The sequence below is a fragment of the Vicia villosa genome, linkage group LG6 (genome assembly GCF_029867415.1).
Source record: "Vicia villosa cultivar HV-30 ecotype Madison, WI linkage group LG6, Vvil1.0, whole genome shotgun sequence".
NCBI classification, from domain to species: Eukaryota; Viridiplantae; Streptophyta; class Magnoliopsida; order Fabales; family Fabaceae; genus Vicia; species Vicia villosa.
Window position 1 is genome coordinate 154,583,658 of NC_081185.1, and position 72,089 is coordinate 154,655,746.

At 32.7% G+C, this 72,089-nt stretch overlaps 1 protein-coding gene, 1 long non-coding RNA gene and 2 pseudogenes across 3 annotated transcripts; 1 reads left to right on the top strand and 3 right to left on the bottom strand.

Moving 5' to 3' along the window:
- Positions 1-6,101: 6,101 nt before the first annotated feature.
- On the bottom strand, positions 6,102-7,882 carry LOC131612858 (benzyl alcohol O-benzoyltransferase-like; annotated as a pseudogene).
- Positions 7,883-19,567: 11,685 nt separating this feature from the next.
- Positions 19,568-21,034, top strand: LOC131612859 (uncharacterized). The gene is made up of 2 exons (XM_058884610.1): positions 19,568-20,072; positions 20,236-21,034. Exons 1-2 carry the CDS (start codon positions 19,755-19,757, stop codon positions 20,626-20,628), a joined length of 711 nt encoding a protein of 236 aa, XP_058740593.1. The 5' UTR covers positions 19,568-19,754; the 3' UTR covers positions 20,629-21,034.
- Positions 21,035-27,385: 6,351 nt separating this feature from the next.
- LOC131612860 (uncharacterized) lies at positions 27,386-29,874 on the bottom strand. Of its 2 annotated transcripts, none has more exons than XR_009287488.1 (4): positions 29,708-29,874; positions 27,938-28,127; positions 27,545-27,656; positions 27,386-27,416 (listed from the first exon to the last, which is right to left on the bottom strand). It is a non-coding gene; the product is annotated as an uncharacterized LOC131612860 (long non-coding RNA). The 2 variants fall into 2 exon arrangements; XR_009287489.1 differs by lacking the exon at positions 29,708-29,874 and adding an exon at positions 29,243-29,338.
- Positions 29,875-57,109: 27,235 nt separating this feature from the next.
- On the bottom strand, positions 57,110-58,935 carry LOC131612861 (benzyl alcohol O-benzoyltransferase-like; annotated as a pseudogene).
- Positions 58,936-72,089: the final 13,154 nt, after the last annotated feature.

The window sequence follows — 72,089 nt, forward strand, 5'->3', positions numbered from 1 at the left end:
TAATCGTTCGCCATAAGACTGTCCCTACCATAAAGAGGGCAGGTAGTCTAAGGGAAGGATATAATAGTCATTTAGGCAACAGTAAGGATACCTTAGCATTCGAAGGGACTATCACCATTTTATCGAGGGACGAGATCATATTTATCATAGGCAACTCGAAGGGGCTATGATCTTTTATCGGAGGGACATGGTGATTTTGAATCGAAGGCAGCAAGCTAAGGTATCCCTACATCCGAGGGACTTGACTATATTTAGTATAATTAGAGGCAACAGGCAACAATAAGAGGGGTTACCCTAAAGGTGTGTGGGTGCACAATCACGTGGTTAACTTCGATTACATTTATCTTGTAAAGTTATTCATTCTAGATCCAGTTCATGGTTTGCACTCCCTAATTTACTAACCACAACAGTTATGATAAATAGTTTAAAAAAATCTACGCTATTACAATAAACACATGTTAATGCAGAAAAATAAAAAGCGGAATTTAAAAGGCCCTAATTACTATTACATCAAAATTGAATAGGCAACCTATACACCTTATAATATTTAAATAACAGAAATTAAATAAAATAAATAAATGTCATAATTAAATAAAGGCGAAATTTAAATGACGGAAATTAAATAAATAATTAAATAAACGTCATAATTAAACAAAGGAAAAATTAAAATAAAGGCACGCGACAATCATAGAGTGTGGGATGAGAGGAGAAATTCGTAAATAAATTAAGTTAGAAAAATCAGGGTTAACAAACCTAAACCTTTAAAAACCCAATGATATTAAATTAATTATTACGGTAAAAACCCTAATCATAAATGTACAAGGTTTATTTAAGAAAACTTACTGTGACCTAAAAAGGTTTGTGTGGTTTGAAAATTTTGTTAATGGGCAATACCTACCTGAGGCTACCTAGGGTTATCTATGGTTTTTGAAATTTGCTGGTAATTACTAAACCTAATAAAACAGTGAATTAACTAAATAAATCTAATTAGCCTAAATTACCTAATTAAATTAAATTAGCCTAAGTCTAAAAATTAATTATTAGTTAAACCTAAAATTAAGTTAATTGATCTAAATTAAAAATTAAATTAGAATTATTATAACACCCTAAATTAAAATTAAATTAGTTTAATTAATATTATCCTAAAAACTAAATTAGTTTATCTTTTTTAAAAAAATTGATTTTAATTAAAAGGTTTGCAAGAAAAAGGAAAGGGGTAAAACTAATCATATAAATAAATATAAAACAATTTATAAAAACCTGGGGTTTGTAATCCGGTGTTGCTGGATCTTGAAGGTCCATGGTGAAGAAGCATCTCCTTGGCGTTTGATTTGTTGGTCGCTGGATCCAGTGGATGAGATTTGAGGATGTACGGTGGGGACCCATTTGCGTTGCACGCCAGATCTGCAAGGAACAACAAAATTGAAAAAGAATAAAAATACATGTCTTGCTCAGGGGTTGAACTCGTGACCCCAGGATTTCCATGCCACACGCCTTGCCAACTGTACCAATTTTGTTTGTTGACATTAAATCATCCGTAATTAATAATATTAGAAAACAATGAAAAATCTGAAAATTCAAACTTCAATGGAAAGTGGACCCCATGTTCCTTTGAATCAGCCAGTCGTGTGAGGAGAGAGAGAAGCGAGTTGGTTGACCATCCAATCAAGGTATGGCACGCGTGGAGAGAGGTTTGAGAAAGTTGACTAGCCAATCATGCTTCCCAGAATCGCCATGCGTATCGGTCAATTGTTCCACCATTACTGTTCATCATCTCTTTCAAATTACCTGTGGATTTTATTATGGATTTACCTGCAAATTCTGTTGCGAGTTTTGCCACGATTCTCCATGGCTTCATCCTGCAATTTTGGAACCTGAAAAATCTCACAAATAAAAATCCAAGGGCACTCCTCCCCCCCTGAATCGGACCTCCTGAGTCCATTGGTGGTGCCCGTTTGGGCTGAAACGACCTAAAACACATAATACAAACAGAAACAAGAAACGTGCCCTAGCCATGGCACCTTGTCATTCTCACGTTAGAGCTTACAACCAAGGGCTATAAACAACCTAAAACATATATGTGAACAAGTGCTTATGCATAGACTCCATTAAAACACCATATATAACAGGTTTGAAATTCAAAAGTTCTTACTAATGTGTGTAGCTTCGTGGAGGCGTTTTTAGGCACGGTTTTGTTCGCCTAAGGACTTGTCCCGATTGCTGGAATGCTCAGGAGGATGAGTATATCTATGTTATTGATTGAGAACGTCTGCAATGAGAAATCTCCCTTGCCCTAGTTTGGAGAAATTTTTGAGAGCTTTGGTTGTTTCTTGGAGGAAGTTATGAGGCAAGGGTTTCGTGTCTTTTGATCAGAATGATATGAGTATATATAGTAGATCAAATTAGGGTTGAGAATACTTAGAGAAAAAGCATGAGATTTGATTGAAAATTTTCTTTGATTTTTGCATAAAATCTTTTTTTTTGGGATTGAATCTATTTTCCAACTTTTCCAAACGTGTAATGGCCCATGTTGGATGATTGCATGAATGGAATATTTTTGTGTAATTTTAATTTGATTTATTCTTTGATTTTATTTGATTCATATTGAATTTAAATAAATAAATCCAAAATAAATGCAATAAAAACCACAAAATAATTATCAAATAGGCTTTGGGCCTTTAATGAGCTCATTACCATGTGGGAAGTCCAAACTTGGAAGCCCATTACTTAAAACTTTGAATTTGGTCATTTAGGAATCCATGATTTTCTTCAAATTTCTCCAACTTCTGACAGTCATAACTCACTCAATTTGTATCCTATGAAGGTGTTCTAGAACTTTTTGGAAAGCCCAAGATGTCTTCTACAAGCCACTTTGGAACATAATTTTCATTTGGAGATTTTATCTTGATGATATGGCTCCTGACAAAAAACTGCTTTTTGCGAGCTTCCAGAAGGACCTGTAATGTATTGGCTCATATCTCTCAAATGGTGCATTTCTGGCCTTGGCTTATCAGAGACAAAATTGTAGATAATTCAATTTCCTTAAATATAGGCTTTGGTTGGGAAATTTCTGATGTTCCATGTGAAAGTTATGGCTGGTCAAAGTTCAGTTCACTTTCTCCTCTAAAACCCTAATTTAGAACTTTGAGTTTTGTTGATCTCTGAACGTTCCTTGATGATTCATGATCAATCCTTGACAAATGATGAATGACACTTCCAAATGAGGATGTTGACCAAAAATCAGGAGTTTTGACTATACTTTGACCATAGTTGACTTTTAGGTCAAACTAGTCGACTGTTGACCATTTGAACTTTTGACTGAGCAATCTTATGAATCAGAGCTTGCAACTTGGCATGAGGATCCTTTAAGGCATATGAGAGACCAAGGGTTCCATTTGAGGTCTTAGAACTTGATTTTTCTTTGAAAAGATCAAAACCCTAGTTGGAGGGTAGTTGATTAGGAGAGTGTGCATTCAATCAAGTCTTGTGCTTCTGTCATTCAGCCGAGTTTAAATATGAAAATATGATGGGCAAATTTTGGGGTATGACAAAAGGTATAGATTATTTTGAAACTTATGCACCAGTAGCAAGGACAACCACAATTCGATTGTTGTTTGCTTTAGCCTCTTTGAATGATCTTATAGTTCATCAAATGGATGTTTAAATAGCGTTCCTAAACGGAGATCTTGATGAGGAAATCTATATGGAACAACCAGAAGGCTACGTGCTTCCTGGAAATGAACTAAAGGTGTGCAAACTTGTCAAATCTTTATATGTCTTAAAACAAGCACCAAAACAATGGCATCAAAAATTTGATTCTACAATATTGTCAAATGGATTTATTCCTAAATCTTGTGACAAGTGCTTATATACAAAAGTGCACAACAATACTGTAATATTCTTGTGTCTCTATGTTGATAACATGCTAATAATTAGCAACAAAATGAATGGAATTTTAGAAATAAAGAAATTTCTAACTTCCACTTTCAAGATGAAAGATCTTGGACTTGTTGACACAATTTTAGGAATAAAGTCAAGCGAAATAGCGGGGGTTATGAACTTAATCAAACACATTATATTTAGAAAATGCTTGATAAGTTTAAACACCTGAAATTCAAGGAAGTGACCACTCCATTTGATCACGTAGTCAAACTTGAAAAGAATGATGGAAGAGTAGTGGCTCAATTAGAATATGCAAGTGCAATCGGATGTCTTATGTACTTAATGCAATGTACCAGACCTGACATATCATTTCCAGTCAGTAAAATGAGTAGATTTACTAGCAACCCGAGTAATGAACATTGGAAGGCAATCACGAGGATTTTTGGCTATTTACTGAAAACCAAAGATCTTGGCCTTCATTATGGTAGGTTTCCTGCCATATTAGAAAGATATACCGATGCGGGTTGGATATCAAATGTTGGAGATCATAAATCTACAACTGGTTGGATATTTACACTAGCTGGAGGAGCAATTTCTTGGAGGAGCAAGAAACAAAAATGCATTAGTCTTTCGACCATGGAATCAGAGTTTGTGGCTCTCGCTTCCGCTGGTCAAGAAGAAGAATGGTTGAGGGATCTCCTTTTGGAAGTTCCATTGGCTAAGGATAATGTTTCAAAGGTTATGATACACTGCGATAGCCAGGCCACTCTAGCAAGAGCATTCAGAGAAGTGTATAATGGAAAGTCTAGGCATATAGGGCTTAGAAATTCGTTCGTGAGAAAATTGATTAAGGATGGAATCATTTCACTCACGTATATACGAACAAGCTATAATTTGGCTGATCCGTTTACTAAGCCATTGGCCAGAGACTTAGTAAAAACAACCTCAAGAGGCATGGGGTTGAAACTCCTTGAATAAGAGTTCCGACAATGGCAGCAATCCAATCTTAAGTTAACAGAACATTAACCTCAAGATTTTCAATGGGTAACAACAAGTCGTTGATTTGGATAATTGTCAAAAATTTCGTGATAATGTTGACCTTAGAAATGAGGGTTGAGTTTTATTTTAAAAAAAACTCTTAATGAAGTTCAATACCGAGGGTACGTGTCTAATGGAAAAGGACACTATATGAACTTCACCTATGTGAATTTCGAGATGGTGCCGTCTCAAAGTGAGAGTTGGAGTTTCTCTCTTGAAAAATTCATGAAACAGGATATCACATGGCCATAAATAAGTTCTAAGCGAGTTATGCAGAGGAAGAAACTTTAAAGAGTGTGTGTAAGGCAACACCGGTCTAATCATATGGATTCATGGTTTAAAAGCTTTGCTACCTAATATTCCGATTAAACTAAGGTTAAGTTTTAAATCGAAAGATACCTAACTGTACTAACACTATTTATATCTCATTTCTGGAATTATTAACTTTGTCATTATTAGAACAAGTGGGGGATTGTTGGAAATTATAAGCATTAATTTCATTAAGATGTGTTCCAAAATGACAAATATGAAATAGAGTTAATTGGCAATAAATGCTTCATAAATAGTCCCACATAGAAAGTGGAGTAAACTTTAAAAGCATTTATAAATCCTTGGATCAATGCACTTTCCAAAGGAGCCAAAGAGGATAAAGTGCCACATAGACATATGTGGTGGTCCCAAGCATTATGCCACTTGAACATATGTTAGTATACCTAATTATTCATTAAATACTTTGTTATCATCAAAACCTAAGGAATATGGTATAAACTAATTTTCTTCCAACATATCATGTTTGTTATTTTTTCACGAATAATTTCAAATCAACAACTGTAAAATAGGAGTTCAGTCACGATTAGTTGATGGTTTGTGCTGGAGTTGGTGTTTCTATTCACCTCTTCATTAACTTAAATTCTAAGGGGTCGATCTTTAGCTGCTTGAGTGATTTAGTTGCCATCCTTTGTTTTGATTTATTATTCGGTTAGTTATGAAGTTTTCATTTTGTTGTTTTTTTATTTTTATACTTTGTAATCCTCTAGGCACTTCCCGTACTTTGGGATTATTTATATTTTAGTGGTTTTCACTTTTGATATTGATATATTATTTTGTAATTAAAAAAAAATAAAATTATCAAGTTGATACAACCAAAACAACAATAAATAACATAAAAAAAGCACCAAAAGGAAATACTCGAATACAAAGAGAAAAATTCAAAACAATAAAACACCCTTAAGAAAACCCCATTAAAATAAGAACCGTCTTTTAAGCAAAACACCAACTATAAGGTAGACTTGACAAGACTAGAAACACTCGGGGTAGGGTAACTTTGGCTACCAAGTATCTCATCTAACTCTTTAGCAAACCTCTTCATTACTTCAGAGGACAAACAAATTGGTAACATCAAACATTCTTCTCCTTTTGCATTTTTATGTGGAACAATGTAAGTTGCCCCTGGAAAAGGTCCAAGCCCCCCCTTTAGCAACTCCACCATACACCCCTTCACCCCATCCAAAATTTACTTCTCTAAATTTAGCTCGAGTAAAATCTGAAATAATACAAGAATTTACAGTTGTTAATAGGCCCCTTTCTTTAATAACCATAAAATCTGCTACAGACTGTATGTATTCCTCTGTAACTTCATCTTTTATTTTTCTTATCAACTCTAATGCGTAGCCTAGTGAGTTTTCACATAGCTTCCTTACCGTGGTGAAGGCTGCAGGAAATGCAATACAATTACCATAATACCCGACAAATGAAGAATGTTTAGCACTAAACCTCGAACGTGCATTGACAACAATCATTATTCTTACTTCTTCTTTCGGCTCTAACTGCAATGCTTTTGTGCGGCAGTACCAAAAACATGCACTTATAAGATCGAATGTGGTACATTTACTAAGATGAAATGGAACCAAGAGACGAATTCTAGCTATGTCTGAAAGTGTAAAGAAGAAAGATTGATGTACTATAGTAGTAGTAGTATCTTCTTCTTTGATGGTATTGTTTGTTGGAAGTATTTGTTTGTATTCACGATGGCTGCAAGTAATGCGTGGTGGATCTCTTGCCATTAGAAGTTCTCTATGCCACACAGGTTGAATCGAAAGTTGTTGTGCTCCTTGAGCCATTTCTGCCCATGCATTCATGAATTGTTTCAGACCAGTTGCATCTCCAATTGTATGGTTGCAATTCATTGCCAGTACGAAACTACCGCAATTGAGACACGTCACCTGCAATTATTTTAATTAAATATATTTTTTTATTTTAATTAAATATCATTTTAAAATATATTTAATTAATTATATATGTGTACTATTAACATGTTGCAAGTTCAAATGGTTGCATAATTATAGTTCATATATTTTCCTAAAGAAAAATACTAACATGATTTCTTTTTAATTTTATTTGAATGTCAAAATATTCATATATAGTTTAATAAAGAAACCTATATACTTTTGGTCTTTTGGACTATATACTTTTTTGTTATATTTCATTTAAAGGATGAGATAATTAACTAATATAATTGAACCTGTATGAGTCGAATGGGATGATCCATAGTTAGTTCGGAGCCAGTAACATCGTAGAGAAGTTCTTGGAAGCAAGGGAATGGTGGATAGAGAGAGTCACCAAGTTGATCAAGTCTTATATTAGCTTCAGCTTCAATGAACTTGACACCTCCACCAGTACAATCAACCATCAACTTGCGTCCAACACCCTCTTTAATCCTTCCCGCAAATGGATAGTAATGCAGAAGTGTTTGTGAGAGTGCATTTCTAAGAACTTCTACCGGATCTTTTTTTGCCATTGATGGTTCGTGGCGATAGATAAATATCATCGGAATATTAAAACGTAAGCTTTGTTGATCATCTATGTCTGACAGTAGTTTAACTTCACGGGGAGTGGGAGCAGCCGGAAGCACCAACTCTGGTTGGAACCTCCTCACTGTGAATAATAATGGTAATGAAGACATGTTATGGTATTGGTTTGTGTGAGTTATACATTCATTGTGCTATATATATATATTAATGAAAATGATTAATAACAGAATTAGTTGTGTTGTAAAATAATTTTTTTTTGTTATTTTAGTAAATTGAAAATTTAAGAACCATGCGATACAAATGCACCTTATCTTCTACGGGTAATGAGATTATTATTTTGTGACAAATATAATGGGAGTTTCGCAAGCAAGCTGTATTGATAGTTTTCAATCAAGCTCGCGTTTCTTTTATGGGAAAAGCATGTAATGGAAATTAAACGTACGTCTCGTACGTCTATATACTTTTTTTTAGTATTATAAAGATAGGGAATTTCTTTTCCTAAGCATGTGACTCACTATCGAAATCGATTTTACTTATTTTTCAGAGATGTATTTTTATATGCATTTTATTTAAATATCTTTATTTTTCGCGAATCAAGCAATCACTTCATGTTTGTCAAAAATTAATCTCCAGATACATTTTCAAAAACACCTCTAAATACATTTTTAATTATTTAAACGTGCGTACTTCATATACTATGAAGTGTTTTTGAAAATGCATATCCGAATACACTTCATAAAACTTTTGCTCACTCATTTTGCAATTATTTTGTGAAAAAAATAGTACATCCAAAGATGCATCTCCAAAAACAAAAAATATTTTCGACTTTTCACAAGAGATTTTGAAAAATATATAGAGATGAGAAAATAAATTCCCATAAAACATTTCATTTAAAATTAAAAGAAGGAAGCCATAAAACTTAAAAGTCAGGGGTGTTCGGGGACATGGATCAACTCATTGGTATTTGATTTGAGTAATGTGTTTGAAATTTTAAAACTGAGAACCCGCAAACATAACTCATTAACACGTCATGTTATTTTTTTCACATATATATATATGGTCCTTCTATTTGTAATTTTTATAGTCTCCTTCCAATTTTTTTCACATATATATATATATATATATGGTCCTTCTATTTGTAATTTTTATAGTCTCCTTCCAATTTTTTTCACATATATATATGGTCCTTCTATTTGTAAGTTTTAGTCCATCCATTTTAAAAGTTAATTTTTTGGTCTTTAAACTTTACTCCACTTGTAATTTTTATAGTCTCCTTCCAATTTTACTGATATAGCCCCCTTATTAATGCCGTGGCTCTGCTACTGGAACACCACATCAGTTTTTTTTAATCATTTTTAATTTCATCATAATAATGTTATATTTTATTAATTTAAATATGAAAATTATTGAAAAGAACTATTTGGATCCATTGTCACTCTATTACATTTAAGCAATGTTTCTTATATGTTTAACCACATAAACACTTACAAATTTTAGAAACTAATCGATGTGGGACTTATAAAAATTTTAACAGATGCACTTAATAAAAGAGATAGTAGTTCAATTCGGTTTGGGTACACATTTAACCATTCAACCTAACAATCCCCCAAAGACAAAATCAACATACAAAATGTCTACTTTATGTTATTGCATTTCTCCCTGTCCCCACCAACATCCCTTCTCACCTTGGCCTCAGACTCCTCAGGGCAGCTTTAAATGTCCGAGATTTCAAGTGTGCCCACCAACAGTTCGATAATATTCTTCAACCAGATCCCACAACTTGTTCAACTCTGATTTCAGCTTTAACCTCCCTATATGTGGTTACTTGGACCTTATTGTCCTCTTGCTATGTTAACTATATCTAGCATTTTCTTGCGAGCTCGGAATTGGAAGATTTGAAATCGGATAAAGCAATTCATGGATTTGCAGTGAGACATGGGATGATAAAAAATGTGTTTGTTTGCAATGTACTTCTTGATGTTTTTGCAAATGAGCAGAGATGGAGTCAAAGAAGATAAAATTTTTGTATTAATTTGTTTCTTCTCACTTCTCTCACTCACTCACTCCCAGATTTTTGTATTTTTAATTTAGGGTTTGTGATGATTGTTGTTGTTTACAGGTGAGTAAAGGACTTTGAACTATTGAAGAGTAATTCAATATTCAGAAGTTGAACATCAGAAGTTCTGATGTGGGCTGATCTTCTGATGGTTACTCAGAAGATAGTCTTGACCAGAAGATATTACCTTCTGGGTCCCATTAGCTTAGCTGTTTAGTAGTAAGGGTACTTTAGTATTTTGTAGTACTGTTCTGTTTGTACCCTAAACTTGTTCACTAAGTTTAGTCTGTTAGGGCTTAGGTGGCAATTTTTTCTTTTATATAAATAGCCTTGTAGTAGCTATCATTTATTATCAACAACTTTATTCTCTCTCATTAAACTTTTGCGCCGTTATTCTCTTTGTCATCATCTTTATTCATTGTACACCAACATGAACCAGTTATCTCACTCTACAGGTGATTAGGGTTTTCATTTTTCATTTGTTGTTGTTGTTTCTATATCTCTCCCAGTTCTCTAACTCTAATGTATGTTACATATTCTTAACAAGGTCAAAGTGGAATGGATCAAGGTCAAAGTGGAATTGAAGGTAACTGTAAGTGTATTAACTAAAATTGTAATTGTGCTATACTTAGACATAGTTATCCTGATGTTGTGTGCTAAGTCTAAAAATGTCTTAGTAGAAAATGTCGGTGTGTTTGTCTTTATGGCTGGTATTGGAATGTTTTAACTAACATTGGTGTATGTTTAAAGTTTTGAGCTAGAAGATGTTGCTAATTGTTATGTTTAAATTGGTATTGGTATGTTTAAACTGAAACTGAAACTGATGTATGTTGAAAGTGAATCATTTTGCTTGTTGGTATGTATTGGTTTGTTGAAGTTTTACTCATGAATATGGATTTTATTTGTTTGTGTGACTTCTGCAGTAAACATCAACATTGGCATAACTTAGCTATTTTGATCACTGAAAGTTAACTGAATTCTTAACTGCTCTTTTTTTGGTATTTTGTTTACTTATTCCAATACATTTTTGGCTCTTCCCCGTGTTTTCCCCTTAAGGTATTTAAGCAGCTTAATTTGTCTACGGATATACATCTTTCATTTTCCAATGATAAAGATGTTAATAGAATAAGAATATCATGGGATATTCGAAGTGCTGATCATGAAATTAGTTGGATCTTTATAATTCTACTACTCCATTTTATCATCAATGCATTACATCATCTCCTCATTTTTCGTCTATTTGTTTTGTGAGTGCATGTGCAAATTCATTTGCTTTTCCTGAGTGTTCTCTCTTATTCTTGACTGTTATTTTCTAATATTCTTTTGATTGTAAAATTCATCATTGAAGATTTTCTACTTTTGACATGGTTTCTTGCAAAAATATGTGCTTCATCCTTTCTATGTTAGAGGGAAAGTGTTTTGGTAGATATAAGCTAGGCTAAGACTAGAAGGATCCTCCAGTTTCTTGTCTTTTTGTACTTCAAGAAAAAAGGTTGAGGTGGATGTTTCTAAAAACCACTAACCAAATATTTAATAGTTTTATGAAGTTATATTGAGAAGAAAGATGCTAAATATAAGCTCCTTAGGGATATGAGAGCTCTCATAGTAATAGTGAAGATCTCCATATTGTGTTTTGTTAGCATTTCTTACTCAATAAAGTTAACTTCATTAACTAACTTACCTGTTTTAAGTTTAATTTTGTCTAATGACTTTTCTTTGTTGGTAGTGATAAACTACGACTTGTCTACTCTAATTTATCATAAAGATTTTTAGCTACTAATAAGATCATACAATGCAATGGTGATTTCCACCTTTTTGGCAAGGACTATAATGGATACTTTGAAAACAAGAATAATCAAGTCTATAAAAAATTTCAACAGATGGTTGTTGTACTTGCTGCCACAGCATGAGCAATCATGTCTATAAAAAATTTCAATAACCTGTTCAACAATAATCATCAAAGATTAGGGGTTGCACTTTATGGTATTATATGGCTTCAAGTCTTACTTGGTATCTTTAGATAACTTGGAGTTGAAGAGTTTAGTTAGAGAATGAAATTTAAGTTTTGGCCTTAGGGAATTTTAAAGAACCAAATGTGGAAACTTTTCCTCTGTTGAATTTATGATCATAACATAGTGCCTAATTGATTTAACTAAACATTCTTTTGTTTCATTTTAGTTACACAATTCCCATTGCAGAATGGGGACGAAGAAGCTTGTCATCAAGATATGGAAGATATGGAAGAAGAACAAGAAAGAGGAGATGATCAAGAAGAAGAATATTATGATGCATGAGTTTAATTAATAGAAGTTGTGTTTTATATTATCTATCTCATAGAACTTTTGTTTTGAATTTGGGATGACTCTCTCTCTCTCAGAGAGAGAGAGAGAGAGAGAGAGAGAGAAACTTGGTTCTGTTTAAGAATGATAATATCAAAATTTATGTATGAATATTTTGACGTTGTGGCTTAATGTTTTATTGTATAATCAGATTTTAATTTTGACATGGTTAATGTTTTATTGTATAATTATATTTTGACATGATTTTGTTTTATTTCCATGGCATGAAGAACATCATTGTCACAACTATGCGACACAAAAAGAAACTGTGGCCTAATTAAATGGAGTAAAACTTTGTGCAAAACTTATCTGCGGTTTTAATTAGTGGCCATAATTGAACCGTGGTAAGACCTAGGCAACTAAACCGTATGCTATACATTAAATAAAAATTGTGGTCTTACGATCTGGCCACTATTTAGAATTGAGGCGTAAGATAAATCGCGGCCTTAATATAGATACCTAAACTGTGGCCTATACAAGTCACGTATGTATATAAAACGTGGCCCAAACAAGAAAACTGTGGCTTATACTTTAGGCCACGCCCGCATATCTCACAGTCATGTTTCCGTGGCGAAACCGTGGCCAAAGCGTATAACCACAGTTATTTTGCATATTGCCGCAGCTTTCTGGCCGTGGTAGATGACCTTTTTGTTGTAGTGTTTGGTTCGGTTTTATTTTTGAAAGTCAATCGAATCAAACCAAACCACATGTTGTTTTCTCTCGCGGTTCGGATGATTTTTAGCGTCAAAACTGCCCAAACCGCACCGCGAACACCCCTATTTTTTATCTTTCTATTAAAATTTTCATTTATTTTTTAGAACAAATTTTTATAAAGCATCTTTTAAACAAATTTTACGTGAAAAAATATTGCATATCTTTATAAATAAATGTATAAAAATAAAACCATCAAGCATTTGAATTACTAGAATTAACTAAAAATGGGCGAACTTAAGACGAGATGAACTTAACAAATAAGTGAGACGGGCTTTAGCAGGCGGCGAGATTTGGCAGAGCGAGCTCAGGCAGGCGGGCGGGTTTTGGCGGGCGGACTTTGGTGGATGGCGGACCCAAAATCCCAACCAAACCCGCCATTTTTTGGCGGGTGTGTGGGTCGGCCCAACGGGTCACCGCCCGTTTTGCCAACCCCAGTCTCCGCATCAAACACAGCTCGGGCACCGACACGCGTATGATAGTATGATAGACGTACGACATGTATCAGACACGTTTTTGAAGTGTCAAACTGAAAAAAAATTAAAATACAACTGATATGGATACGACACACTATTTCAAATAACTGATACGATAATCTCTCAAATTCTCATAATTTTAAAAAATAAAAATGGTTTTCACCTTTCATATTTGATTTTCCCATTGTAAAAACAACTCGTATTCCTTGTTTTTTCATCTTTTTTGTTTGTTTTCATCTTTGACGTAGGCGGATATTCCACCATCGCCACCTTTGATATTCCACTCTTTATCCTCTTATACTCATTTATTTTCTTTCTTAATTGAATGCAGGGGTGGCCCTGAGCACGGGCTCACGGGGCAGGAGCCCAGGGCCCCATAATTTTAGGGGCACCAAATTTTTTTTTCTTACCCCTATATATATTAAAAGAGAATTTTCTATTACAAAAATACTTGCTAAAAATATTTTTTAAAAAAAAATACTGGTTAACAAAATTATTGGGGCACTACTTAATAAAAGAATGTAATTTCTCATAAATAAAATAGAGTAGAATAAAATCAATTAATTTCTCTAAAATAAAATCAATTAATATATCCATAATTTTAGCAACTAAAGAGTTTAATTGAGACACTAAAATTAAAACAATGATATAAAAAATATTTTATATTATTGATCCCAAAATTAAGAGTGAATCACTACTTCAACTAGCTGAACAAGATAATGATCCCTAAAATAAGAGTGAAGTCGAATCTTTAGCAACTCATGAAACTAGAAACTTTGAATTTTTAGTAGCTATGATTATTTGGTTTGAATTGTTAACTGTTGTTAATGAAATTAGAAAAAGTTTGCAAAAAAAAAGACATGTGGATTTGTAAATGCTAAGACTATTGCTGAAAACATTGAGAATGAAATAGAGAATGAATGTGTGTTTATTCAAAAACGTCAAATTAGTAGAAAACAACATTATGATGAAAATCCATCTCAACCCACACAAGTGAATCTTGAGTCTACTAAAGAGTCTTTTCGAAATCATTATTTCTTCTATATTGTAGATCAAACAATTGACTCACTTGATAGAAGATTTGAGCAGTATGACACATATAAAAATATTTTTGGATTCTTGTTTAGTATTGAAAGGCTTAGATCATTATTTGATAGGAACTTGAAAGTATGTTGTAAACATCTTGAAACTTGTTTAAAATATGACGATTCTCTTGATCTTGATGGTGAAATTTCGTTTGAAGAATTGATAGTTATTAGAAAAGTTTTAACACTTGAGTCAAAATTAAGCTATATGATATTGAGTTCTTTAAAGACTTTTAATTATTTTTCTAATGCATGCATAAATTATAGAGTAATATTGACTTTCTATCAGTGTTGCATCCGTATAAAGAAGTTTTTCTAAATTAAAATTATTAAAATCTTATTTGAGTTCTACTATGTCACAAGATAGATTAAATAGTCTTGCGTTGATTTCAATTGAAAATATTTTTTTGAAAAACCTTGATTATGAACAAATTATTAACGATTTTGCAACAAAAAATGCTAAGAGAATGATATTTAAATAATTTTAAAGGTTTGGTCAATTTTTTTTATAGCAAAAAAGACGGGATCAAGAAGAAGAAGAAGAATAAGTCTCTTTATAATGATTTATGTTTTGATGTAGTATAAACATTGATTCAAAGATTTATAGTTCTATTTTTTTTGCACAATGTCAAAATGAAAATGTGTTTTTTATCCAATTATTTCTTTTATCCTTATGTAATTAGTTTACAAAATTATCATAGCCTGAACAGCAAGGGGCTTTGCCTTCACACCAGCTCGAGCAACCCAGCCAGTTATCAGTAAACTATAAACAACACGATATTTGTCGTCCAATAAACATATAAACCAGCTTGAGCAATATGGCCATTTATCAGTAAACTATAAGTCATACCGGGCAGTTGTTGTGCAATGAAACACAACATTTTCATAAAAATATTAATCTATCTAAAAAACAAAAGGGTAATTCATAATCCTAATCATATTCAAATGCTCCTTTGCTTCAATTAGTATCCTTGCACATTAGTCATTCAGTTTGTTTCTTTGTTATGGTTGAGTATCTTCGATCAGCTTAGGAGCTTTTGTTGATACAGAGCATGTGGATAGGGATTGACTATTTTGTTCAAATATTTTCATTTTCTTCATGTGTTTTTTCCCTTTAATATGTCCTTCCATCACAGCTTTTGAAAAAGTGCTAATATCACAAATCTCACACCATAAACTTTCATCCTTCTTTCTTTTTGTTAGTGCACTCTTCTTTTCCACTTCCTCAGTTGCAGCATCTTTATTACGTGCTAAACAGCCTGCAGATTTGTTTTTCTCATTTTGAGGTTCTGTTACATCATTATAAACCATTTTGAGGTTCTGTTACATCATTATAAACCATCACCTCCGCAAGCTCCTTCTCATTTGTGGACTTTGCCGCATGTAGGTTCTTCTCCAACAACTGCTCCTCTTGTTTAGTATGACATATTTCACTTCTCCTAACTTTAAGACCATCGTGCTGCCAAGTCCCAACCAAAACCTCGTGTGATTTTTCCAGACTACGAATCAAGGATTGATCCAATGGCTCGCAGAAACGGGCATCAATAACGGTTAAGCACGTGCCATGACGTTCCACTGAGGAAGCCACTGCTAAACAGTTCTGAACGGCTGTTCCATAGCCCAAGAGGGCTACTCTTTCCCCTTCAATTAGTATCCTTCCTTTCCTAATCTGTTAAAATGCCAGAACACAGATATCAAGTCATTTGTAATAAGGTTAAATGTGTTTAGTCCCTATAAAATTAGACTTTTTTTGTCCCTATAAAAGCAAAATAAGAAGTAAAAATTAACAAAATTTATGTAGGAACCAAACTTAAAAATTTATGAATTTTATGGATTAAAAACATATAGAACCCCTGTTATATTATGCCTGAAATTTTACATGAAGATATGTATGCACGAGTATGGGATATAATCTTAAATTTACCTCAAGAGGAATGCCTTTGTACTCAGTTAGGAGTTCAACACCAATTCCATTTCCCCTCGGGTATCAAAAACAACTGAGACAATCGTTAATGAGTGTTGCAGTAACAACAATGTGGCATAGCTCTGCTTCATCAGAAGGAGCCATCACCGCCATGTTTGGGAGGCATGCCATAACAGTGTCGTCGAAAGTACCACTATGCATAGGACCGTCTGAACCAACTAATTTAGCCCTGTCCAATGCAAATCTTACAGGCAACTTCTGTAAATCCACATCATGTAGCACCGGTATGATTGAACATGCTTCTCAAGGAAAAATGATGGACTAATTACTTGACAACACAATAAACCTAGTTAAATGCACATTGCAGCCTCGTTGCCGTTGTATTTACCAATGCTCTAGTTTATTAAATCCATACTCTTCCCTCCTTGATAAAGCTTCCATGCCTGCAAATAAGTTAAATAAATAACATTGTAAGACTACGACATAATTTCACACTGGTAGAAAATCCCCATAAGCATACCAAATACCTGTACCAAAAATAAAATAAAAAAAAAGAGGGCTGAAAAATGAGCAGAAGTAGCTAACAGTGGCGGTTACGGTTTCGGTTCAACATATCATCCGAGAGAAAGGGCCTGCAATCACACATCAAAACCAAGCATCAAATCAGCCCCATCAACGTACACAAAATCATAAGTGAATCGGCATAATACGTACACGAAATACTAAGAAAGTAAAGGAAAAAAATGCAGTTACACATTTGATTCACTAACAATCTCGTTCATTCCAAAAATCAGTCTAAACATTCAAAGCATCTGCAACATCCATACAAAGTAGCTTTGCATATGTTCTCTTCAACAAAAAAAAAAGATAACATGACATTTGGGATACCTATGGATTATACACGATAGGTTGTTGTCCGGTAAAAGTGGGTCCAGCCTGAGGGTCATATGCAAAAAGAGAGTCTGTGTGAGTAGTACCAAGGCAGAAAGGAAATTATTTGGATCATAATAATAGGCCAAATTGTTGCTATAATAATACCAGAACCAACTGCAACAACAACAACAACACAACCAAACATTAGTACAAAAATAAACAAATTTCAAAACAATAACCTGATATCACCTAGAGGAATCTTAGATGAATGTCTTTGTTTGACACAAATTACATCTTGACCTCCAACAGCCATGCCTACTACTATGTGAGTATCATATGTCTGGATGAACCTGCCTAACAAACTCAATCAACATCATATACTCAATAACATCATAGTTACGGTTCAGCACCAGGGGATTACGATTCACATAAGATCAGAATGAAACATTAGTAAAGTCTAATACATAATTTTTTCAGACCTGTTAACAGTAACAGAAAACCCTAAATTTGTCCATATAAGAAGATTTAACGCACAATTCCCAAAGAGGAGGCTACTGTTCACCATCTGTAAAACCCAGCCGCAGAATACATAACCAAAACCCTAAAATTCCATCATCATGATCCTCATCTATACAAATTTTTCAAAAACAATAAGAAGAAAGAAAAAGAACGCAAATCATATTCAGTAAACCTGATACAACACTAACGTTCATAAAACCCTATTTCATCATCATCTTCCTCATTTTTTACACAAACCCCTCAAAAACTATTGAGAGAAGAAGAGAGATTATAGAACTCAAAATACGAAAAACAAAGAAAGATCTCACCGATTTGCGGTGACTTTCAGCGTCACCAACATCATCATCAATTTTCACGACCGTAACCCTCGACAACAACCATTAACGGTTCAGAATCAACATCACGATATAATCAGCAAACGTGTAGAAGGAGAAGAAATAAGAAGATTTAGGGTTAGGGATTTGAGAAAAATCTGAGAACTCAAAGAAAGAGATATCGTCAAAAGCAAGAGAGAGAAAAAGAGAGAAAAAATGAAGTGAATTATGTGAGAGAGAAAGATAACAAAATTTAGTATATGGGAAAGCATAGCAATTAAGCTCTCCACGTGGAACAACATGGAAGCAGGAGGGCAAATCGGTATTTTCCAGAGCAGTTAACTTTCTTATATTGTAGATGATGATAAAATAAACAACAGAGCTAATAATAAGTGTTGTGTTTGGTTGGTGTGAGTAATAAATTGATTGTTCGTGAAATTTAAGGACCATGTTATACATTATCTTGTACTAGTAAAAGACTAACTGTTTTCAAAATTGACATTTAAGGACCATGTTACACATTATTTTGTACTAGTAAAGACCGGTTGTTTTCACGTTTTTATTCTTTTATATAGAGACAGAAACATCAAGAACTCATTACATCACTGGGGATTATACGTGTCAAAAAATCCCATATCATATTACAAAGCTCAATAATAGAACCTACTTGATTCTTTTTTAAGGTTTCCGAAAAATAGACTGATTAAAAAAGAATAATATAAATGAAATTGAGATAAGGGCAAAAACTTATTTATTTGAAAATTATTAAAATAATTTTTACTTATTATTTTGTCTTCGATTTTTAGTGTCTATTATTTATATATCTTATTTGCTTTTAAAAAAATCACATTCATAGTTAGAAAATTAATAATGTCTATCATCTCTACTAATAAAATACGGATAGCTTAAAATTGATATAAATATTATATAATTATAATTAAGAAATATATATAAAAATAAAAAAAGTTTCAATAATAATTGTGATATATATATATATATATATATATATATATATATATATATATATATATATATATATATATATATATATATATATATATATATATATAAAAATTTAATTTATCAAGTTGTAATAGTTATCAGACATAAAAATTATGTTAAAAAATATATGAATATATGATATAGTACACTTCACACACACACGCACGCACGCGCGCCCACACACATACACATACACATACATACATACATCACTACTAAAAATATGACTTTTGCTTAAAAGATTTTACATCAGGTATAGAAATATATGATGGGAAAAATATTTGCCAAAAGATTTTACATCAGACGTTTATTTTCAATGATATAAAAAATGTTAACACAGTGGCAGTATTGTAAATAAAATAAAGAAAAAAAGGCGGTGGCAGAATTGTAAATAAATGAAAATCTTGTTATAAGGGATTTTACATCGGGCCTAATTAATACCCGATGTGATAAATGTTACGCATAGTGGTCCTTCACATCGGTCCAAATAAAACCCGATGGAAAATGTTACGAAAGTGGCCTTTACATCAGGCGATTTAAAAACCGATGGAAAATGGTCCGCCCAATTTTTCCCTAAAACCCTATTCCATCTATGTTACGCCCAATCTAGAAAATATTTTCTCTCTTCTTCTTCGGCTGAAACTTCTTCCCTTCGCCTTCCCTACGACCTCCATCCGCCTTCCCTGCACCGTCATGACTTATGTTCGCCTCCTTTGTTCACCGTCATGGGTTGTGACTCAATCGATCCAGCATTCGCTCAATTCGACCATGTTTTTGTTCACGTCGATAACAATCCTCGTCTCTCTAACTCCGTCTTCTCCGATTCACCCGATGACCCTGACGCAGAATTTGACAGCGATGACGGATTTGCTGAAGGTAGTGGTCCTTTGCCGGACGACGTGAGGAAGGAGATTCTGGAATTAGGGTTTCCGGATGATGGTTATAACTACTTGTATCATTTGAGGGAAATTAAAAAAACTGGCGGTGGCTCAAATTTCTTTAGTAACCCTAAGTTTAAACTTGAGCATGTTAGTGAAGTTAAGGTGATGATTCTATTTTCTCTGTTGAATTTGGTTTCAGTTTGTTGCACTAGTTTAGTTTTGTTAGAAGCTATGTTTCTGTAAGTTAATGTAGCAAAGATTTGAGTAGCTGTATAATCTTATCCAAATTGGCACTTAAGATTTGTATTTTCTTTTGTGGATTTAGGCTTATGATGCTTCGAGAGTGCGAATTAAAGAGGCGGCGAAGAAAGAGCCCGAAAAAAACACTTTGTACAGTGTTGCATCCCATACTGCTAATGTAAAGGTTCAAAAAGCTGTTGATTCTGAAGTTGCCGCACTGCTTGATGATAGTGATGTGTCACGGTTTGGCTCTGATGTCGAAGATTTGGAGAAAAACTTTATTGTCCAGGCTAACCTCTGTTATGACAAAGAAGATGAAGAGAAGGCACACACGTCCAATGGAAAGAACTTCTCCGAGGAGTCTATGATGAGTAGGAGCTTAAACAATAAACAAGTATCTCAAGTTTCTACTTATTCCACTCTATATATGGTTCTCTATATATGGCTATTTTTTACGTGTGACAGAATTAATATTTGATGACTAAATGATTTTCATTCACTCATGTAATCATAGTGGGAATGGATCATGGAACATAAATAAAATCAAAATGATTTACCAGCACATATAGTTTGGTAAAAAGAACATTATTGAATGAGTGAGTGAGACATAAAATAAAGTACCTTTTACCTTAAACATTCTGCTTTAAACTACTACATTTATATCAGTGGTGTTTAAGCTCTCTCTTTTGCTATCTTCCATCACCTCATTAATCATCACACATCCATTTTCAAAGCATAACATTCCATGTACCCTCCAAAGTGAGCAAAAATTGGTAAACATCACAGCACTTCAAATCACAAGATATACACGTACTGTAACCAGCAATTTTGTGAGTTTTGTCTCTTCTTGCTCTTTTTATTGGATTCTAATCCGAAAAGAAACATACATATATATATATATATATATATATATATATATATATATATATATATATATATATATATATATATATATATATATATATATATATATATATATATAATATAATATAATATAATAAAGTAAAATGAGTTTTTGGACAATTTTGACAAGTGTCATGCTCACATCAATTCTCATGTTAAAATGAGTTTTTGGGCAATTTTGACAAGTGTCATGCTCACATCTGTTTTACAAACTTTCTAAAATAGGAAATATTTTATTTAAAAAATAATTACCTTTTTATTAATAATTTACATTAAATTTTTTATTAAATAAATGAATGATAGGGAGAGATTCTTAATATACATAAAAAAAATTATTATCTTTTTATATGGAAGGATATGGGAAAGATCAAAGATATAAATATTTAAATACAAACCGTTGCAGACTTTTTTCCCTCTTCCATTGCACTAAACTTATCTTATTGCCAATTCAATTTTTTTCTTTTCCCAAACTCTGATTTCAAATTCACTTCATCAATGAGAATTTTAAGAGGCGATTTTAATTGCTGCTCATCAGTCATCAATGCTTTATGTTTCCCAGGTAATTGATTTATCAAAATTAAGATTCTTCTTTTCTTTTCCTCTCATCATGCCGACAAACAAAAACAAAAGAAGAACAACACAAACAATTAAAACACACATGAAGAAATTACCGTATGAAGGGCAAACAACGGTGTACGGCTACGAGTGGTTGTTGTGATGATGTGACAACACTTGAGAGAGTCCAGTTGCGGCTCTAAGTAGTGGTCTGTGGTGTTTCAGAAATGCAAGGGTGGGATCAAATTTGGCGACATGTGGTGTCGGATTCAAATGTAGATTTTCTTCTTATGTTCTTGATTCGTTCTTTCACTGGCTGTGGATCATGTTATATTTGCCTAAAAAAATTGTTGATTTTTGAATTTACAAGATTATGGTTAGTGTTATAATTATTGTTAATGGAAGGTTCATATGAATGATGCCGTGATTGTTGGGCAGCTTTGTGCACAAGTTTGTTATTTGATTGAAGGTTGTTGGAAAGGAAAATTTGATTTTGGTTTGTTTTTATGTTCTTTATGTACAAATCATCTATATTTTTTTATTGTAATTATTAATTCTCAAAAATATATAAATTCACTGCACGATGGTTAGAAGAGTAGAATAGAAAAACTAGTAATTTAAGGCTATTTGCCAAATTTTATATATTTGATTAGTCAAAACTTTCTGTATTAGTTTTAAACATTCTAACCATTTTTATACCATTGTAACCGGATTCAAGTTGTTAAAAGTACATAACAAGAATTAAGATTGTGCATTTATCCTTTCAGCACCAGTTGCATGCAACTTTTTGTGCTTATACAACTTCTGCTACATCTCACATCTGCTTCTTTTTGTGATTACAGATCGAATATTTTGGTATTTGGACAATCCGTAATAAATGCCAACATATGAGTTTGGAATATAACAAAAACCAAACAACTAGGCGGCAGATTTGGAAAATGAAAGGTTGGTTCTTGGTTGAATTTTTCTAGATAAAAAATAAATTATAAGGGTAGTAATAATAAATTATTAATTAAATTATATAATTAATAACGGGAAATGTTATATCTATTACAATATAAAATTATATATAAATTATAAAAAAAATATATTTTTACGGCCTATTTTTAATTATTTATATCTTAATAATTTTTATTATTATTTAATTATTTAGTTTTTAAGTTTACAATCAACTATACTTTAGTATCTACTCTATGTTATATTGGTTTATATGGTATTTTTTAAAAAAATTATAATATATTAACTGTTAATTTAAATATTATTATTTATTTAAATATAATCAATAATATTGAATTTCAATTTTTTTATTATATTTTGTTTCTTTTATACCATGAAATAATTATTACAATATTATAATTTTTATTATATTTTATGATATTTTTATTTTAATATCATTTCCTATTTATAATCTAGCTAATTGCATTAATCTCTCATACAATTATTAAGATTTTAATATCATTCCCTATTTATAATCTAGCTAATTGCATTAATCTCTCAAACAATTATTAAGATTTTAATATCATTTCCTATTTATAATCTAGCTAATTGCATTAATCTCACATAATTATTAAGATTATATTATCATTCCATATTTATAATCTAGCTAATTGCATTAATCTCTCACACAATTATTAAGATTTTAATATCATTCCCTATTTATAATCTAACTAATTGCATTAATCTCTCACACTATTATTAAGATTCATGTTTCGAAAAAAAAAAAATATTTTTGACATAATATAAAAAATAAATGGAGAAAATTATTAAGATTCCCTGTTTATAAATAATAATTAATGTTGTATTAAACTCTAAAATTATATTCAAATATATAATATATCATTCTATATATTGTATTTTTTTTGTTATATCAAAATAATCTGGTGATAGTTTAAATTAGAAAAAGATAAGAAATTAAAATAAGTGGAGAATTAGAGAGACGAGCTACTTGAATCACTATGCCAAATAAGCTATTTAATAGCACTTTTTTATTTTTGATAGCGCTTAAAAGCGCTATTAACCGCGCCGCTATTGTAAACTTTTTTTTGTTTAATAGCACTTTAAAAACGCTATTAAAGGACCAGTTTTTAATAGTGTTTTTTCTAAAGCGCTATTGAAGTATGCATTTTGCGTGTGTTTTGATTTGATTTTGACAGCACTTTCAAATTAAGTGCTATTAAAGGGACATGTTTCTAATCTTACGATTCAAACTGAAGAAATCCCTATGTTTCTAATCTTACGATTCAAACAGAAGAAATCCCTATTAAAGACGTATGGAGAAGAGTGCATTGTTGGGTTCAACGCTATGAGTGGGAGAAGGACTGAGTTCGACGGAAGGTGAGAATCGATGGTTCGACGGAAAGTGAGAATATGGTTGACGGTGTTTCCTCTGAGCTTCTTCTTTTCCGGCTTAGGGCTACCGGAAGATGACGGCAAAGATGAGTTGACGGTGGTGAGTCGGTGGAAGTGAGTTGTGGAAATGGAGAAGGGAAAGCGGTGAGTTTTGGTTTTTGGTGGTGTTGCCAAAATTTGTGCAGCAAAATGAAAACTTTCCGCCAAAAACATGTGTTTTGGTTTTTTTTTATTTCGATAATTATTAATTATAAAAATAATAGTAGATACAATAATTGGAACGTATTTTGTTTTTTATTTATTTTATAAATTATATATAATGAAAACAGTAGCGCTTTTTTATGAACGCTAATAAATTGTATTTTAGTAAATAATATTAATAGTGTTTTGACAAAAGTGCTATCTTAGTCAATATTAATAATACCGTTTTAACGAAAGTGCTATCTTAGTGTAATAATAGCGTTTTTATAGAAAGCGCTATCTTACTGAAGTTTAATAATAGCGTTTTTTTATAAATTGCTATTAAAATCACATTATCTGTATTCTATAATAGCGCCTGACTATAAAGTGCTATTATAGATGTGTTTTTTTCTTTTTAATAGCACTTTATTTAAAAGTGCTATTAAATTAGGCAATACAAAATATCAATTTTGGCGTAGTGAATAGAATTGATTCTGTTTATTAAAAAAATTATGAAGTTATAATAAATAAATCACCTAATAATTAATATATAATAAAATCATCAATTGATCAGAATATAATAGATCATATATAAAATTTTATTTAACTAAAGACATTATCAAATTAAATTGATCTCTTATTTATTTTGTTTACTCCAAAAAAAAAAATATTATTAAAATATTCACCATCAAACATCATATCTAGGGAATAATAATTAAAATTAAAATAACGAATATATGTAGGAAATTAATAATTTAATTACACATTAAATCATTATATGAGCGCCAAATAAAAAATATGGTTAACTATGTTTTTGGTCCTTATAAATATCTCAAATTTTATTTTTAGTCCCTATTAAAAAATGACATATTTTGGTTCCCACAAAATTATTATGCACGTAGTTTTAGTCCCTATTGTTAGACAGATGTGTATTTTTGAATGATTATTTTACAGACATGTTGAGAACATTGTAAAAAGTTCCTCGAAAAAAAGGAACTCAAAATTTGATTTCTAAATCACGATTTGCATTACTTTTATCATTATCTTTTAAAATTTAAAAAATTCATATTTAATTCTTCTCATTTTAAAAAATTCTATAATTTAGTAAATAAATATTTTATAATATTCCAAAGAAGTATGAAAAAAATTATTCAAAAATTTAAAATTTTAAGGATAATTAAACCGTTTTCAAAATTTTAAAAAATAGCAGGACTAAAACTGCATGCATGAAAATTTTATAGGGATTAAATATGTCATTTTTTAATAGGGACTAAAAATAAAATTTGAGATATTTATAAGGACCAAAAACATACTTAACCATATTTTTTATTTAGCGCTCATATAATGATTTAATGTGTAATTAAATTATTAATTTCCTACATATATTCGTTATTTTAATTTTAATTATTATTCCCTAGATATGATGTTTGATGGTGAATATTTTAATAATTTTTTTTTTTTGGAGTAAACAAAATAAATAAGAGATCAATTTAATTTGATAATGTCTTTAGTTAAATAAAATTTTATATATGATCTATTATATTCTGATCAATTGATGATTTTATTATATATTAATTATTAGGTGATTTATTTATTATAACTTCATAATTTTTTTAATAAACAGAATCAATTCTATTCACTACGCTAAAATTGATATTTTGTATTGCCTAATTTAATAGCACTTTTAAATAAAGTGCTATTAAAAAGAAAAAAAAAACACATCTATAATAGCACTTTATAGTCAGGCGCTATTATAGAATACAGACAATGTGATTAAATAAAGTGTTATTTTAATTTTAATTCTACAAAATTTGTTCCAATAAATTCTAATTATATATTACACGCTAAATAATCATACACGATTAATACTGGCAGCGAAATATGAGCAGCCAGCCGAAATTGGATGAATTCTCCCACTTTTCACGTTTTAATACTTTTTGTTATTTTAGGATATAATTATAAATTATTTAATATTTATATACTTTTATTTAATATTTATATATTTTAGGATATAAATATAAAATGGAGTGACACTCAAGACAATAATGATTTATTAATCTTCCAATACAAAAGTAATAAAATTTGATGGATGGAAAAAAAAACATTGTGTTTTGTTGCCTATTTATTTAGCTAAGACACGATCTTTGTTATTCAGAATTCATATAAATAATTATTATTAACCCATATTTATTAATGAAAATTGCAATTCATTCATTGGGTATGATTAGCTTTTCAACTCTTAATTTTTTTTTTTTGTTATTCACCTTAATAAAAATATAAAAGAATAATGAATTTGATTATTGATATACTAGGAAGTGTGATAGACAATATTTAAAGTTAATAGCATATAAACTATATTTTTTATCATCATTATTTTGGAAAATAATGATTTTGAATATTAATATGTGTATATTATCAAAATTAAAAAAAAATAAAAAGTTGCTAAAAATAAATATTAATTCCCTTATTATTATTATTATTATTATTATTATTATTATTATTATTATTGCTATTATTATTATTTTTGGAACAAAGAGAGCCGAAGCCCAAGAAAAATTAATATTAAAATCATGATTTTATAATGTCACAATTATTAAAATCATGATTTTGTAAAATTAATAAATCTGCAACAATCATATTAAAATTAAAATTGCATGATTTATTTATTAACAAAGATTAGAAATTTATCTTTAATTTGATCTTTAAAGTATATCACTACTAGAAATACACGTATTTCCTGCGGAATTACCTGCGGATTTTTGCTAAATTTCCGCAGGAAATGTGTTTCCTGCGGATTTTCCTGCGGTTTTATGTCCCCAGCTAAAACCTTCGTGGGTAATATTTTTCGCAGGTAATTCCGCAGGTATTTCCGTAGCTAAATCCGCAGGAAACAATTCGCAGATAAATCCGCAGGTAAATCCACAGCTAATTCCGCAGATAAATCTGCAGTAAATTTCTATCCGCAGGTAAATCCGCAGGAAAATTCTTTCTCAATTTAAATAATTTTTTTATTTTAATAAACTTTTGAACCATTATATATATTTAAATAACTATAATATAAAATAAAATTATAATTTTCAATTTAAATTAAACTTGAATTCATATAACATAATTGGTAAGTACTTACATAGTCATTACTAAAAATGATTCAAAAAATCAAGTTATTACTAATCATTTGTCAACCAAGTTAAAAAGATAATACAATCCAAATTACAACCAAGTCAAAATGAAAAGAAAATAGAACTCGATCAATGATGGATCTGCACCCTTTTCCTTTCTCTACAAATTACAAAAGAAATAGAACTCGGTAAGTTTATCTATCAAAGTATATGCTTTTTATAGTTCTGTTTCAGGTTAATAAACTTTTTACTCTAAAAAATATAATGAAAAACATATAATATATATACCATTCTTTTCCAATGCAAGCGATGAGGAATAGAAACCCCAGTGTGAAGAGATGCGCCACCTTAAAATTTTAAAGCGCAAAATATATGCATTAGCATCATTCTTTTGCAACACCTACATACATAAAAGTAGAATGAAAAAAACACGATAATCAAATAAAAAAGTTATACATTGCCCCATAAATATAATCCTAAAACTTGAAGAAAAAAAAAACACATGCAGTGCAAAGTCACGAGAATGTAAGGACATATTTACAGTTTTGGAACGTAGCTATAGATTGCGAGAACACATGGAGTACGGTTTTTTTACTATAACAATGAAACAATCTATATTTGATTAATTACCGCTTTCAATATTTGAGGATTCTTCCAAATAGTTTGAAAAAAATGAATTACCTTGAAGGTGATATTTCTTGCAGAGAAATAATTAGCGAAAACGGTAACAGAAGCAGTTCTATAAGTCCGTAGCTGTTGTCCATTGGGACCAGGATCACTCGTTCTATCATGCCATTCTATCACTGTTACTTCTCTTCCTTCACCTTCAAACGTTACGTACGGTTTCGTCACGGGAACCACCACTTTCTCTCTGCACCACAAAAAATAATTATAGTGTAAAAAATACAAGTGATAGTGCAAATTAGTAAGACTTATCTATGGACATGGTAGTACTAGCTAGTTCACAATTGCAGCGAATGGAAAAGAGTAGTGTTAACCATTATAGAATATTGAATGCAAGCAAGTTAGAATAGAATGTTTGAACGTAGAATTTGTTTGTACTATTGTATATTTATAATGTAGTATGCGATTGGGAAAAGTGTGATTAAAATAATTTTGTAAATGTTTTCACTAAACATTTGAGAGGTCCGTCCTTGTATAACTAACACAAGTAACAAGCTAAATGCATATGATTTATATACACTCTAAATTGAGGGAGCCTGTTAGAAATAATGTAAGCAGGGTAGCCAATACTTGTAACAAGCTCAATGCATGTAATTTATACATGTGCAGATTCTCTCGTCCCGCTTTCATTGTTCTCTATCCCAACTCTCACAGAATTATTTGAAAGTCGAAGTAAAAATATTAACTGGTTCCCTTGTTTGATACATATCTTTCATTGACATCAAGTGCATGAGCTACAATACAAAGCAATGGAATCTGACATGGGATGGCCATATGTTTCACAGAATTTCAATTAACTTTTCTGATAATTAAAACTAAATCAATTAAAGATGCAAGTAATTAGTACTAATTAAATGGTTATAATTAATCTCTCAAATGTTTCATATCTCCCATCTGTCTCTTGTCTATACGGCCAACTACCATCATTCTCCATTAACTGTTAACACAACAGGTGGTCCCTGTCTCTCCATGACATATATAATACCACCAACACCTACCTCTTCATAATCCATATACATATCCACGAAATCAAATTAGATAAGAAACATGGTGTTTTAAAAAGTATTATCCACATACAAAATTAATTTTAATAACAATGCGAGATTAAGATTAAACCAACCAAGGAATCCACTAGTTTGGTTTGGGCCATCACTGTCAAATCAAAACTCTGTTATTGATTTGACCGCTAAAAATACCATTAAACCGAATAAATCCATTAAACTTAAAGATAAATTCTTCTTCACTTTTAAATTAAATAATACTCCTTCAATTTTGAGAGGGAGGGAAAGTAAAAGAAGCTACCAATCTGATCTTTTACTTGAAGAACATAAGTGAAGTTCTTTCCTGGTGGAATTGGACAGTTTGTTCCATATACTCCATCTTGCCATGAATTTCTTCTCTACTCTACTCCATTCCTAATCAAGATTCATCACATCCTCTTAATATTAGCCTAACACTCAAATAATAGGAGCATTGTACTATTCAAAACTAACTTCGTACACCGAGACCTCTAAAAAAAGATAAGTTGATGTGCCAGTATTGGTGTTGTGCACCAGGATTGATATATGACACCGACTGCGACACTAGTAATTACATTATTTTTTTCAAATTAATACCGGTGTCGAGGTGTCAATGTCGGTATCTATATTTCTTATATCAGAATAAGTAACTATAAAACTATGAAAAAGTAAAACTATGATATTATTTTTGAAGCTAATACTTGAAACACAAAACTAAACAAGAAATTTAGCAGAGAAAGAAACTAACCAAGAAAACAGAAAAGGTTGATCCAAGCTATTGAAAACACTGATAATCAAGTTATCATTAGTGACAGCTTCAATCTGAGGTCCTGGAAACTGTCCATTTATCAATATACCCTACCATTTCATCAACCAAACATTCAATACATCTCATTAGAAAATAAAGTAAGAACAAAAACAAAATAGAACTTAGAAGAAGAATATAAATATAACCTGTTGTTAGTAATATCTATCAACATCAGACAATCCACAATTAACCAAAAAACGTATCACTAAAACAAATTTAGTAAGTAGTGTTTAATTAAACCCCTACGTAAATCGATATCTAGTTTCTGATTGATTGTACTAACTCACGCTAGATTTAGCAAGTAACAAAATAATACCATATCATATTAGAGAAGAAGTCACCTAAAAAAAATCAAACACACAATTAATTACCCACTGACCAAAAACAATTGAATTTGATTCAAAGTAGAGAGATTCAATACTAGGCAAGAAAAAGTATGTCGAAATTATTGGGAAACTTCATGTGCAAAGATTTAGAACATAAGGGAACATGTGGTTTTGATTGCTGTCCAACTTTTGCTTTAAGTGTTGAACAAGAAGCAATATAGTGATAAGAATCTTTACTCTCCACCAAACAATCTCCACCAAACAATTACTTGCAGTAGATAATAAGTTTGAACTTAGAGGCCATGCTGCATGCATATAAGCAAAAATGACATACATATGAACATTCAAAGGTTATTAACATATCCAAACCAGATCCCAATAATAAATTAAATTTCCAGCAAGAATGAATCTTCAAGGTTGCAAACTTTGAAGCCTAAGACTAAAATCATTTCAACAAACACCTTGTTTACAAAAATCACATAAGTTTATATTCAACCTAACTTAAAATCATCTAATTTCAGACAAGAATAGGAACAAATTCACCACATCAAAAAAACAGGAACAAAACCCTAGCTATGGAAACTGAAATTCATGATTTCAATTGATTTTTAGCTTAAGCCATAACTTGATAGTACTGGTATTTCTTATTAAAGTGTGAAGATGCGGTGATGGGACTCCGAGGAACGAAATGTATATAATGTCAAGAGAATACCTGAATTGAAGTGTGAAGATGAAGAAGACCACAATGCTAGGCTCCGGCGAGATTGCGGCAACAGAACACCGGCGAAGACGCGGTGATAGCAACAGAACACGGTTGAACACAAGAGAAGTGATTTTTAGGTTTTGCAAATTTTATTTGCGTAAGCGTAAGCGATTGAATATTGTTGGTTTTTGGCGTTTGAAGTTGAGTAGCTACAACGTGAGAGTGAGTGGGTGGTGGTTTCTTAGGTTTTTGAACATTGTTTAAACGTGAGAGGGTGGTGGTTTCTTAGGTTTTTGAACATTGTTTAAACGTGAGAGTGAGTACACCCTCCGGTCACTATTATAAACAAAAAAAATATCTAATTCCTGATCACTATTATAAGCAAAAATCAATTATTACTAAATCATTTAATGCTGTAATTCCTAAGATACCCCTATATTTCATTTTCCAATACTTCATTAAATTTAATAAAGAGGATATTATAGTAAATTTAATCAATGTTTTCTCCGAAATCTAAAAAGTTAACTACACTTAATTGAATTTCTTAATAATCGTGAAAACCATTTTTTTTGCTTATAAATGTGACCGGAGGGTGTAATTTGTTGAAGCAATAAATATAACTAAAAAAAGGGGAATAACACAGTGTAGTGGCTTAGTGGTTCACATAGTCCAATTAAATGATTTAAAATGTGGGTTCGATTCCCATCAAATTAAATTTTTACAATTTTATTTTTTAAAAACGAAATAATTAATAGTAAAATTAATCTAAATAAAAAACCACCATAAATAAAATTAATAAAATAGAAAAAATAATGATTAAACTTTTACAATTTTATTTTTTAAAATATAAATTCTCATCAAATTAAATTTTTACAATTTTATTTTTTAAAAACGAATTAATTAATAGTTAAATTAAACTAAATAAAAAACCACCATAAATGAAATTAATAAAATAGAAAAAATAATGATTAAACTTTTACAATTTTATTTTTTAAAATATAAATTCTCATCAAATTAAATTTTTACAATTTTATTTTTTAAAAACGAAATAATTAATAGTAAAATTAAACTAAATAAAAAACCACCATAAATAAAATTAATAAAATAGAAAAAATAATGATTAAAATTTTCCAATTTTATTATTTAAAATATAAATTCCCATCAAATTAAATTTTTACAATTTTATTTATTAAAAACAAATTAATTAATAGTTAAATTAAACTAAATAAAAAACCACCATAAATGAAATTTATAAAATAGAAAAAATAATGATTAATTTTTTTAAATATTGAAATATGTCAAATCCGCAGGTAAAACCGCAGGAAACTTTCCTGCGGAATTACCTGCGGATTTTGTATTACAGTTTGGTTTTAACAAAAGTTAATGTTTCCTGCGAAATTACCTGCGGAATTTATATTATTGATAAATATTTGGTTTAAAATATATGATCCGCAGTAAAATCCGCAGGAATTCCTGCGGAATTTGCTGCCAATCCTGAATCCGTAGAAAATTTATTTATTTTAATAAAGTCCCAGGAAAATCCGCAGGTATACCTGCGGAATATATTTCGCAGGAAATTCCGCAGGTAATACGTGTATTTCTAGTAGTGTATTAAGTATTTAACATTTTTTAAATTATTTTATCATTCTTCAATTTAGTCCTTAAATTATATTTTGAGAATGGGAGACTTAAGAATACAATGGAGTCTGCAATTGTATTCGGAACACAATTAAAAACAACCAAACAGTTGTTGCACAAACTCTATGAACCTTTGTATAAAAATCTATTCATTATTTTCCATTTGGTTCATTTCCATTTATTGATACACACAACATATGGGACAAAGACATCTTAATTGTAGTCAGATTCTAATTAATATTAGAGATGGTTTGTGTTACATATAGTACTTTGAAAATTGAAAATATTTACGTTACTAAAAAAACTTAAATAGTAAAAAAACCAGTATTTAAATATTTTAATGCTACTCAGTGCCCTCAGGGTAATGGTTAAGATTTTAAAATAGTAAATTTATCTCGATAATCTACGTATTTAATGTATTGAAAATTAAAATATTAAATTTTTAAAAAAATATTTTCTTTTTTTGGAAATTTAATTTGGAATCAGTGAAAAAAAAACAATAAGTATTGAGAATGAGAAGCAAAAGAAGGGGAGAAAAATATTGGTGTATGAAAACTAAACTTTTTTCTACACAACTAAAGGATTGTTGAGAGTGAAAAAGGAGCAATAGAAGGGAAGGGAAGGAAAATATTGGGAATGCAAAGAGTAAAGACGTAGGGAATAAATGGAAATTGAAAGGAAGAAGAAAATGTTTGGTCTGGGAAAAGGAAGAAGACGACCTTTATTTAGATACCAATTTACAAAACTACTTTATCGTTAAAAATTAATTTTAATGTTTGTGAGATGTAAATAACGCAAAAGTAAATGACTTTTTTAATCTTATTATTAAAAAAATGAATTTTTTGATCCATAAATGATGGAGTGAGAAAGGGTTTAACTCGTTTCAAATTTAGGTGTAAAACATTAAATGAGTGATGCATTGACAATGTAAAACATTTTATATTATAGAAGAGAGAAAATGGGTGATGCACTGAGAGTGTAAAACATTTGAAAATTTCTTTACCCACCTCCCTATGGGTGGTCACCTCCTGCGAAAAACCAAAACTACCCCTGCTTCGGAAGTTCATTTCCGAAAGCGTGTTTTTTAAAAAAAATTGACTTACTTCGGAAGTTCATTTCCGAAACAATTATTTCGGAAGTTCACTTCCGAAATACTGCGATTTCTGCAGATTTATCAAAACACTCCCCCTCCCCCAATCATTTACCCTAAATCAAAACAAAAAGTGGCAAAGGCGAAAATTTGTGCAAACAGAATTCCAAAGCTCCATCAAGGCTCCAATCACACTGCTAAACAACATTCAAAAGCCCTCAATCCTAACACTTTGTAAGTTTTGAAATTTTTAGATCTATTATTCAAATGCATGTTATTTAGGGTTTTAATTGTATAAATGATATATGGTTAGGTTGTTAGTAGTATTTAGGTTGTTTAGAAGCATTTTGATTTGTTTTGAAGTTTGGTTTAGGGGTCTGCCATGGAAGTTGCAGAAAATCCCATCGCAGGGGTGTTTCGGAAGTTCATTTCCGAAAACACCTCCATCCCAGTTTTCGGAAATGAACTTCCGAAATGTATCAGAAGTTCAAATTTTTTTGTTTTTTATTTTGTCTCTCATATTAATCAATTTCAATTGTTTACAGGAACATGTCAGGCAACCAACCAGCACGCAGGACTGACGCTAAGGGAAGAAAGGGTTCTTCAAAGAAGGAGGTGAAAGAGGTGAAAGAGGTGAAAGAGGTGAAGGAGGTGAAGGAGGTGAAGGAGAAGAAGGAGAAGAAGAAGCTTTTGACTGGTTCTGCTTCGCAGCCTTCAGGCGTGATCAACGCTGATGGTTCTGATACTGAGTGGGATGAGGATTGGTATAATTATCTTCATTCGGAGGAGTTCGCTCGTCGGGAAGAATAACGTGTTTTTATTTTGTTTGATGTGTATTTTGTAACGCTCGTCGGGCAGAATAACATGCTTTTGTCTTGTTTGACGTGTCTTGTTTTGTTCTGATTTCGGATTGTATCGAATAATGTTTTTGTATTGGATTTATCATCTTAGTTTTTGGAAGTGGTAACCGGGGCTGGAACATATGACGGAGGAGGTGGATGTCCAGAGGAAGAAGAACCGGAGGTACGTCCACCGCGAGACAAATGAGCCAATCAATGTAAGCTATAGTTTATCATTATCATCTGGGGACGTCATTTCTAAAAAATCAAGATTAAAAATAATAAGATTTTTTTCCCAATTTTTTGTAATGACGTCCCCTGATGATAATGATAAACTATAGCTTACATTGATTGGCTCCTTTGTGTCGCGGTGGACGTACCTCCGGTTCTTCTTCCTCCGGACATCCACCTCCTCCGTCATATGTTCCGGCCCGGGTTACCACTTCCAAAAACTAAGATGATAATATTATCGTTGTAATCTTCACCCGATTAAATAAAGCGAATTACTTTAATTTTCGTTGGAAGTCTTTTTTTCTCCCCACCACTCTCTCATCCCCACTTACCCGTGTTGAACAATATGTAACTTTAATTTTATGTAATATTATCGTTGTAATCTTCACCCGATTAAATAAAGCGAATTGTTGTTGTTTTTCATTTTATTCTGTCCAGACATATTTTCGGAAGTTCATTTCCGAATTCCCCAGGGGGGTGCGTTCGGAGATGAACTTCCGAAACACCACATTTTCTGAAAAAGTCACTTTATTTCGGAGATGCATCTCCGAAATCAATATTTTATATTAAAAAAAACACGTTTTCGGAAGTTCATTTCCGAAAACACCTTTTTCAAGGAAAAAAGTACAGTTTCGGAAATGAACTTCCGAAACAAGGGGTATTGTGGTAAATTCACCGGAGGTGGCCAAGAAGGTTGGGAGGTGGGTGAAGAAATTCTCAAACATTTTTAGACTGTCAACCAATCACCACCATGTATCCAATTAAACCGTTTTTTTATTTAAAAAATAATTTAATAACATGCCAAATTGATGGCTTTCTATTGGATGACAGTGTAAAACTATTTTACACTGTCAGTGCACTACCTTTTAACTCATTATAGAATTCAAGGATTATAGAATTCAAGGTGTCTGTTATTAGATTGACTATATACTTATACAAATTGGAATAACTAGGAGAGTTTTGCTAACAAAACCTACAAACTATCAAGTAACACGTTGAATCGACACAAACAAAATGACTAGGATAATGGAAATAATTAAAATAACTATAAATTATCTTCATTGAAGGACCAAGAACTATAATTCAGATACGTCCCCTCAAGATTGGCGTACGTTGAATGAGTTCAAGATTGGAGATGATGAGATTGAACTGTGGTCGATGAAGTGGTTTAGTAAGAACATCTTCCAGTTGATCTTTGGTGAACACCTGAGTGACTCCGAGGGTGTTATTTTGAACATGTTGATGAACAAAATGATATCCTATGGCCATATGTTTCATCCAGGATTGAAAGAGAGGATTGGAGGATAGAAATTGCGCCCCATGTTGTCACGGTAATGAATAGGATGATGAATCTTTAGTGTGAGTTCATTGAACAGCAATGGTACGCATTCTAATTTGTCGAGTAACCTAAAAAACACAAACAATGGTTCTAGAGTTCAATGTATAAGTTGAGTATGGCCTTAACCAAAGAAAGCACATGTATCCAAAACTTTTTAATTTAGATTAATCTGTATATTTATTAAATATTTTTAAAAATGGTTGGAACCACCTCACTGTGAATATTAACGGTGATGAAGACATGCTACCAGGAATGATGATAAAAAAAAATCAACAGACCTAAATTCTGATAATAAGTGGTCTGTTTGGTTCGTGAAAAGGTTCAAATTTCAGGACCATGTTACCCCTTCTACTGTGACTAGTTGTTTTCAAGCTGGTCACGGTTTTTTTCTTTTATAAATAGAGACCAAAATATTAAGAACTCATCGGGCACAACATTGGACGAAATTCTAATTTAGTTGTTATTGCTACTATGTCATTATGTGATCTCTCATTCATTACGCATGTTATTTAGAAAAATACTTGCATGAGCACAAACCTAACAAGTGGCTTTACAAACAACCAATCACAAATTTTTATTAATTAAAAAACAAAAATATTATTTTTCTCTCTCCTACTTAATCATAACTACCCCATGAATCCAATTAAAAAAGAAGTTAAATTTTAAATAAATTTAAAAATTTCTCTTTTCTTATTGGTTGTTCCTAACACTAATGATTTATGTTCGTATCCATGCAAGTTTTTCTCTGTTATTTATAGTATCACCCTTAGTTAGAAAATTAGAATGGACAAAACTTAAGTGGATTATCATACATAAATAGGATAAGGATCAAGTAACATAAAGCTATCATATTTAATAGTAGGACACATTTTATAATTTTTTTACTAGATATTCGTATGATAAAATTAATCGGTAGATTGAAAGCTTTTATCATATAGATCATGTCTATAAAATTTAACATTAATAAAAAATCATTTGATACGTTAAAAAGATGGATCAAAATTAACTACTTTGATGAAGTTTTGTGAGATGTTAGTCTTTATATCTTATTGACATGACAAATGATTTACAATCGATATTAAATTTTATAAGTACATGATCTATGTTATAGTAATTTTCAATCTAACGGTTGGTTTAGTTATACAAATATCTAGTAAAGAGTTATTTGAGGTGTCATAATATTAAATTTGACACCTTAGTTTCATTAGATCTAACGAGTGTGTATGTATGTATGTGTGTGTATTGTTGGTGATTTTAGTATCATCAATGTATTTTGGTAGTAATGTGATTTACTATAGGCCGATGCAATTATGCGTTAAGTTTGAAACGAGTTAGGGTAGTGCGGAGTGCACGCTCGTCGAGCCAAACGTATAATTGAATACGAATAATTGAAACGGGGTTCCAAGGGGCGTAGCCCCTGGCGGGTGCGGGGCAGCGTCCCGTTGGGGTCCAAGAGGCAGAGCCCCTGGCGGGGTGCGGGGCAGCGCCCCGTCGGGGTCCAAGAGGCAGAGCCCCTGGAGGGGTGCGGGGCAGCGCCCCGTCAGGGCCCTGTTCGAAAAATTTTCTGAACAGTTGTACCCTTTCCCAACAGACATGACCGTTTTTCTGAACAGGTGTGTCTTTTCGGTTTCAGTTATTGATCTCCTATATAAGGAGTCATTTGGCCTTGTTTTTGGTTACACGAAAAATAATACTTCCTCTCTACATTCCTGATCTGTTCTCTATTGTCAGAAACAGATTGCTCTTCGAGAATTATCCCTACAAAGATTTCGTGAACCCAGGCAAGAATAGGGTCGAAATACTTTGTTTGGAAAGTGTACGAACACGATTCTTCGAAGTTATCCAGGATTATCATACCTATTTTCTAACATGTATATGGGTCATAATCATATCACATCAAGGTGTTAAACCTAGTAACATGATGCATCTGATAACTATTTATCCCATATTCGTATAACAAAATTCACCATTGGATTGATGCATCTGATAACTATTTATCCCATATTCGCACTCCAAGTGCCCTAGAAATCGTGCAAAATCGTAGTGAAAACGGCTGAAACGAATTTACAAAAGTGGAGAAAAACCAGAGACTACAGCAGATGATGATCTTCCCATCATCTTTCATGAATTTATTTTTTGGGCCCATGACGGACATCATGTGCAATGACGAGTTGCCCGTCATAGGTTCTTCAGCATAACTAGGTGAGTGAAAGGTACTTGCGGCGAGATGATACCTCTTGGAGGGCGACATATGGTCGTCGCCCAGGGGCTGCAAAGTTCTCGCCCTTGTTAGGTCCTTTAAAAATATAACAATACACGTGTCTCCTTTGATGAGAAGTGGTGTAATCTCTAAGCTTTTTATTACTTGTCCCAATTTTTGAAAGTTGGTGCAATCACTAAGCTTTGCAATTACTCATCCTAGTCGATGGTAACTGGCGTAAGTAATAGGCGTCATAAGGAACATTCCCAAACCAAAGGTGATATTCCCGTCCACTTCCCCCAGGTTTTCATCCCAGTTTGGAGTCACATGTCTAAAAAGAAGATTCATATATTTAAGAGATCGAACCAAAACTCACTCTCTGAGGTAATAAAAATAATCTATTATACAAAGGTGACAAAGAATGAGAGAGAAAAAGTTGAAGACTATGTTTTAAAAGATATGATTGTTTATGTAATAAAAAAAGATAAAACGACGTGTGTATAACATTTTTGGGTGGCTTGAGATCTAGTATGTACCTTTTTTTTTTGTGTAAGCAAGATGGAATTAATAGGAGAACTAAGGGTTCTCAAACCTGTTTACACGAAAGGCGGATACAAAAGCCAAAAGACCGCCAAAAGAAAATTACAAACCAAATATAATTATGAGAGGAAATACAAAGGATCTTTTGTAAACTCATAAAAGCTATATATTGGGTGAGCATTTTAAGCTGTATAGAGAAAATTTTCTCTACGGTGTTGTAATTTTGCATATTTGTGTTGGGATTTTTAATTATTTTTGGAATGTTTTTGTAGGCTATTATTTATTTATTTATTTATTTATTTATTTATCAATTTCACACATTTTGTTATATTAGAATATATATTTATTGTATTGACTAAAAGTGTGTTGAAAGCCATTCCAATTTCCAACTTATCCAATGATGACATCTTTGATGCCAAAGGCTTATGTTGGAGAGATCCATAAAATTTAACACATGTTTTTTTGGGGTGAGACGGATCTACAACGTCAGTATCATGTTGTAGGCTGGGAGATGGTGACTAGGCTCAAGAGTAAGGGGGATTAGGGTTGCGACGGTTGTACGAAATGAAGCAAGCTTGCATCCTGAAGCTTAGCAGGAAAATGCAAACTGGAGACCAAAATTTTGGGTGCAAAGTCTTATATGGAAAGTATCAGAGAGAAGATGGTAATAACAGTGTGATTGCTAAACCAAACAACTCGTAGCTGCTGTGGAAAAGTCGTAAAATATTGGCCAAAATTGGAAGAGCATGTCAATAATTCTTGGTTTGATACTTTTCTCATTATTATTTCTCGTATATATAAAGGTTACAGGGCTATATCGGTAATTACACTAAATAATTACATTTAAACTAATTCCTATTCACATCCCCCCTCAAATTGATGCTGCTTGTCAATGAGCATCAATTTGCTAACAAGAAACTGATGACGTGGACGCGGAACAGCCTTGGTAAGAATATCTGCAATCTGCAACTGAGTACTGACATGAGGAAGTGATATTATTCTGTCATCATAAGCGTCACGGATTGAGTGACAATCAACTTCAATATATTTGGTGCGTTCATGAAAAACAGGATTCGCAACAATTTGGATGGCACTTGTATTGTCAGCATAAAGTGAAGTTGGCTCTATTTGAGGAAATCCAAGTTCAGCCAAAAGACCACGAAGCCAAATTATTTCAGAACAAGCAGCAGACATGGCACGATACTCAGATTCAGTAGAAGATTTAGAGACTCTCACTTGTTTCTTACTTTTCCATGAGATCAATGAAGAGCCAAGAAACATGCACCAACCAGTGACAGATCGTCGAGTATCAGGGCACCCTGCCCAATCGGCATCACTATAAGCACTCAATTTAGGAGGAACTCCAGTAGGAAAGAATAAACCACGATGAGAGCTTCCCTTCAAGTAACGAATTATACGACGAACTGCTGCCAAGTGAAGGTGGCGAGGAGAGTGCATGAATTGACTTACTTGTTGAACAGCAAATGATATGTCAGGGCGAGTAATAGTCAAGTAATTAAGGCTACCCACGAGTTGACGATACAATAAGGGATCATGCAACAAATCACCATCATCACGATGATATTTAACATTAACCTCAAGAGGAGTATCCACTGGATTAGCCGATTGCAGACCAGCCATAGAAATTAAATCTGTGGCATACTTGTGTTGATGGAGGAATATGCCCTTGGATGTAGAATGAACCTCAAGACCAAGAAAATAATGCAAATTACCAAGATCTTTCATATGAAACGCTGCTTGTAACTGCTGTTTAAGGCTTTGAATGGAAGCATGATCAGAACCAGTAATAATCATATCATCAACATACAGAAGAAGTAGGACAATTCCAGTAGATGTTCTATGAATAAATAGAGAAGAATCGTACTGACTCTGAGTAAAGGAAAACCCAAGTAGAGTGGAGCGAAATTTTTCATACCATGCTCTAGGCGCTTGTTTCAAACCATATAAGGAGCGTTTGAGCTTGCACACACCCTTAGATAACGGAAATAAACCTTGAGGAGGAGTCATATAAATATCTTCCGCCAGGTCACCATGAAGAAAAGCATTTTTCACATCTAATTGATGAAGAGCCCACCCGTTAGAAGCAGCTATATAGAGTACTGTACGAACAGATGTCATTTTGGCAACCGGTGCAAATGTCTCATCATAATCAATTCCATACTCCTGCTTGTTTCCTAAGGCAACCAAGCGAGCCTTGAAACGGTTGAGGGACCCATCAGAATTCAATTTCACAGAATACACCCATTTGCAGCCAATGGGTTTAACATCAGGAGGACAAGAGACAATATCCCATGTGAAATTCTCTTGAAGAGCTTGAAGTTCCTCATTCATTGCTTTTATCCAACGTACATCTTTAACAGCCTGTGAATAGCAAGTAGGAATAGATATGCTAGAGAGTGTGGCAGTCAGAGAAGTATGTGAGGAATCACACCTGTCTGGTGAATATCTATCTGGTGCTCGAGATATTCGACCAGAACGTCGTGGTTCAACCGTTACAGGATCAGGTGGCGGTTCAGCGTCGGGAAGGGGTGAGGGAACCTGCTGTTTGTGTTTTCTGACATATACATGACCTGATTTATAGCGTTCTATAGATTGAGGCATAATAGAAAACTTAGGAAGAGTAACAATATCATTCATGACAGGAGAAACACATGGAAACATAAACTGATTATCAAAAAATGTCACATTCCTAGAAATGCGAAAACGATGGTTAGTGACATCATAACACACAAATCCCTTATGAGAGTGACTATACCCCATAAACGCACATTGAACAGACTGCGCTCCAAGCTTATGTCTTTCAAATGGAGGTAAGTGAACAAAACAAACACATCCAAAAGTATGTAAATCATTATAATTAGGCTGAATTTTAAAAAGACGAAAAAAAGGAGAATCGAGATCAATAACCGTAGAAGGAAGACGATTGATCAAGAAGACAGCTGTGGAAAGAGCCTCCACCCAAAATCGGGGTGGTACAGAAGCTTGAAGAAGTAAAGTGCGGGTCACATCAAGCAAATGACGATTCTTGCGTTCTACCATCCCATTTTGTTGGGGGGTATTGGGACAAGATCGTTGAGACAAAATGCCTTTTTGTTGAAGAAATTCTTGAAACTCACGAGACATGTACTCACCACCAGAATCAGAGCGAAAAATTTTAACATTTTCATGAAATTGAGTTTCAACATATGTCAGAAATTTCTTAAACATAGAAAACACTTCAGATTTAGACCGAAGAAAATATATCCAAGTAAAACGACTATAATCATCAATAAATGTGACAAAATATTTATAGCGAGCATGAGAAACTACAGGAGACATACCCCATACATCACTATGAATCATTTCAAAACAAGAGGAAGCCCGATAAGCACCAGACGGAAAAGGAAGTGTTTTACTTTTAGCTAATTTGCAAACAGAACATGAAAGAGAGGCATTAGAAACAACATTTTTATTTCCCAATAAACCATTTTTAAATAAATGAGATAAAACAGCAGAGTTAGGATGACCCAATTTTCTATGCCAATCCTCATAAGAATTCAAGACATTATTACAAACAAGAGATAAATGACTAGAAATAAACTGAAGTGGAAACAGTCTTCCCACTTTAGGCCCCTTCGCAACCACCTTCCCCGACACCTGTTCCTGCACAAGGCAACCATCACGAGAAAAATTTACATTACAATTATTATCAACCAATTGACCAACAGATAATAAATTGGAAGCAAGTCCAGGTGCTACAAACACATCCCGAAAATCAGAGTTGAGGTCACCAACATTCGTGATAGAGAGAGCATTACCATCCGCAATTTGAATTTTCTGATTACCATGGTAAGAATGTAAATTGTGCAAGTATTCAGAAGAGGCTGTCATGTGATTGGATGCACCAGAATCAAGAAACCACGGGCAGGAAACATTCGAAGACTTACCCTGAATTCCCAAGGTTGAAAGAGCGGAAAGTACCATCTGTTGGATTATTTCAGGTTGGAGAGCACCACCATTAGATGGATTGGTGATGGAAGGACCAACTGCAGAGCTTGTACTAGCAGGAAATGCTTGCACCGAACGTTGTGTTGATCGTGGAGGACGGGTGGGACAATCAGAGATAATATGGCCCCGCTGCTTGCAATAATTACAAAACTTCTTACTGCAACTCTGAGCAAAATGTCCAAATTGTTTGCAAGAGAAACATTGGATATGTCGAATATCACGACCTTTACCTCTACTCTGAGGAGCATATGCAAACATAGCAGACTCAGAAATGACAACATCGTGAGACATGGATCCTTGAGTAGCAAGACGTTGTTCCTCTCTGAGAAGTTCACCAACACATGTATCTAAAGAAGGAACAGGATTCCTATTCAGCAGAGCACCTCTGACAACCTCAAATTCTGCACGAAGCTTCATGAGAAATTGATCTCGCCTACTAGTATTGTAGACCTCTTGGGCATCCACGAGAGAACTCTTGGGAACATCAACATGTATAATCGCAGAGTGTTCTGTCCACAAATTCAAAAAACCAGAATAATATTCTTGAACAGACAGATTGCCTTGTTTGTAATTGGCAATGTCTAGCTCCAATTGAAAACGTTTGGCCGCGTTGTCTAGGTTATAGATACGCTTCAAGTAGTTCCACATTTCTTGGGCAGTGGAAAAAGATCGCAAATTATTAATCATGTGAGGATCAATAGTACCGAGAATCCAAGTGATAATCTGAGCATCTTCTATTTCCCATGCATCTAAGTCAGTTGTCTCTGACGGTGCCAAAGAGACATCGTCCAAGTGACTCCATAATCCTTTCCCTTTGACATACATCCGAAATTGAAATTCCCAAACAAGATAATTCTTTCCGGTAAAACGAACACAAATATGATCTATCTCTTCTTCGGAAGCCATAATATCAGAGATGACTTAAGAACAATTCTGTTAACGTAACAATTTTGTTAACGTGAAACAAGAAACACCAACGGAACACTGAAGAAAATACTTGCCGACACCAAATCAACACCCCAATTCAGGATACTCGCCGACACCAAGTCAAAACCCTAATTCAGAATACTTGCCGACACCGAGTCAAAACCCTAATTCAGAATACTTGTCGACACCGAGTCAAAACCCTAATTCAGAATACTTGCCGACACCGATACGATAACACGATCAAAGCAAACACGATTTGTAAGCACCCAAGATTAGAATCGCAATCTTGGAAGAGATTACCGAGAACCGAGATGATTTCAATTACCGAGAAACGAGATCTACCGAGACGATTTCAAGAGCGACCCAGTGGGGTGTCGCTGAATAAAGCCAAGATTAACCTAAAACTCACAGGTTTGATCGAAAACCCTCTGATACCATGTCAATAATTCTTGGCTTGATACTTTTCTCATTATTATTTCTCGTATATATAAAGGTTACAGGGCTATATCGGTAATTACACTAAATAATTACATTTAAACTAATTCCTATTCACAGAGCATAGTTGGTGGATACCTGGAGATGGAAAAAGAATTGATGTTTGTAAGGATGCTTGGATTGAGGCAGGCGTAAGGCTGACAGATCTTAATATTCATATTCCAGAAGCCTGTAATGGCGCGAAGCTGCTTGAACTTGTTACAGATGGTAGGTGGAAATGGCAACTGATAATTCACTGGATCCTATTGGAAATACAAGCAAAGATGAAAGCCATGTTACCTCCAGATGAATAGAAGGGGCCGGATACGCAATGTTGTATGGAGAATATCATGGGAAGAATTTCTATCGCGGATATGTATCACGCAATCAGTAATTTTGGAAGAGGAGAAGATGTCAATGTTTGGAGTAAAATCTGGAAGATTAAGGCTCCTAAGAGGGTTAAAGCGTTTGTTTGGCTTATCAAACATGGGAGATTGTTAACAAATGTTAGGAAGAATCGCATGGGTCTTGGCTGGGACAAGTGTGACTACTGCAATGAATTTTCAGAAACGGCTCTTCATGCACTTCGGGATTGTCTTCTAAATAATTTGTTTTGGGTTAGCATTGTTAATGAGAAGTACAAGTATTGGTTCTTTACGTGTAACATGCACGATTGGATTGCAATGGACTTGGAGAACAATCAGAATAAAGAGGTGCAAAAAAATTAGAGTAGCTTATGGGCAACCGCGTGTCATCAATTCTGGACGCAGAGAAACAAAGAGAAATATGAGGATGACTTTGTGAGGCCGCATAGACAAGTGGAAAGCTTGAAGGAAAGGTTAGGAAACTATGCTCTAGCTGATAATATTATGAAAACTCATAGCATGGGGCGGCAGGTTATTTTGCATGTTAGTTGGAAATATCCTAGAAATGGTTGGGTATGCATGAACATTGATGGAGCTTGCAATAACGGTATCATTGGTTGTGTTGTGTAGGTGTCATTAGGGGGTGAAGGAGAATGGCTTTGTGGGTTTTCGAAAGTATTGGGGGGAAGAAAGATGCTTATACTGCTTTAGTTTTGGGTTTCTATGAAAGTATGAAGTTGACAAGGATGAATTTTGATAAAGCTAAGATTGTGGTTCAAGATGTGAAGGAGAAGAAGAGAAATATGAATCATAGGAGGAACTTGATTGCTAAGATTTGTAGTATGTCGAAATTGGATTGGGAGGTTGGGATTAACCATGTCCATGTGTATAGGAAAGAGAATAAGTTGGCACACGCGATGGCTAGTTACAGTTTCTCCTTCAAGGAAGATTTTTCTTTTTTTGAGAATTTCCCTGATGCCTTTAAAGATATTCTTAGAGATGACGTGAGTGGGATTAACACCTCTAGAGCTTTTTGTGGGTACTCTTTTTTGCTTGGGCGTTTAGCCCTCTCGGTAAATATATATATATATATATATATATATATATATATATATATATATATATATATATATATATATATATATGGGCAATTCTATGGTGAAGTTGTCATTTTAACTTCATTGGTGTAGTTACAAATTCTGGTCAATCAAAAAGCAGTATTATCTTAGAATTTTCCAATTTTGACTTAATCATGCAACGTAGGATTATATAGTGCATATCATTATTGTGTACCTTTGTGTACCTCATAGATCAAAGATCAAGCACACCTTAATTTCATACATCACACACACATAATCTATTTCACTTTAGTATGACAATTAAACAAATAATATATAAATATTTAATGTTTAAAGGTGGAGGCATATATATATATATATATATATATATATATATATATATATATATATATATATATATATATATATATATATATATATATATATATATATATATATATATTGGTTATATATAACATTTTGGCGTGAAATTGAAAATAGTTTATGCAAATATATATATATATATATATATATATATATATATATATATATATATATATATATATATATATATATATATATAGTGGTTATTTTAACTATTCTAAAATATTTTATAAAAATAATATTTGTATGCTAAAGTAAAAATAATTGTAAAATATATATGTTACATATTATATTTATTAAAATATATGTAATATATTAATTTGTTCAAATTAAATTAGACATTATATTTTAATTGAATTTCTTAAAAAATAATTAATAAATATGATATATCATGTTATTTTTTTAATTTAAAAATTAACATTTATTTATTTTTAAAATAATGATTATTTATTTTTAAAAAAATTATTTTTTAAAAATGCAAATTTTTTAATCAAAAAAATATATTATTTACGTTATTTATTTTTTATATAAAAATGTCTTTTTTTTAATTTAAAAATTATGTGTGAACAATGTCAAGAATTCAAATAATGATGTCTGACTATGTGTAAATCATGTCACGGGTGCACTGATGATGCCCGACTATGCGTTAACCATGTCAGATAATCAACTGATGATGTTCGACTATGTGTGAACTATGTTAGGAATGCACTAATGATGTTCGACTATATGTGTACCAAGTTAGATAGTCAATTGATGATGTCTGACTATGTGTGAACCATGTTAGACAGTCAACTGATAATGTCCGACTATTTGTGAACGATGTCAGGGATACACTGATGTTGGTAAACTATGTGTGATCAATGTTAGACAGTCAACCGATGATGTCTAACTATGTGTGAACCATGGAAGATAGTCAACTATTTGTAAACCATGTCAGGGATGCATTAAAGATAATCGACGATGTGTGAACCATGTCAGGGATACATTAAAGATGGTTGACAATGTGTCAATCATGTCAGATAGTCAACTGATGATGGTGAACTATGTGTGAACCATAATAGAGATGCATTGAAAATGTTAAACTATATGTGAACCATGGAAGATAGTCAACAAATAGTGGTCTACTGTTTGTAAGCCATGTCAAGGATATATTGAAGGTGCTCGACTATGTGTGAACCATGCTAAGGATGCATTAAAGATGGTCAACTATGTGTGAACCATGTCTGACAGTCAACCGATGAAATCAAACTATGTCTTAAAAATGTTAGGGATACACTGTTGATGGTCAACTATGTGTGAACCATGTCAAACAATCAACTGATGATGTTCGACTATGTGTGAACAATGTCAGGGATACACTGATGATGTTCAACTATGTGTGAACAATGTCAAGGATGCATTGAAGATGATCAACTATGCGTGAACCATGTCAGACAGTCTATTGATGATGGTCAATTATGTGTGAACCATGTCCGACCGTCTATGGATGATGTCTGACTATGTAGGAACCATGTCAGGGATGCATTGAAGATGACTAACTATGTGTGAACAATGTCAATAATGCATTGATGATGGTCAAATATGTGTGAACCATGTCAAACATTTAACTAATGATTGTGAACTATTTGTGAACCATGTAAGACAGTCAACTGATGATGGTCAACTATGTGTGAACCATGCCAGGGATGCATTGATAATGATCAACTATGTGTGAACCATGTCAGGCAATAACCTGATGATGTCTGATTATGTATGAACCATGTCAGGGATGCATTGATGATGTTTAACTATGTTTGAACCATGTCAGGGATGCATTGATAATGATCAACTATGTGTGAACCATGTTAGACAGTTTACTGATGATGGTCAACTATGTGTGAACCATGTCATGGATGCATTGAAGATGGTCAACTATGTGTGAACAATATCAAGGATGCATTGATGATGGTCAACTATGTGTGAACCATGTCAGACAGTCTGTAACGCCTGGAAATTCAATTATTCGCTTAATTTATACGTTTGGAGTGTTTATTGAAATTTTTGTAATTTTGGGACGATTTAGTTGATATTAGTTCGGGATAGAGGATCGATAACTAATTGAGATTTTTAATATTTTTAGTATTAGAGATATTATTAGAGTGTCGTGTATTATTTTGGGAATTTTCGGAGCAAATTAAATTACACCGTAAAATATGAGGTGATAAATAAATAGGGAGTTTTAATAAAATAAAATTTAATTGGGCTGAATGTTGTGTTGCCCGTGTGAATTAGTTGGCCCAAAGTGAAATTATTTGAATTATTAATAGAACATGGTGTTATATAAGTAGTAGTGAAACAAATTAGGTTTTTACGTAGAAAAGAAATGAAGAACAAAAGTTAGAGCACAAGGGTTTGGAATAGAGGACACGAGAAGTGCAAGCCGGAACCAAAAATTAGGAACTCGATCGAATATTAGAGCGGTCTCCAAACTAAGGTAAGGGTTGGGTTTTGACTCTATAATGGGGTTTATGATAGATATTATGTAGGGATTGGGTTTGTGTAAAATTGTTGCTTTGTTTAATTGTTGTTACGGATTATACCGAATTTTTGTTGTTTATACCGAATAAGTGTTGTTCCCTATCTGATTAGTATAATGTATGATGGATAGAAACATGTTTAGGATGAAATCCTTAAAATTCAATAATTTTGTAATTGTTAGGTTTTGATGATAATCCTTAATATTCGATGATTAATTGTGTTTGGAATTAATATATATAGGTGTATACCGTAACTACCACTTTCATTACTATGCATACACCGTGGCTTTGATTATTATATATACACATATATATTTACAACGTAATTTCTTTGCTGTGTATATTTCATTGTCTATAGTTTGATGGAGTTGTCAATTAGTATCTAACAATTCCATAAGATATATTTGGCACATACTGTAGCGGCCATGTTTGAAACCTAATGAAACAATAGCATTTGATACATTACGTAACGTTTCCTGTAGCGGCATTTGAGAATAATTTGAAAACATACATTGTTAGTTTCATACACTGTAGAATTAATATGGAATTTAATTTTTTGACAGCATATAGTTTCTTTTAAGGAGGATAATATAAGTTAATGACTATTAGTTTTTGATAATAACAATAATAATAATTTAATATTATTAATATAATATTTTTAGGAGTTTTGAGTTAGAGATGAATATTTATATTATTTGGCTAATTTAAGTTATTGTTAATAGGGTTGTCAGAGTTGCTCCCGAGATGTTTAGAGTTAAATCTAATTAACTGGAAAGATTAAAATTGAAGGCATTTGACCCATTAGAGTTGTTTTATTATTACTTGAGTCAGACCATTGGCTAATTAGGTTCATAAGAGTTACTCTTATATGTAAGAGTTATCAATAGAGGATTTTTGGGTACTTTATAGTTGTAGGGATTAATGTAGAAGTTGTTTAGAGTTCCTTGGAAACTCTGTCGAGTTATAATTATATATCTTTATAACTTTTTACAAGTTAATAATATAGAATAATATTAGGAGTGTTCTGGAATAATTTGATAATCGTTGTGCTTGTGGTGTTTTTGGTGATGTTGCGACGTGACATATTTTTGTGAGTTTTGTGAAGTATGGCGATGTTTGCGTGAATTATCTGTGATGAATTATTGTTGTTGGGTTGTCGTGTGATATATTGCGATGAGTTTTTGTGAATTATTGCGAAGCGCAGAATTTAAGGTGACGATTGTTTATCAATAATTATTGATATATTTTGGCGATGTAGGCGAATGCCTTTGTGACGATGTTTGGCGACGTATTTGTAATTTGTTGCATTTCATCAGTGTCTCATGATTTGCATGTTTTAGCGACGGCCTGGATTGGCAAACAGCGACGAAGGCTTATGCCTGTTTTGATGCTTCTATTTATCGGCAATTGGCGATGAGGGCTGAAGCCCTGGGTACCACATGCATGTGCATTTGTTAGAGTCGCACTTCATTTGTGTGATTATGAGTTTATGCGTTGTGATGTGTGAACTTATGTGAATCGTTGTGTATTATGAACATGATATATGTGAGCTATTGTGACGTGTGTTGTTTTAATTTAAAACGGTGAAGTAAATTAGACGGTAATGATTATACCGTAAAGTGATAATTATTATGACTTGAACCTAAATATACTTTTTATCATCACCCTGTTTATATTGTTTGATATCTCACCCCTTCTGAATGATGTTTCCCTACCATGGGAAATGTACAGGTACTCAAGATAGCGGTGGAAGTTTGAAGTGATTTTATGAAGTCTTTAGTTGTTGTCATTCGAGTTGGTGTCTTGCTCTGATACGTAGCACTCGGGGGGATAAAACAATTATTTTAATTATTATTTCTTTTGCTGAATTTTTATATATTTTTTGGTTTAAATTGTAACTAAAAGTTACCGTGCAAAGATGTTATGACTTGATTTAAATATTCTTGAAGTTCGTGGATTCCGCTGCGAGTTAAACATTTAATTTAAAACAAAGTGATTTTTAGTAATGATTTGATTATCGTTTTAAATTCAGGTGTTATGTATCTATATGTGAAGGCAAGTAAGCCGTAAATGTTTTTGAGATGACGAATATGTGATACCTCAAATGAACTTGTTTTAAATTTATACTCTGATTTTATTTATAATTACCGGGTAGATTTGGGGTGTTACACAGTCAACTGATGATGGTCAACTTTGTGTGAACCATGTCATGGATGCATTGAAGATGGTAAACTATGTGTCAACAATATCAAGGATGCATTGAAGATGGTCAACTATGTGTGATCCATGTCAAACACTCAACTGATGATGGTCAACTATGTGTGAACCATGTCAGACAATCAACTGATGATGTCCGACTATATGTGAATAATGTTAGGGATGCACTGATGATGGTCAACTATGTGTGAATAATGCCAGGGATGCATTTATGATTGTCAACTATGTATGATCCATGTCAGGCAGTCAAGTGATGATGGTCAACTATGTGTGAACCATGTCATGGAAGTATTGAAGATGGTCAACTATGTGTGAACAATATCAAGGATGCATTTAAGATGGTCCACTATGTGTGAACCATGTCATACAGTCAACTAATGATGGTCAACTATGTGTGAATAATGTCAGACAATCAACTGGTGATGTCTGACTTTGTAGGAACCATGTCAGGGATTCATTGAAGATGGTCAACTATGTGTGAACAATGTAAATGATGCATTGATGATGGTCAAATATGTGTGAACCATGTCAAACATTCAACTGATGATATCCACCTATGTATGAAAAATGTAAGAGATACACTTATGATGGTCAACTATGTGTGAACCATGTCAGACAATAAACTGATGATGTTCGACTATGTGTGAACAATGTCAGGGATGGACTGATGATGGTCAACTATATGTGAACAATGTCAAGGATGCATTGAAGATTGTCAACTATGTGTGAACCATGTCAGACAATCAACTGATGATGGTCAACTATGTGTGAACCATGTCAGACAGTCTATTGATGATGTATGACTATGTAGGAACCATGTCAGGGATGCATTGAAGATGATTAAATATGTTTGACCAATGTCAATAATGCATTGATGATGGTCAAATATGTGTAAACCATGTCAAACAGTCAACTGATGATGGTCATCTACGTGTGAATCATGTTAGACAGTCAACTGATGATGTTTAACTATGTGTGAACCATGTCATGGAAGCATTGAAGATGCTCAACTATGTGTGAAAAATAGCAAGGATGCATTAAAGATGGTCAACTATGTGTGAAACATGTCAAACAATCAGCTGATGATGGCCAACTATGTGTGAACCATATCACACAATCAACTGATGATGTCTGACTATGTAGGAACCATGTCAGGGATGCATTGAAGATGGTCAACTATGTGCAAACAATGTCGATGATGCATTGATGATGTTCAACTATTGATGTGTGAAACATGTGTGAAACATGTCAGGGAGTCAACAAATGATATTCGACTATGTGTGAAACATGTTAAAGATGAACAGGAGATGGTCAACTATGTGTGAACCATGTTAGGGAATCAACTAATGTTGTTCGACTATGTGTGAACCATGTCGAGGAGTCAACTGATGATGTTCAACTATGTATGAATCATGTCAGGGATGTATTGATGATGGTCAACTACGTGTGAAAAATGTCACGGATGCATTGATGATTGTCAACTATGTGTGATCCATGTCAAAGAGTAACCTGATGATGCATGACTATGTATGAACTATGTCAGGGATGCATTGATGATGTTCAACTATGTTTGAATCAAGTCAGGGATGCATTGATAATGATCAACTATGTGTGAACCATGTTAGACAGTTTACTGATGATGGTCAACAATGTGTGATCCATGTCATGGATGCATTGAAGATGGTCAACTATGTGTGAACAATATCAAGGATGCATTGATGATGGTCAACTATGTGTGAACCATGTCAGACAATCAACTGATGATGGTCAACTATGTGTGAACCATGTCAAACAATCAACTGATGATGGTCAACTATGTGTGAACCATGTCAGACAATCAACTGATGATGGTCAACTATGTATGAACCATGTCATGGATGCATTGAAGATGATCAACTATGTGTCAATAATGGCAAGGATGCATTGAAGATGGTCAACTATGTGTGATCCATGTCAGACACTCAACTGATGATGGTCAACTATGTGTGAACCATGTCATACAATTAACTAATGATGTCCGGCTATATGTGAATAATGTTAGGGATGCACTGATGATAGTCAACTATGTGTGAATAATGTCAGGGATGCATTTATGATGGTCAACTATGTATGATCCATGTCAGACAGTCAAGTGATGATGGCCAACTATGTGTGAACCATGTCATGGAAGCATTGAAGATGGTCAACTATGTGTGAACAATATCAAGGATGCATTAAAGATGGTCAACTATGTGTGAACCATGTCAGACAGTCAACTAATGATGTCTGACTATGTAGGAACCATGTCAGGGATGCTTTAAAGATGGTCAACTATGTTGAACAATGTCAAGGATGCATTGATGATGGTCAAATATGTGTGAACCATGTCAAACAGTCAACTGATGATATCCACTTATGTCTGAAAAATGTTAGGGATACACTGATGATGGTCAACTATGTGTGAACCATGTCAGACAATAAACTGATAATGTTCGACTATGTGTGAACAATGTCAGGGATGAACTGATGATGGTCAACTATGTGTGAACAATGTCAAGGATGCATTTAAGATTGTCAACTATGTGTGAGCCATGTATGACGGTCAAGTGATGATGGTCAACTACGTGTGAACCATGTCATACAGTCAACTGATGATGTCTGGCTATGTATGAACCATATCACTGATGCATTATAGATGGTCAACTATGTGTGAACCATGTCAGAAATGCATTGACGATGGTCAACTACGTGTGAACCATGTCATACAGTCAACTTATGATGTATGACTATGTATAAACCATATTAGGGATGCATTGAAGATGGTAAACTATGTGTGAACCTTATCAGGAATGAATTGATGTTGGTCAACCACGCGTGAACCATGTCATACAGTCAACTGATGATGTCTGACTATGTAAGAATCAAGTCAGGGTTGCATTGAAGATGGTCAACTATGTGTGAACCATGTCAGGAATGCATTGATGATGGTCAACTACTTGTGAACCATGTCATATAGTCAACTGATGATGTCTGACTATGGATGAATCATATCAGGAATGCATTGAAGATGGTCACTTATGTGTGAACCATGTCCGGAATGCATTGATGATGGTCAACTACGTGTGAACCATGTCATAAAGTCAAGTGTTGATGTCTTACTATGTATGAACCATATCAGGGATGCATTGAAGATGATAAACTATGTGTGAACCATTTCAAGAATGCATTTATGATGGTCAACTACGTGTGAACCATGTCATACAGTCAACTGATGATGTCTGACTATGGATGAACCATGTCAGGGATGCATTAAAGATGGGCAACTATGTGGGAACAATGTCAAGGATGCATTGATGATGGTCAATTATGTGTGAACCATCTCAGACAATCAACTGATGATGGTAACCTATGTGTGAACCATGTCAGGGATGCATTGAAGATGATCAACTATGTGTGAACCATTTCAGAGATGCATTGAAGATTGTCAACTATGTGTAAACCATGTCAGGAATGCATTGTTGATGGTCAATTACGTGTGAACCATGTCATACAGTCAACTATGATGTCTGACTATGTATGGACCATATCAGGGATGCATTGAAGATGGTCAACTATGTGTGAACCATGTCAGGAATGCATTGATGATGGTCAACTACACGTGAACCGTGTCATACAGTCAACTTATGATGTTTGACTATGATTGAACCATATCAGGGATGCATTGAAGATGGTGAACTATGTGTGAACCATGCCAAGAATGCATTGATGATGGTCAACTACGTGTGAACCATGTCATAAAGTCAAGTGATGATGGGTGACTATGTATGAACTATGTATGAACTATGTCAGGGATGAATTGAAGATGGTCAACTATGTGTGAACCATTTCAGACAGTCAACCGATGGTCAACTATGTGTGAACCATATCAAACAGTCAACCGATGATGGTCAACTATGTGTGAACCATGTCAGGAACGCATTGATGATGGTTGACTATGTGTGACTCATGTCAGGGATGCATTGATAATGATCAACCATGTGTGAACTATGTTTGACAATAACCTGATGATGTCTGACAATGTATGAACAATGTCAGGATGCACTGAAGATAGTCAATTGTGTGTGAACCATGTCAGGGATGCATTGGTGATGGTCAACTATTTGTGAACCATGTCAGACAGTCAACTGATGATGGTCAACTATGTGTGAACCATGTCGGGGATGCATTGATGATGGTCAACTATGTGTGAACCATGTCAGGGATGCATTGATAATGATCAACTATGTGTGAACCATGTCAGACAGTAACCTGATGATGTCTGACTATGTAGGAACCATGTCAAGGATGCATTGAAGATGGTCAACTATGTGTGAACAATGTCAATGATGCATTGATGATGGTCAATTATGTACGAACCATGTTAGATAGTTAACTGATGATGGTAAACTATGTGTGAACCATGTTAGGGATGCATTGAAGATGGTCAATTATGTATGAACCATGTCAGACAGTCAACTTATGAATGTCAATTATGTTTAAACCATGTCAGACAGTCAACTGATGATATCTTACTATGTGTGAACCATGTCAGGGATCTATTGATGATGGTCAACTAGGTGTGTATAATTTCAGGGATGCATTGATGATGGTCAACTATGTGTGAACCATGTCAGACAGTTAACCGTCAACTACTTGTGAACCATTTTAGACAGTCAACTGATGATGGTCAACTATGTGTGAATCATTTTAGAGATGCATAAAATGATGGTGAATGATGTGTGAACCATGTCAGAGATGTATAGGATGATAGTCAACTATGTTTGAACCATGGAAGATTGTCTACTGATGATGGTCAACTATGTGTGAACCATGTTAGAGATACAAAGAATGATGGTCAACTATGTGTGAACCATGTAAGAGATGCATTGATGATGGTCAACTATGCGTAAACCATGTTAGAGATGCATTGGATGATGGTCAACTATTTGTGAACCATTTCAGAGATGCATTGATGATAGTCAACCATTTGTGAACTATATCAAAGTTGCATTGATGATGGTCAATATAATAGTCACTAAATCGATCACAAACTATCAGTGACCTGAATTTCAGTCACTATTAATTTTTTTAATATATTTTCGTATATATTAATTACCTATGAATTTTCTTCTATTTTTTCAATTTCATGTTTCGCTCTAATTATTTCTCTTTTGTGTCAAGTATTCATTATATTAAATTATGACAATAATTTTTTAATTTATATTTAAAATATATTAATTAAATTATATTATCTAACTACTAAAATATATGGTTTTATATTAAGAATGTTTTGACAACACGTACCATAGAAGCTTCCATATACATCTCTCTTATAACACTAGATCCATTTTCCAATGACTTTTTCAAAGTTGTCATTTTGACAACTTCACCATAGAAGCTCCCATATATATATATATATATATATATATATATATATATATATATATATATATATATATATATATAAAATATGTTATTCTTACACTCATATTATACACCAATACTTACACCAAACATTGTTCACCATATTTATACGATGAACAATGTATTTTAAAATAAAATAATGATATTTATAAAAAATATTTTTTATTTTTAAAATTACGGACGACACTGTTCATGTACGGACATACATTAACCAACTTCATTACTGCATTAACCAAGTTTTTACACTGCATTAACCAAGTTTGATGACTGCTAAAAATTATTTTTAATACTTGGATGTTGCATTAACCAACTTATTACCGCATTAACCAAATTTTTACACTGCATTAACCAAGTTTAGTGACTGCTAAAAATTATTTTTAATACCTCGATGTTGCATCAACCAACTTTATTATTGCACTAACCAAGTTTTTACACTGCATTAACCAAATTTGAGTAATGTTATTCTTACACCCATGAATAGTATTTTACAGTAGTCATCAAATTTGGTTAATGCAGAGTAAAAACTTGGTTAATGCAGTAATGAAGTTGGTTAATGCAACATCCAGGTATTAAAAATATTTTTTAGCAATCATCAAACTTGGTTAATGCAGTGTAAAAACTTAGTTAATACAGTAATGAAGTTGGTTAATACACGTCCGTACATGAACAATGTCGTCCATAATTTTAAAAATAAAAAGTAAAAATTATTATTTTATTTTAAAAAACACTGTTCACCGTATAAATACGGTGATCAGTGTTTAGTGTAAGTATTGGTGTATAATATGGGTGTAAGAATAGCATTACTATATATATATATATATATATATATATATATATATATATATATATATATATATATATATATATATATATATATATATATGATCCAATTAAGTTATATTTGGCGCCACCAATTACTAAGATTAATATTATTTGATAAGCAACACACTTTTTTGCATTGCTTCATGAAGTAATTTATATGCAAATTTACACAAGAAAAACGCCATGTTTATCTATTTAATTTTAAAAATTCTAAGCTCCGAAACTTAAAATCCCCATATGCATTAAGGAACCTCTATCGAAGATGCTGTTATCTATCTTTTGGAACATTACAAGCTACACACTATAAGATAGATTTGAGAAAACTAGGAACACTCGTTGTAGGTTGATTTTGGTTATTAAGCATCTCATCCAACTCTTTTTCAAATCTTCTCATGTCTTCGGAAGGCAAACAAATAGGCAATATTAAACATTCTTCTCCTTTGGAATTCTTATGTGAAACAATATAACTTTGCTCCATGAAACAAACCAGCCCCACCTTTTGCGATTCCTCCATACACCCCTTCACTCCATCCAAAATCCGCTTCATTAAATTTAGCACGAGTCAAATCTGAAATAACACAAGACCTTATAGTAGTATATGAACATCGTTCCTTAATAATCATAAGATCTGCCACAGATTGCATGTATTCTTCTGTAACTTGTGCTTTTAACTTTCTTATCAAGTCCACTGCATAACCTAATGAGTTCTTGCAAAGCTTCCCTGCAGTAGTTACAGCTGCCGGATAAGCTATACAATTACCATAATATCCAACAAATGAATGATTATTGTTAAACCTTGAACGTGCATTGACGAGGCACATTATTCGTACATCTTTCTCTAGCTCTAACTGCAATGCTTTTGTGCGACAATACCAAAAACATGCAGCAATAAGACAAATGTGGTACATTGAAATGGAATCAAAAGACGAATTGCAGCTATGTTTGAAGGTCTAAAGCAAAAGGATTGATGGACTATAGTAGTATAGTAGTATCTTCTTCTTTGATGGTATTGTTTGGTGGAAGTATTTGTTCGTATTCACAATGGTTGCATGTAATGTGAGGTGGATCTCTTGCCATTAGGATCTCTCTATGCCAGACAGGATGAATTGAAGGTCGATGCGCTCCTCGAGCCATTTCTGCCCAAGCATTCATGAATTGTTTTAAACCAGTTGCATCGCCCATTACATGGTTCCAATTCATTGCTATTATGAAACCACCGCACTTGAGACGTGTCTGTCGTGTCACCTATAAAATATTTTAAATCAAATATCATGTTTCAATATATGTATGCATGTTGTAATTCATTAGATTTGGAAGAAAATTTGTTCTTTTCATATTAATTTTTAACTTAATTAACTTTTTCATGTTAGGTCTCATCATCTATTATTTAAAGGAAGGACGTTAAAAGGTTTGTGTGACTTCTGTATATCATCTCCCTCAAAACGATAGATTTGTGGTAAGGTAAGAAAACGATAGATTTGTGTGTCTATTTAACATGATTTATCATTTGAACACATTTGATGAAAAAGTCTAACTTGTATAAGTCGAATGGGACGATCAATAATTAGTTCCGAGTCAGTAACATCGTAGAGAAGTTCTTTGATGCAAGGGAATGGTGGATGGAGAGAGTCACCAAATTGATCAAGTGTTACATCAGCTTCAGCTTCAACGAACATGACACCTTCGCCGGTACAATCCACCATCAACTTTTGCCCAACGCCCTCTCTAATCCTTCCCGCAAGTGGATAGTAATACACAAGTGTTTGTGGGAGTGCATTTCTAAGAACTTCAACCGGGTCTTTTCCTTTTATTGATGGTTGGTGGCGATAGATAAATATGAAAGGAATATTGAAACGCAAACCTTGTTGATCATCTATGTCAGATAGCAGTTTAACTTCTCGAGGAGTGGGTGCAGCCGGAAGCACCAACTCTGGTTGGAACCTCCTCACTGTGAGTAATAACGGTGTTGAATACATATGCTACAAGGAATGATGATAATAGATAAAAAACAACAGAACTGATAATAAGTGCTGTGTTTGGTTAGGGTGAGCTATAAATTGATTGTTTGGGAAAAGTTGAAAATTTATAAGGACCATGTTACACCTTTTCTTGTACGTAGTTATGACTAGTTGTTTTCAAGCAAGGTCACGTTTTTTCTTCTTTTATATATAAAATACCGAAACATTAAGAACTACATTACTATTCATTAGCCATTCGTTATCACTATCTCTCTCATTCATTACACATGTTATTGTATGGACAAAAATTAATTAGGTGCATTAACATATATATCATGTTCACATTTACCACTCATATCACGACACATGTCCAATTTAATAGCAATTGATTGACATATAATTATGTTGTTAACGACGCGTGTTTCAAATACATACTCCCTAATACTTATGGATTACAATTGGTATTTTTCACTCGAATGCGACCAAATGTCTTTTTCATTAAAATCAAACAAAACAAATTATGTTTTCTTTTTTTAGCAGAACTACAAATACTGTGACTTCCCTATTGCACATAAGCGGTATATAGGCACAAAATGTAACGTCTTGCTGAGCACACAAAAACAAAAACAACTTTTTTCTCATCTCATCATTCTTTTACAAACTTTAACCCTTTAGCCCAGTGACGGATCCAGAAAATTCTCATAGTGGGGGCAATATATTATATCAATACATAATAATAATAATAATAATTATTATTATTATTATTATTATTATTATTATTATTATTATTATTAAATTAAAGCAGATGAGTAGCTCAACTTATATGTGTTAGTTGAGTTGATTATGTGTAATTTATTGGTCAATAATTCTATTCCTAGAGCTAGTAAAATAAGTTGTTGATATTTATAAATCAACAATTTTTAATATAATAATATTAATAATAATAATAATAAATAATAATAATAGATTAATTAAAAAATAAAGAATACAAAAAATATTATTTTATATTTAAAAAAATTGAAAATACCTCGATGTCTCTGCTATTTAAATTTATCTATATATTTTCTTTTATAATTGTTTGGTATGGTTTATTTTAATTTTAAAATACATATATTCTTGTGCTCACACAATCATTATAATTTATTCATCGTATCATTTATACATATAACCTTCGACAAGCAAAATAATTTAATATTCTATTACCAAAAATAAAAATTTAATATTCTTAATGGGGGCAATAATAAACTTTTAATAAAAGTAAATATGAAAAATATCAATTAAGGAAACAAAATATAACAAGTTATCCTATGTTAGTGGGGGCAAGTGCCCCCAATGTGTACCATATAGATTCGTCCCTGCTTTAGCCTAAAAACGCAGATTTTTTGAAATTCTGACACTTGCAATACCTGTCAATACTGATATCCTAACATCATAACATTATGTCAAGACAGATGTTACAACATCTGTTGACAGACAGAACTAATATATCAAAATTGTAACTTATGCATAAATAAATTGCATAATGATAAATCACACAGATAATTATTAACCAAGTTCAGTGCAACGTCACCTAGTCTGGAGGATACCAAACCAGGAAGGAAATTCACTATGATAGCATTATTTCAAAGTCTAAATAGTCCCAGTTTAAAACTTCTCGCTTAATCCCTATCTTGTGCAACTTCTACCTAGAATCCTCTAGATATGAGATCCCTCTCTCACTTTCTACAACCAATCACCTCAGTGATAAAACAGTCTCAATCCTAGTGACCGTATCAAAAAACCAAACATACGATTACACTTCTAATACAAAAACTTAGTTTTGCTTAAAAGTTTCAACTAAGAACAATACTCAACTCTTTTTCTTAAAAGCTTTAATAGTGAGAATAATATATAACTTGACTAACAATCAAGTAACAATCAATCTATCTCATGGTATCAAAAGATACATGGGTGACTTACAAACACGAGAGACTCTCAAAACCTAAGATTTCTAAACTCCCCCCAAAATTTCAAATTGTGAAAGCTTGATTACATTAGGTTTATGTTTCTCTTTAAATACTACTCAACAATTCATGGGCTTTAAAATCTTCACCAAATACTACTTGATTCACAAGCTAGGAGATGCACCAATTATGCAGAAAAATCTCCTTAAATATTGGAACAAAACAATAAGTTTCCTAAATTGTCTCAATATCCAATTTTAAAAACTTATATACAGTTGGAGATTAAATCACTTGTTTCCGATTAAATCTTCTTGAAATGGGAAAATAAGTGAAACATGTCCAAAATGAATCTCACAAAATCAAATCAAATCTGTCAAGAATTAAAACATCATGTAGTGATGTTCTGGCACAACATGTCACAACATCTGTCAAAACATGAGTCTTCAAAGAACCTGACCAACGTGTTAGGACATCTTCCATAACATCTTGTTGTGAACCATGTTTTAGCAAAAATGCTACCAATTCTAAAACCATGGTACTAACAATCAGCCCCCTGGCAAATTTTGTCTAAAATAACCTTTTGCATAATAAACTTGGAGAGAGAAATAAACCATAAACGAAAAAATACAAGCTACATGAAAACATGTAAACTTTGTACAAACTACAATCATATAAATATATTAGAGATACAATACAGTTACAAATCATATGCAGTTACAGATCAAACAGGTACAACTACCCCCTGTCACACAAAACCAATACTCCCCCTCGGAGAGAAAATTCAATGAATAAGAAAACCAACCATTTTCTCCCCCTCAAGAGAAAAACCCAAATCACCAAAAAGTCGAGTCTGAGATATCCAAAATGACATAGTAAAGACACATGCAACATAAGCTTCACACATAAATCAGAGCACGGTAGCCAAGGTTATCCATAAACCTCAACAGACAGGATATTAGAACATTTGGTAAGACATCTTGCACACAACCACATCAGTAGCAGCAGGAGTAGAAACATCAGCAGTAGCAGCAGCAACACCAACAAGCATGACAGACTATCATGCTCTCCCTAAATAGTTACATACAACAAGCAACCACAACAGCAACAATACAAACTATCATGCTCTCCCTAAATAGTTACATACAACAAGCAACCACAACAGCAACAATACAAACTATCATGCTCTCCCTAAATAGTTACATACAACAAGCAACCACAACAGCAACAATACAAACTATCATGCTCTCCCTAAATAGTTACATACAACAAGCAACCACAACAGCAACAATACAAACTATCATGCTCTCCCTAAATAGTTACATACAACAAGCAACCACAACAGCAACAATACAAACTATCATGCTCTCCCTAAATAGTTGCATACAACAAGCAACCATAACAGCAATAATACAGACTTATTACTAACATGTCAAAACATGTGACAAGTAACATTCTTTTCTCCTAAAAAAGATAAATAAAATACTAATATTACTAACAATTACTAACACTTTACTCCTCCTTTTTATCCAAAAATTGACAAAATAGAGTGAGTGTACAAAGACATTGGAAACTCACTAGAAATGGAAATAAACAAAAAAATTGATTTTTTTTTTATTTTAACATTTTAATAGATTTGCTCATGTTGCAACACAGCTTAAGAGAAGGAAAAACGAGTAAGGTATTTAAATGGAAAGAAAGTTACCTTGTTTTTAACGATATCGTGCTTGTAACGATAGATCATTCAATGAGAGGGTGATTGAAAGGTGTTAAATCATCCTTATTAACAGTGCACCACTCATTATAGGAGAGAGATACTCTCATATTATTCTTTCTCTCTTTTTAAGCTTTGACTACTAAAAATTTTACAACATTTAAAATGACATTCTCTATATCATTGGAACATGTTTCTTTGAAATTACACGCATCACTAGATGAACAAGGAAGAAATGTTGTTGGCAAGCCTTCTAGTCAATAACTGCTATGATTCTCCAGCAGTACAAAATTTCTAAATCACCCCTTAAAACTCTAAAAATGGACAGTTTCCAAAGACTAAAAAAATTATCAATTCAGGGGTCATCATACTACTATTGGGTCATTAATTCAGAGGTCAACGTGAGGGAGTGTTTTACATTGAGGTCTTTTTTAATTAGCAACACATCTTGTTAGAGACACACTATATACTCACTAAAAACATTTAGATGATAGTTGTGTGGGCTCTCTCATTTATATATGCTCAAGTCTCAATTTTTATAATCAATGTGGAACTTCCCCACACATTGTTTCTCAATATTTTCCACTCACACTTGTTATTCTCAACACAACTATGGTAATAGTAGTATCTTTTTCTTTGATGGCATTTTTTGGTGGAAGTAATTCTTCGTATTCATGTTGGTTGCATGAAATGTGTGGTGGGTCTCTCGCCATGAGGATTTCTCTATGCCACACAAGTTGAATCGAAAGTTAATGTGCTCCTCGAGCCATTTCGGCCAAAGCATTCATGAGTTGTTTTAAACCAGATGGATCGCCCATTATATGGTTCCAATTTATTGCTATTATGAAGCCACCGCACTTGAGACGTGTCACATGTGATATTTTAAATCAAATATCATGTTTCGATATATGTATGCATGTTGTAGTTAATTAGATTTAGAAGACAAATTGTTCTTTTCATATTAATCTTTAACTTAATTCAATTTTTTATGTTATATATTGGAGGCGACATGGGGTTCATTGAGGATTTTGAGTAAGGCATTCCTGGGTTCTGTTCGATTACGCAATTTGGATACATCATTTATTTTAAATAAAAAAGTTTAAAAAAATAGATAAATAATTGATTATTTCGTATATAAAAATATTTAGATCAATAATAGATTTTTTTTCCGTATACCATTTTTGGATTAAAAATATTTAATCATAAATATCGTTTCTCGTATATAAAAATATTTAGATCAATAATAGATTTTTTTCCGTATACACTTCATTTTTGTTTAGGTATCATTTACAAAAATATTTGGATCAATATTAAATTTTCGTATAAAAAAAATATTTAGATCAATAATAGATTTTTTCCCGTATACCATTCTTAGATAAAAAAATATTTAATCATAAATATCATTTCTCATATATAAAAATATTTAGATCAATAATAAATTTTTTCCCGTATACAGACTTCATTTTTGTTTAGGTATCATTTACAAAAATATTTGGATCAATAGTAAATTCCGTATATAAAAATATTTACATCAATAGTAGATTTTTTTTCCCGTATACCATTTTTGAATAAAAAATATTTGAATCATAAATAACATTTTTCGTAAATAATAATAATATAAATATTATTTTTATTTAGGTATCATTTACAAAAATATTTGGATCAATATTAAATTTTCGTATAAAAAAATATTTTGATCAATAATAGATTTTTTCCCGTATACCATTTTTGGATCATAAATATTTGATAATAAATATCATTTCTCGTATATAAAAATATTTAGATCAATAGATTTTTTTCCCGATATAGACCTCATTATTGTTTAGGTATCATTTACAAAAATATTTGAATCAATAGTAAATTTAGTATATAAAAATATTTAGATCAATAATAGATTTTTTCCCGTATATCATTTTTTAATAAAAAATATTTGGATCATAAATACTATTTTTCGTAAATAATAGATTTTTTCCGTATAGAAATATTTTTTTTATTTATGTATCATTTACAAATATTTGAATCAATATTAAATTTTCGTATATAAAAATATTTAGATCAATAATAGATTTTTTGAATAAAGTTTTCCCGTATATCATTTTTTACTAAAAAATATTTCGATCATAAATACCATTTTTCGTGTATAAAAAAATATCAATAATAGATTTTTTTTATGGAAGAAAGAAATGAGAAAGTGATGAAAGAGAAAAAAAATAGAGAATGGAGAGAAATTTGATAAAATATAAGAGTTGTCTTATTTTAATAATAAAATTAAGAACTTTATGGTGCAAAGACCAAAAAATCACAATTTTAATGTGGTGGCAAAAAATCAAATAAGAATATTTTTAACTTTTTCACATCCATTAATTTTCTTATATTATAGATGACGTTAAAAAGGTTTGTATGGCATCTGAATATCATCTCCTTCAAAACGGTATATTTGCTGTAGAAATACATATGACACAGATGCCCCGCAGACGAGTCTTTTTAACATCACTTGAACACAATAGATGAAAAAACTAATGTACTATTTTAATCAAGTTAAATGGTCTATATGATTTTTAAAAATTTAGTGAATCAATAAGAACTATGAGCTAAAGATAAATAACAAAAAGAAACTTAAATTTTACTTTTGTTTTTAGCATTTAGATTTTTCATGTCATATGTTTGCCCTTTTAGTCAGAGAAGTGGACATCGTTAATCTTTTGAGTAAATTGTTTTATATTATGTAGGTGGAACAAAAATATGTGTTTTCACATATGCAAGAATTATTAAAACTAACTTGTATGAGTCGAATGGAAAAAAGTTGAAATTTAATGAAACCATGTTACACCTTATGTTGCACTAGAATAGACTAGTTGTTTTCAAAGTGGTCACGTTTTCTTCCTCTTTATATATAGAGAACGAAACATTAAGAACTCATCATGCACGAAATCGGACAAAATTCTAATTTAGTTGATAGTACTATGTCTTTATGTGGGCACCAATAAGATTCATTACGCATGCGTTATCACTATCTCTCTCATTAACATAGTATCACACACAATAATTGAAAAGAAACAAAAGGGTATGTGAGGGATGTTTATTTGGAAAACACCATCGACAATCATTTTTTAAGGAAGGATCGAGGAGAGCTTAAAGAAGTGTTGAAATTGATTAATACATATGAACACCTTATCTCATGCACAAAATAAGTATTTTATTTTATTCATTGATGATTTGTATGATATGGGTTTATTTTATGAGACAAGAATATGAAGTATTTGTGATATTTAAGAAGTTTTAAAGTTTTTATTGAGAAACAAAGTGGAAGGTCCACAATTTTTTTTAGAAATGACAGGGGAAAAGAGTACACTTCCGATGAATTTGATAAGTTTTGTGAAGTAGAAGGTATGGAGAGGCAAATGATTGTTGTACACCTCCACAAAATGGTTTATCCGAAAGAAATAATCAAATTGTGATGGAGGTGGCCAAGTTTATGTTATTCGAGAAGATGCCTAATAATTTTGGCCTGAATTTATTAATACAGTTGTGTGTCGGTAGAATAGATGCCCAACAAGAGTTATATGCAACATGACATTGTTTGAAACATGGAGTGGAAGAAAGCTTTGATAAAACCACCCTAAAGATTTTTAATGTGTTTTCTATGTTCAAGTTCAGAAAGTTTTAAGGACAAAAATTGAAGAACCAAGGGATAGATACTTTGTATTGTCTATAGTTCAATGTCAAAAGACTATAGACTTTACAATTTGAAGATCAAGAAAGAGATTGTCAGCAGAGATGTTGTATTTGATGAAAAAAGATGTTGTATTTGATGAAAAATATTTGAAACTGAAAAAAGGAAAGTGTTGATGAGAAAACAGTTCCAACAATCATTTTAGAAGAAAATTTAACTTCTTTCAAAAGTGAGGAAAATGTTTCATCTATACCATATTCTCCATCTGGCACACTATCTTCACCAAACTTTAGCTTATCATATCAATGATCAACTCCAATTAAATTTAGGAGTTTTTATGATGTTTATGCTAGATGCAACTATTATTCAATTAAACTTGAAAATTTTAAAGAAGCATTTAAATAAGATGCTTGGAGGAAGGAAATTCAAGAAGAAATAAATGTGATTGAAAAGAGCAAGACTTGGGAGCTAATGGAGAATCCAAATGACAAAGAACCTATTGGTGTTAAATGGGTCTACAAGGTGAACGTAATCTAGAGGGTTCATTCCAAAAGAACAAAGAAAGACTTTTTGCAAAGGGTTATGCACACCAACCCGATATTGACTATGAAGAGACATTTTCCCCCGTGACACGTCTTGACACCATTAGAGCGTTAATCTCTCTTGCAACCCAAAAAGAATGGAAGTTTCATCAACTAGATGTAAAGTCAACATTCTTAAATGAAGAACTGAACTAAGAAGTCTATATGGAGAAACCTCAAGGCTTTGAGATTGAAGGTCAATATGAAAAGATTTATAGATTGAAGAAAGCTCTTTATGGGTTGAAACAAGCACCAAGAGCATAATATAGCAATATTGACAATTACTTCATGGATAAAGGTTTTGAGAAGAGAAAAATGATCCTACTTAGTATGTCAAACGAAAAGGTATGCTTGATATTTTAATTGTTTCACTTTATGTGGATGATTTACTCTTTACTGGAAATAATATAAAGTTGATTATAGATTTTAGAAAAGAAATGATGATAGTTATTCCATTTTGATTGGATGCATTATGTAAAACAACATGGTTTATTCAAACTATTTTTGTGAAGAAGGACACATGTGGGAACATATGTCTCAATATGTCTTAAGCATTTGTCCCTTGTCTGCAAGACAAGCATGTTGTAAATTCTTCTGGTGTTATGTGCAACCACTATTATTGCTATCTTTTAGCAATCAAATTTGGTTGTTTATTTAATTAGGTTAGATTTAAATCATGGTGATTTAAATTTAAATACAAATCAAATCAAATATTTTTAGCAGAGATGTTTTAGAGAAATAAATCCTAACTAAATCTCCACATTAATATTATAGGACGTGATCACTACCTATATACAAGAAGAAAAGCATATATATATATATATATATATATATATATATATATATAGAGAGAGAGAGAGAGAGAGAGAGACTCTTTCCATACCTTGAAGACCACGAGCTTGAGTATTATTTTGTGTTTTCAATTGAGTCTTTGTTTGTGTTTCTTGTAGACAACATTATTGCTTAAATCATAATGCATAGTAGTTAGTTTGTTATGTTTAGTGGCAATTCAAAATTGATAACTTTGTTTATTGTTGTTGAACACTTGGAATTCGTGATTGAGAGAAAGTGAGAGGGATTTCTCATATTTAGGGGGACTCCTAAATAGAAAGACACTAGGATAGAATTAACAAGAGGGACATTAAACAATGGGTTTGTTCATCTAAGACACTTTGTACTAATTTTATAGAAGAATGAATTTCCTTTTTTGGGTAGAGTGCTCTCCAAACGTAGGCGCGGTTTCACCTAATTGGGTTACCAATTTTGTTGTGTTCTTTATTGCTTTGTCTTTAATTTTGTGTTGTTATCATATAATGTGAAACCTTGTTTAACTAGTTGGACAAGACATCTCGTCCAATGTTGAAAGTATTTTAGGTAAATATTTTCTAATATATCGTATCCACAGAGACTGAGTCAATAGTACTGTCGTTCTATAGTCAAATTATAATGAGTAGTGATAAGCATTGGTTTTGATTGTTTTAATCCAAAAGTGCATATAAGAGAATAGGAATTAAATGACTAAAAGCTTAAAGAATGAGTAACAATAGTAATAAATATGTTGAGTTCTAGGGTTCATCAACCTATTCGTATGCAATACTCAATTAATCCACAAGTGAACCATTATATAAGTTATTATCTTCATTCATCCTCAAAATAGATATTATGTCTAAGATTAATTTAGAACCACCTCTATCGGTATGATATTCGATCTCTCAGAATAACTATAAAGATAAAGGGAATTAAACACGATGATTTATGAAAACTTCTTCAAATTCTCATCTCTGAGGATTTATCAACAAGTTAATATAAGAACCTAGGGCAAAAGTATAAACCCTATCTCTCGATTGATAGTTCAACGATGATATAAAATAAAAGCAAGGTTCTTTATTGATAATAAAACTTAAACAATTATTCACAGGAATTAATCAAAGTAATTGCATCTTCATAGGTTAACTACTACCTTAAACTCAACACAATGGGGTTTAGCTCTCCATAGTCATGAAGAACACACAAAACTTCATAGAGGGATTCATCTTCATCAAGGGAATGTCTTCAATTGATGTCGAATTCTCCGTCGGATGTTGCTTTTTGCTCTGGAATAGGAATGCTCTCTGAATTTCGCTCACCAAAAGATCTCCCCCTTATGAGGATTAGGGCTTCTATTTATAACATTATTTCTTTTTACAAGCTTCCGCGGCGCGGCACGGATTGGCGAGGCGCGAAATGGGAACAGAAGGTTTGGCGCGTCTCACCCAATTTCGCTGCGGCTCGGCCTCTGCTTCATCTCTTTGTGATTTTGCTTCTCTAGAGTCCTTACACCTTCGCGCTTCCTCGTCCCTACTTTTCAACCTTAATACCTACACAAATAACACCCAAAGTGATACAATTTGCTCTACAATTAGCATCGAACTTCTAGAGTTCAATTCTAACCATAAAATCCTTAAAAATCATAAGATATGTTCAACTTCAGATCAAAAGGTAGTTATTTTAACAGATGAAAATACTACTAATTCACTCCTAACATCCAACATATGTCCCCTGAGGAATATAATTCAATTGGCATCAGAGTAGGCACCCTATTCTGTTTGGGTGAGCTCTAGGGAAAATATTTTATGTTCAAATAGACAACACTAAGGATGGAGAGTCTGTCAATAGACCACCTGTTTTGGATGGAACCAATTATGATCATTTGAACTCTAGGATGGTTGTCTTTCTTAAATCCATAGACATCAAAACTTGGAAGGTTGTGATTAAAGGTTGGAATCAACATGTGATTATTACTTCTCAAGATGGTACAACAAATTTGAAACCTAAAGATGATTGGTCCAAAGATGAATATGATGAAGCTTTTGCAAATGACAAAACCTTAAATGATATATTCAATGGTGTTGATAAAAACATATTCAGACTAATCAACACATGTACTGAGGCTAAAGAGGTTGGGAGATTCTAAAGACTGCTCATGAAGGCACGTCCAAAGTGTGTATATCAAGGTTATAGCTTCTCACAACTAAGTTTGAGAATATGAGAATGATGGAAGATGAATCCATATCCTATATTAGTATCAGACTTCGTGGCATTGCCAACAATTCATTTGCAATGGAAGAAAATATGTTAGAAGAGAAAGTGGTAAGGAAAATCCCCATATCTTTGGTAAATAAGCTTGTCATGAAGATAACAACTATTGAAGAAGCTCAAGATTTAAGCACCTTGAAGGTTTATGAACTCATTGAATCTCTTCATTCCTTTGAAGTGGATATAAATGAAAGATGTGAAAAGAAGAGCAAAGGTGTTGATTTTGTATCAACACACAAGAGAATCAAGATCAAAGTGAGAAGGATATGAAGAAATTTTTCTGATGCTATAGCTCTTGTTGGAAGAAAGGTTAACAAATCTTTAAGAAGGATGGATAGAAGACAGAGGACAAATATGCCAGACAAGTGACTGACATCAGTCCTCAGAGCAAGAGAAAATAAGAGGACATACTCAACCAATGTAAAGGAGTTAAATGTTATGAATGTGAAGGGTTTGATCACATCAAAACTAAATGCTCTACCATTCTAAGAATACAAAAAGGGATATCCAGTCTCTTGGTATGATTCTGATGATGAAAGTGAATGAGAAACAATTAAAAATGTGATGGCTTTCACTAGAAAGCATGAGCTTGAAGGTGAATCTAGTGACGAAGTCATAACTAAAGAATAATTGGCTGTTACATATAGGTTGTTATACTCCGTGTGGGAAGATGCTTTCATGACTGTAGAGCAACAAAAGATAACCATATGGGTACTTCATAAGGAAACGGAGAAGCTTGTCTCAACCATCTTAGGTTTGGAAGAGGAAGTTACTTTGTTAACCTCCAAGCTAGAACATATGAAGAAATGTGTGCGTATGTTGAATAATAGTTCTGATATTTAGATAAATTCTTGGAAATTGGAGATAAAAAGGTTAAAGGGATTGGCTACAATTCCAGGAACAATGTCAAAATTCCTACTAAGAAGGTTGTTGCTCCTAAAAAGAAACAAGAGTTGCTGATGAAGGACCAGATGTCCCATCATCCTTCTCAACATGTGTACCCTCGCAATAGAGGCAACAGGAAATCATCTTGAAGGTGTCACCACTATGGAATATATGGCCATATAAAACTTTTTTTATAGACTGTATGGATATCCTAAGTCTTATAGTCAGCCAAGACCTAAAGAAAAGAAAGGGAATAAAACTCAAGAAAGAAGGAGTGGAAACCCAAGGAAACTGTCACTTGTATTATAGCTCATACCTCTCTTAGAGTTTCATCAAGAGAAGATTGATATTTTGATTGTGGATGTTCCAGACTCATGACTAGAGAAAAGAGATATCTTGAATAGTTGATATAATACTCAAATAGCTATGTTACTTTTGGTGATGGAGAAAAAGGAATAATCAAGGGGATATGATAGTTGGTCAGTCCAGGTTTTCCTTGCCTTAAGGACGTACTGCTGGTAGAAGGTGCTAACTTTATCAGCATCAGTCAACTATGTGATCAAGGTCTTAATATGAAATTCAACAAGTCTGAATGTATTTTCACCAGCAAAGAGAAAGAAATGCTAATGAAGGGATCCAGGTCCGGGGATAATTTCTATATGTGGATATCTTAGCCCTCATCTTCTTTGATATCCAAGTTTGATGAAACTAAGTTATGGCACCAGAAACTTGGTCATCCAAACCTCAAGAGCATGAAAACGATCACATCTGAATAAGGTATGAGAGGTTTACCTAAGCTGAAAAATGAAAAAGGAAAAATATATATGTGGAGATTGCCAAATAGGTTAGCAGAGCAAGATGTCCCTAAGAAGCTCCAAAATTTGACCACCTCAAAAGTTCTTGAGTTACTCCTTATGGACCTCATGGGGCCTATGCACGTGGAAAGTCTAGGTGGAAAGAGATATGTATTTGTGTGTGTGGGTGAGTTTTCAAGATACACATGGATTAACTTTATTAGAGAAAAATCTAACACTTTTGGTGTTTTCAAAGAGTTATGCCTACATATTCAAAAGGAAAAAGAAAGTGAAATTGTAAAGATAAGAAGTCAACATGGAAAGGAATATGAAAATTCCAGGTTCTCTGAATTTTGCTCAGCTGAAGGGATAAGTCGTGAGTTTTTAGCTCCTATCACACCTCAGCTAAAGGGATAAGTCATGAGTTTTCAGCTCCTATCATACCTCAACAAAATAAAGTTGTAGAATGTAAGAATAGAACTCTACAAGAAGCTTCTAGAGTCATGTTGCATGCGAAGAATCTTCCTTATTATTTATGTGCTGAAGCTATGAACATTGCTTGTCACATTCCCAATAGAGTGAC

Coding starts and splice junctions, on each gene's coding strand:
- LOC131612859 (XM_058884610.1), top strand. CDS start 19,755: ATGGGTTGTGACTCAATCGATCCAGCATTCGCTCAATTCGACCATGTT. Junction 20,073..20,235: donor AGCATGTTAGTGAAGTTAAG/GTGATGATTCTA, acceptor TTGTGGATTTAG/GCTTATGATGCTTCGAGAGT.